Source organism: Cornus florida, unplaced genomic scaffold (genome assembly GCF_030987335.1).
Source record: "Cornus florida cultivar Cherokee Brave unplaced genomic scaffold, ASM3098733v1 CherokeeBrave_3.0.0_Hap2_Chr07, whole genome shotgun sequence".
Lineage (NCBI taxonomy): Eukaryota > Viridiplantae > Streptophyta > Magnoliopsida > Cornales > Cornaceae > Cornus > Cornus florida.
The window spans coordinates 36,070,314-36,142,402 of NW_026775577.1; the positions used below are offsets into that span (position 1 = coordinate 36,070,314).

The 72,089-nt window shown below is 35.4% G+C and overlaps 4 protein-coding genes and 1 pseudogene across 11 annotated transcripts; 1 reads left to right on the forward strand and 4 right to left on the reverse strand.

Moving 5' to 3' along the window:
* Nucleotides 1-6,162: 6,162 nt before the first annotated feature.
* On the reverse strand, nucleotides 6,163-19,050 carry LOC132267034 (pentatricopeptide repeat-containing protein At3g49740). Of its 7 annotated transcripts, none has more exons than XM_059768069.1 (10): nucleotides 18,826-19,050; nucleotides 15,338-17,943; nucleotides 11,006-11,373; nucleotides 10,652-10,904; nucleotides 9,315-9,498; nucleotides 9,020-9,221; nucleotides 8,619-8,717; nucleotides 8,397-8,501; nucleotides 8,221-8,289; nucleotides 6,163-6,647 (listed from the first exon to the last, which is right to left on the reverse strand). In XM_059768069.1, the coding sequence occupies exon 2, from the start codon at nucleotides 17,936-17,938 to the stop codon at nucleotides 15,737-15,739; it is 2,202 nt and encodes a 733-aa protein (XP_059624052.1). In that variant the 5' UTR covers nucleotides 17,939-17,943; nucleotides 18,826-19,050; the 3' UTR covers nucleotides 6,163-6,647; nucleotides 8,221-8,289; nucleotides 8,397-8,501; nucleotides 8,619-8,717; nucleotides 9,020-9,221; nucleotides 9,315-9,498; nucleotides 10,652-10,904; nucleotides 11,006-11,373; nucleotides 15,338-15,736. The 7 variants fall into 7 exon arrangements, with proteins under 7 accessions (XP_059624052.1, XP_059624048.1, XP_059624051.1 ...); XM_059768065.1 differs by having other exon boundaries at nucleotides 8,221-8,306; XM_059768068.1 differs by lacking the exon at nucleotides 8,221-8,289 and adding an exon at nucleotides 12,574-12,678.
* On the reverse strand, nucleotides 18,826-21,173 carry LOC132316576 (eukaryotic translation initiation factor 4B3-like; annotated as a pseudogene).
* Nucleotides 21,174-22,748: 1,575 nt separating this feature from the next.
* On the reverse strand, nucleotides 22,749-27,043 carry LOC132267035 (DUF21 domain-containing protein At2g14520-like). Of its 2 annotated transcripts, XM_059768071.1 has the most exons (11): nucleotides 26,628-27,043; nucleotides 25,623-25,699; nucleotides 25,456-25,539; nucleotides 25,224-25,337; nucleotides 24,989-25,075; nucleotides 24,759-24,898; nucleotides 24,560-24,647; nucleotides 24,288-24,361; nucleotides 23,537-23,664; nucleotides 23,158-23,429; nucleotides 22,749-23,061 (listed from the first exon to the last, which is right to left on the reverse strand). In XM_059768071.1, the coding sequence occupies exons 1-11, from the start codon at nucleotides 26,821-26,823 to the stop codon at nucleotides 23,017-23,019; spliced, it is 1,305 nt and encodes a 434-aa protein (XP_059624054.1). In that variant the 5' UTR covers nucleotides 26,824-27,043; the 3' UTR covers nucleotides 22,749-23,016. The 2 variants fall into 2 exon arrangements, with proteins under 2 accessions (XP_059624054.1, XP_059624055.1); XM_059768072.1 differs by lacking the exon at nucleotides 22,749-23,061 and having other exon boundaries at nucleotides 23,308-23,434.
* Nucleotides 27,044-34,063: 7,020 nt separating this feature from the next.
* On the forward strand, nucleotides 34,064-39,579 carry LOC132267036 (probable pectin methylesterase CGR2). Its single transcript, XM_059768073.1, has 7 exons — nucleotides 34,064-34,283; nucleotides 35,807-35,970; nucleotides 36,154-36,193; nucleotides 36,435-36,476; nucleotides 37,598-37,972; nucleotides 38,557-38,612; nucleotides 39,208-39,579. Exons 2-7 carry the CDS (start codon nucleotides 35,848-35,850, stop codon nucleotides 39,358-39,360), a joined length of 789 nt encoding a protein of 262 aa, XP_059624056.1. The 5' UTR covers nucleotides 34,064-34,283; nucleotides 35,807-35,847; the 3' UTR covers nucleotides 39,361-39,579.
* Nucleotides 39,580-55,214: 15,635 nt separating this feature from the next.
* Nucleotides 55,215-57,361, reverse strand: LOC132267640 (transcription factor RAX3). The gene is made up of 3 exons (XM_059768772.1): nucleotides 56,596-57,361; nucleotides 56,361-56,490; nucleotides 55,215-56,194 (listed from the first exon to the last, which is right to left on the reverse strand). Exons 1-3 carry the CDS (start codon nucleotides 56,729-56,731, stop codon nucleotides 55,414-55,416), a joined length of 1,047 nt encoding a protein of 348 aa, XP_059624755.1. The 5' UTR covers nucleotides 56,732-57,361; the 3' UTR covers nucleotides 55,215-55,413.
* Nucleotides 57,362-72,089: the final 14,728 nt, after the last annotated feature.

The window sequence follows — 72,089 nt, forward strand, 5'->3', positions numbered from 1 at the left end:
TGTTATTTGTAACCCTTTATGTCAAAATGTGTATATTTGATTCAAAATATGTAATGTGTACATGAGTACATTCTTTACAATGTATTTGATATGTATGAGATGAGGCCAGAGGCCAATGACATGTATCTTGTATCCTATGTAATTTCTGATTTCATGAAATATTAAGAAAATATTGAAAAATGCTAAGTCATTACTTCAAAACTTTTGCATCGGGTGTGAGAATTCCATTTTTATTCTTTCATAGGGTCTTATAAATCATGTTTGAAGTGTGGCCAAGGGTCAAACGGTAATTTGAAATCATTTGATAATTTTGATTTTAAAATTTCCCTTTTCTAGTTCATTTTTGCCTTTTTGCCCGTTAGGGGGTCGAATTTTGCATCGGTGGTATTTTTAAGCCATGGACCATTGTAGCGCGTCTTAATAGGTAAGTTACGTTTGCGTGCATAGTCGTTTTCAAAAAAAACCTCATCCTTGGTGAAATGAGCTTCCTATGGACTCATTTTACATTTTCTTTACATAATCTGATCTAGGGACATTCTAGACTTTTCACATCAGTTCCATTTTCTTCTTTCGACATGGTCGCTTAGAAAATGTGATTTTAGGGGGGTTTTTTCTTCGTATTTTTCCAGAAAATGCCATCTTGGTATCGGAAATCGATCGCAAAGTTCAGCTTTCTGTTTTTCAATTTAGCAGCTTTTTGGACCTTCATGACTAGATTTCATAGAGGGGCATTTTGGGTATTTCACAGTGAGTTTTTTTCACTTTCTCTCGTGAGTCACGTAGAAAACTCAATTTCGAGGGGGGTTTCTTCTTTGTGTTTTTCCAGAAAATGTCATCTTAGCCCTAAAAATTTCATTTTTTTCGGGAAAAACCCCTGCTGCCAGGTTTCCTTGTTGACCTTTCTGATTTTTGCTTCGTAACCGGTTACAAAGGGCTTGGTAACCGGTTACATGAGTGTGGGTAATGCGGTGGTCGTGATTTTTGGTCTTCTAACCAGTTAGGAAGGTGTGGTAACCGGTTACATGAGCTAGGGTTGGCTCATTTTGACCTTTTTGCCCATATTTCTTCCGTTAGCCATATCTCCTTTGTTCGGACTCCGAATCATGTGATTCTTGAGTCCATCTTGATTGATTTTTCATTGTCTTTCCAATGGTATGCTCGGTAGTACCCATTTTTACCTTAGAAATGACCATTTTGCCCCTAGGTCCATTCTCGTCCGTTTTTGAAACGTCGCTTCCGCAATTGTTTTTCTTTGGGTTCCGTGACCTCATTGAGTGTCACATTGGTGTCTTAGGGACGTGTTATGTCTCTTGAGACCATTGTTTTATCTTTTTCTTCCGCATCTTGGATCCGGTTCGGGTCATCACAGGACACACTGGGTTGAAAAATCCAGGGTCGTTACAGTTCCAATATGATTCACTTCTTTGCCTCTTTGATTAATTTCAGGTTGGCTAAGCAAGGTACCATTTTGTCTCTCAAACAATGCAGAAATGAGTTTACTCAACTGACTTTGGATAGATTGTTGAAACTGGAGTTGGCTCTGAGTCAAGAGGTCAAAGTGACTCTCTAACTTATGAATTCTCTGCTCTGATTGCTTGTTAGATTAATCAAGATTAAGGGCAAGCATTTTCAGAGTGTCCTCATAATTGGTAGAACGATGGTTCTGTGAGACGAGAGCAACATAACTACTCATTGGTTCAATTGCAAGTTCTCTATTTTGATTTAATTGATTGTTCCTAGGAAAATATCCTAGAGGGACAAAAGGACCTTGAGGTTGTGCTGGCCTATTGGGAGTACCTTGGAAACCAGGAGGACCACCTAAGTTTTGTGGAGGCAAATTTTGGCACCACGGAAAATTCGGATGGTTTTTAGTATCGGGATGATACATCTGACTAAAGGAACTAGCCGTCGGTTTCCTATAAGTATTATAGGCACAAACTTGTGTATCGGAAGGTTTAGATATACAGTAGATTGGACAAGCCTCAGTGGGATGAGATGAACTTGAACAGACATTGCATTTAGCAGGTGTGGGCATGAGAGCAAAGGCATCAAATTTTTTACTGAAATCTTTGACTCCTTCTGCTATACTTTGCATTACTGATTTGAATTCAAGTTCATGTTTGATCTCAAATGGATTAGATGTTCTTTTGGAGGGATTACTCCTAGAGAATTCATCATCACAAGGGTTCTAATTCCAATTTTGGGCATATTCAGCAAGTTCTTCTAAGAAAGTATAAACTTCTTCGGGAGTTTGGGATTTCAATTTTCCTTGGTGCATGGATTCAATCATGGTTCAGTTAGTAGGAGAAAGCCCTTTATAGAAAGAATGACCCATTTATGCTTTCTCAAAGTCATGATATGGGCATTTGAGAAGCAAATCATAAAAACGCTCCCAAATTTGATGGAATTGTTCTTCATTTATCCCTTTGAAAGTGTTTATGGCATCTTTCATTAACTTCGTTTTTTGCATTGGATAAAACTTGTTCATGAATTTTTTAGCAAGTTCATCCCTTGTTCTAATAAAGTCTGGAGGAAGAGAGTTGAACCATGAGAAAGCTTTATTATCCAAGGATAGGGGAAACAGACTCAATTTGACACATTCATCATCTAAATGCTGATTTTTTAAAGTACTACAAATGGTTAGGAACTTCCCTAAATGGACATAAAGTTGTTCACTTTCAAATCCATGGAATTTAGGCAACATATTGATGATATAGGCTCTAATCTCAAAGTGTGCCTCGACTGGAGGAAGAACAATATAATTGGGTGGATTGGCTGTGATAGGGACAAAATAGTCATTCAAATCCTAGGAGCAAGTGGGACAACCGGTTATGCATCTGGTTCTGGAACTGGTGGAACAAGTGGTGGAACTGGTGGTGTAAGTGGTGGGTCCATTGGAGAATATTTGGAGCTGGAAGAAAGTAAGGATGTTTTCTCCAAAGCAAAAGATTGAAGGATCACTGGAATAACGGATTAATCATTTGTTAACTCATAACCAGTTGGGCATACAAAACGGATACCAAAGATCGCACTATTTTTTTTTTTTTTTTTTTTTGAGGGAATGCCTTTGAGAATTAGATCCTAAAAATAGGCTAGACACTGAAGTGCACACACAAACCACACAAATATTTTTGGCTTTTTAATTTTGAGCTTAAATTCAAGCATGGTGAATATTTTTTCTAAAGTAATTAAAGTTCCTAGACTACGTTTGGTGTGAAGGAATGGAATGCAATGCAACTTGGAATGGAATGAGAATGAGAATAGAATGGAATGAGTATTACCATTCTAATGTTTGGTGTGACACGGTGAATCGTTATAGAATGGAATGAGTATTACCATTCTAATGTTTGGTTGACTATCATTAAATATGGAATGTAATGATTTTTTTCAAAAATACCCTTTTCATTATTTTTTTATAAAATCAATTTAATTAATATTTTATCAATACAATTTTATCCAAAAACGGGTTGAATACTTAACCCAAGAAGCTGATGTAAAGTCTAATATATATATATATATATATATATATATATATATATTCAATGATATATCAATCTCAATATATCATTGAAAATATATATTTTTTATTTATATAAAAAATATGGTTGAAGGTCCTGTAACTTTTTGTTAATGGCAACTCTGGGTATATTCAGAAGAGAGGGAATGTGAAAGACATTTACCACGTCTAATAAAGAAGCTCGAGAAAAATGGAATGTGAAAAATTTTTGATCTATGCAAAATATTTTTGCCTTATTGGAATATGATGAAGAGCTTATTGAGAATATTCGAAAAATATTTAATAATGGCCATTCCATATGTTTAGTAATGGAATGGATTTTCATTCCATTGGAATGGTCATTCCATTCCATTCCTCCATACCAAACAAATGGATAGTTGGAATGGGCATTCCATTCCATTCTATTCATACACACCAAACGTGGCACTAGTATCTTCTAGAATAATTAGAAACTTACCAATTAAGGCCTGCCAACAAGACAACCAGGGAAGTTTCCTGAAAGTATGGGGAAGACGAGGTTTGCTTAATGACGGTACGCCCACACCCTGAGGCAAAATTTTCCTTAGACATTGTCAAGTTGGAAGGTACTCACTGGAGTGACCAAAAATTAATTCTATCTAAGAGGATCCTATGAGCTATGTGAAAAACCCTATGGCCAACGTCTACTTGATTTTAAATTAAATTGAATTTGGCTCGGGTTTGACAAATATAAAGATTTAATGATTTGTGGGCCACAGAAAAACGGGTGATGAAATCCCGACCGTATCTTGTTTGGGTTTTGCCCTTAAGTATCTTATACAAATGCTAATTAAAATATACACAAATAAGACAATAATAAAAATAAATAAATAAAAAGAAAGTGAATATGTGATTTTGTTTTTTTTTTAGGATAAAAAAATACAAAAATAAAATAAAATAGAAAAAATTGTGAACCTAAGGTCATTCTAAGTTATTATATCCTAAAATTAATTACCTAAAATAAATAAGTTTTTCTAATTTAAAAAATAATAATGAAACCACTAACAAAATATTTGGGGTATAAAAACTTAAGTTACCTACTTGGAAGACAAAATCGGCTCGTTTCCATGTGCGCTCCAATTAGAATATCCAAGCTTTCAATGCTCCAAAAATGAGTCCCATTCTTTGCTGGTTTACAACCGAACTTGTTTCCTGTTGAAACTGTAGAACTGGTTTTAATGCTGTTCCAGTTTCTTACTGGGCTAGGGCTATGTCCGTAGCCAAACAAATTGGATCTTGTTCTCTTTTATATACGTTGAACAACAAATAGACCCACGAAGATCACTGTAACAGACTCACAAAGTTACCAGAAAAGCTCCACGTCAGCAACAAGGAAGGAATATTCCGGCAACTATGCAACAAGAGGAAGCCGCGATGATGATCTATTTCCGGCGTGACTGAACGGTGAGCAAAGATTGACGGCGGGCAAGGTGGTGGCAGACCGGAGGGGATGAAGATGGCCGGCGGTGGAGAGAGAGCTCCGCGGTGTAGAGCACGGTTTAGAAGGTGATGGGCTGGCTGTGAGGGAGGATTCAGAACGGTGACCGGCGATGAGGACGGGAACAGTGGCGGCTGGTGCGGCGGTGACGGGCGCGGCTGATCTCACAGCGGCGGTGACGGTCGGTTCAGATGAGGGCGGTTTGCGGCAGCTCAGATGAGAGCGACGGCGACCATGGGCCTGATGGCGGACTTGGTCGGATGTGAAGAGGATGCGCTCGGCCGTTGAGAACAGCCGGCGAGAAGGATAACTAGCGGCTGGAACTTGTGGCGCGGCGAGATTGGGAGTTGGTGCCGTGGCGAGTGCGGCGATGGACTGGACTGCGGCTGGAACGGACGGCGATGAGGTCGGCTGTGCATGGGGAGGGCAAGGAGAAGTGAACTGCTTGTTTTGTAAATGGGTTTCTGGGTTTCTCTCTGTTTGGTTTTTTTTTAGAAATGAAATGTATTAAAACTGGTACACACTGTTTTTGAATTTGTAACAAGTTAAAACAGTAAAAAGAATTGAGAGATAAAAATAGCGAATTTTTTTATGATTATTTTTTTTATTTGGAAAATAGAACAAAAGTCAGGAAAACAGTGAGAAAAGGCTTACTGTCTTTTGTTTTTTTGTGCTTTTTTTTTTTTTTTACAGTGTAGGATCAAAAACAGAAAATAAAAATAAAATAGAAAATAGATAAAGGATAGAAGAAGGATTCGTCCAAAACTAGAAACTCAAATTTGATTAAATACACGCAAATATTAAATATCTACGACTATTTAACTAAAAATGTTTATAAGTAGGATCGAACGACGAGGACGTCGGGCCTCCAAGGGCGTGGATTCTGAGCGGGTGCAAGAGACACTGTCAGGCTACCACACTAACGGGCTACGGGTGCACAAGTCCCACACTGACGGGCTACGGGTGCACAAGTCCCACATCGTCTGGATAGGGGAAAGGTGAAATGCTTATATGTAAGTGTGTCATCTCCAATTCACCCAAACGACGCATTCAAGATGAGTTTTCACAAACTATATAAAGGACCTTTGGCCCAGTGGTATAAGAAAAGGTGAGGAAAGGACCCTTTGGCCTAATGGTATAAGAAGAGGTGAGAGATTCCAATCCCGCCGTGAACAAAAAAAAATGTATGTATGTTTTTTTTACCATCCAGAAAAAAAAAACTCTTGCATTAAATTAGAGAAAGCTAAAATTACATAATGAAATACTCTCTCAATGAAATTTACAACCATCTCTAGACCATCTATCAAACTCCCCTCTACCTCTCAAGACTAGCCTATTTATAGCCAAATTCATGTTCCAACATTCTCATTACTTTACAACTGCCCCCATCCCTCTCCCACATGGTTTCTTACATATTCTCTTACACATATTCCATATTCTCTTACACATTCTTCTTTCTTTATTCTTTTCTTCCATCATCCCATGTGACATATATATACAAAAAAATATATATATATATATATTTCAAATGTTGAGATGACATGGCATGAAAGTCTTCAGTGATGATGTGGCGATGGTGACTAGATGATGACAGGGCAGAATTGCTGACGTGGCATGTGACTTGGGAGAGAATGCTATTTTTTATTTCTTTTCTTCTCATTTTGGAGTTGGTACCTACAAAATATAAAATACACATATACGAAACATTATATGATAAAAATGTGTAAATAAATATTTATTTTGGTACATGAAATAATTTGTTAATTAATACAACTATTGAATTAATCAAAGAAATTTGCAGCCCATGTTTTCATTGTATACGCACAATATGTTCGCTAACACTTCTCTCCTTATCTGTAATAGGTAATTTAAAAATAGTTCAGCGAAGAAGGTCATAGGCTCAAAATATTAGTTAAACAGAAGTTAATTAATGCTAATGTTAAACTAATCAAAGAAAACAGAGGTGTGCTCCATTTGCAGCCCATGCTTTCACTGAATATGCACAACAAATTCATTTTTTTAACTTCATAAATCCGAAGATACCGGAGGAAACACAGAGACCCAGAAAACCCAACAAAGGACAGATTCCCATATGAAAATGGCAGTGAAGGGTCCCTAAGAGGAAAATTACTGACACTCTTCTATCTGAAAATTATAAAATTATGAGTGGAGCCAACTGGGTAGACAAAAATGTACCAATTGTATGACAGTGACCCCAAATTAAAAGGGCTCACCAATTATATGACCAAAGCAGCCCTTAGAAATTCCAATTTTGCATCCTATACCACTGAAATGTAGGGATGTCAATTTTTACCGCCCCGCCGGGGCCCCGCCCCGTTAATAACGGATATGGGAACACTTATTATACCGTTGGGGCGGACATGGATACAAATTTTATACCCGTCGAGGGTCACAGGGCGGGTAAGGGTTCAATATACATATCCTAGGGGCCCCGCCCCGCCCCGCCCCGCCCCGCATATAACTATATTTAATATATATATATATATATATATATTAATAAGTTATTTTAGCGGCTTACCCAACCCATCTCTTACAATCCTAATTTGGGATGTAAACTTGGTATTAAATTTGCTTTTGTTTTGGTTATGGTGGAAGTTGGAGCTTAGAACTTCTTGTGATTTGGTTGTATTAAATTTTTATTTTTGTTTATTATGTTCTTTGAATTATGTTATGTGCATGTTATTTTTTTTATTTTTGTTAGAATACATAATTTTATTTATGTTGTGTCATTCCTAGGCTTTGCACATTTAAATAGCAGGAGTTTAAGTTCCAAAAAGTGGGAGAAAAAAATTTGTTAGTGGGGCGGGCACGGGGGCACAGTATTTCCTAACGGGGCGGGATTGGATATGAAAATTCAACCCGTCGCGGGTCTCAGGGCGGGCATGGACTTGACAAAAATTAAAAGGGGCGGGGCAGGATTTAGGGAAACCCGCTCCAAACCCGCCCCGTTGCCATCCCTACTGAAATGAGAGCACTAGATGATTTTTGACACTTGCACAAGTTCTAAAATTATGAACTGTGAATTATTCAAGCATATCATGTCCACATTCACATAAAACAAGCTTACCCATTAACAAGAAGGTAACTCGAAATGACATGTCATCACAAATGACAAGTTTACTAGTATAAATGAAATGATATTAATGGTAATTATAATGTAATGCTTTAAGTCCAATAAACAAGCCAAAGTTAACATAAACTCACTAAAATGAGAAGAAAGACTAACTTTGATTTTCTTTCACAATCTTCTCAAAATGGTACAAGTGCCAAGTTTCAGAAGGCTTTGATGAAAACCCTAAGTTTCCAAAAACACTATGAAGAGGTAATAATCATTACTAAATCACATGAATGAGCACTGGAAGCATATGAAGGAAGCTTAAAGAAAACCAAAGCAAGTCAAACCTCGGTTCCCTTTCACATCTCTTGGATCTTTCTTTTCCATTGATATCCCAAAAACATCATGACACAGGTCCTTCATGGATCAGTTCCACACACTTCAGCATTCTCCTGCACCAAAAAAAAAAAAAACCATTTTAATCAACTGATAAGATTTTTTTTTAGCTAATCAAACCCTAAATGATGAGAGAAAGTGAAAATCATCATTTTTGGACCACTAAACTTCACCTTTTCTACATGTTGGATGAGAACAGAGATTGCTTTATCAGTTTCCACTGTTTGATTTTCTCCTGCAACAGACATTGCCACTCCTGCTGCAGTCAATCCCTGCATTTAATTTCCACCCACCATAGTATTAGTCCCTCTTTCAAATTTCACTTTCATCATTCTTACCACTACAACAGAGTACCAAAGTACTTATTGTTAGACCTAATAGTCTAACCGAAAAAGCTTGGATGCATCGGACAAGATCAAAACTTTAGGTTTCTTGGTTAGACTACTAGGTCTGAATAGCGTTGTCCAAGTACTTAACATGGTAGAAGGTACACATTTAAGTGCAAACAAATGTACATTATATACATACAAACACATACACACACACACACACAGAGATAGATAGAGAGATTGACCTTTTATTGTGCTTAATATGAGTTCGATGGACTTATAGATTGAAGATTTTGGAGGGTTTTGATCACCATTCATCTTTCTAAAGAAATAGTCTATGAAGGAGAATGGAGTGACTGCTTGCATTCTCCACTTCAGTGTGCTCAACACCAGAAGCTCCATTCTCTGAATGGTTCTAGCTTCAAATAGAAATTTCGATTCACCCACCTGTTATTATCACTTATGATCATCAGAGCAACTAGAAAAAATCATTCAAATGACAGACAATGCACATAAATACTAATTCACACATCTATTAACCTGTAAATCCAAACACAAAGGGACATCAGTCTCCTCCATTTTGGCTGCAAGAGATAAATATGCCACAGCCAACAACTGCATCATCCGAGCTTTGCCCTTTCCTGAAATAATGGGGTAGCAGTCACCTCAAGTAGAACAAAAGGAGTCTACCACCCAACCATGCAGCCCCTGAACTTTTCCTTTCCTGAAATAATTATGAAACATCGACTTTTAGCTGATGAAATCAGAGGCTCAGACAATAAGAAACTCTTAACATAACGAAAATCTTCAGAGAAAGAGCCACTTGGGAAGCAAAACAAATTGTTAGATATGAAACACTCCAAGTGCTAAGTCACATGGGCAGCTTTCAGTTCTATAGGGTATCATATCCTGGGAATGCATGGAAAATCTCCTATTACTCCCAAGCTTGGATGACAATGGAGAAGCAACTATGAACTCTCATTCTAATTTCTAACAGAAGCTCTCTAAAAATGCAAGCGATCCACACCTCATCCATCTCATATGATCATTCATCAATTAATGCATGCTTCATCCAATTGAATTTAAAATTCATTTTCTTTATTCAGTGCCATCTCATAAATGTATCCAACCACCACTACGGGAAAAAAACATTAATAAAATAAAATAAAATGGTAACATGAGAATGCAGATGTTACACATAAAGTTATTCTTTATGTTAGAACATTCAAAAAAGAATACTCACAATGTCAGAAAAACCTAAACAACAAAAAGGATTAAGCTGTCAACTTGAATTCTGAGTAACATATCATATTTCGTCACTAGCTATTTAATTACCTAACAGGGCTCAGACTGGTTACCAGAGGAAATGATAAAGAAAACTAAATGCTTGAAAAATGAAGGATTCCTTCCAGTATTTCAACTTTCCCATAAGACAGTAATAATGCAACCATAAAATGTATATTAAAAAAGAGTGCCAAAAGACCCAGTTAAAAACCCTACTCAAAAGCCATGTATACTGGCAACAGCTGGATATAACAAATAGCAACTTTTAATGACACAGGAAGCATATTTTACACGGATACCGTAGGTGTTAAGGGCATTTGCATAATATTTAAGTTCTGACTTAAGAGACCGCAGCACTGCTAATTAGGACAACAGACTTGGCTAAAGCAGGCCAAATACCGGCAACAATAGCAACAAAACATCATGGGAATAAATGATAACCAATTAGATAACTGAAATAAATAATAATGAGTTAATTAGAGAAATCTTTGCAAAGTTGCGCATTGAAAGAGGTGTGTGTATATGAGGGGTTGGGGCGGGGTTTGAGTTTATGATAAGATTTATGAAGGATACAACTCGGAAGTTGAACATACCACCAAGTGAGTTTCCAACAAGATGAACTGGTTCTCTCACAACTTCAATGATGAAATCTCAGCCCACATGAGCTCAGTGTACACTGTACACAACATTTGGCTTTTCTGATTTGCCAAATCCTAGAAGTGTGATGGCCCAAACTCAGTTTCCACCTTCAGCTATACCATCTATATTGTGACGATAATGATCCAGGAAAGCACCAAAACCGTGCACAAGAAGTATAGCCGGACCTTCATGACCAGCAACTGTATACTGGAAAAATAAAGTTAATTTGCAAGCAGAATTTACAATAGGAAAAACATAACTTAAGCTTTGACTAAGTGACTAACGCACATCAGCTCTCAACCACTCACCTGAATTAGATTGCCTTTCCATCTCCATACCCGAGTAGGGTATGCTCCTTCAACAATCAATTGACATTTTGAAGCCATTAGCCAATACCACTGCCAAACAAAAAATCAGCTAAATGTTGCAATATATTCACTAAAAATATGTCAAATCCTCATATATCAAGGACCCTGAAACTAGACAAGCTGAGCCACCACAATGAACCACCACGACGCGTTCAGCACAACCGCTGCACCTACCAGTCCCCAACCCAGCTTCAGCATCAACAACCAGCTAAAGATAGTTGATGACACATTATCGACAAAACTTCCTACCCCATTTCCTCAGGCCAACGGCCCACCACCAGTGGCTGTCCTGATAGTCTGAAACAGAACTGCCAACCAACAAAGGAAAAGCAAAAAGTTAGAAGCTTTAAATTAATAATTTTCATGATAAAACAATTTAGACCATACAAAATAAAACTAGCACAAAATACATAAAATTTGACCACCACTTCCAAAATAATGTAGACCATATAAGTGGGACCGGTAGACCGTGGAAATTCAGAAGATTGATATTTTCATCTACAAATATTCAAGTTAGTAACAAAGTGTGGCAAATATATGGAAACAAAAACAACATGGTGAATTCATGAGTCTATTTTCTTTTTCGGTTAAGGGCATAATTGTTCGTTTGAAAATTAAACACTTGGAGTACATTAGAAGCATAAAAGCAGTCTTTAGCAATATTAGCAGCCCCATATTTTTTTTTTTTTTTTTTTTAACAACAATGGTATAAAATATGGAGGTTATTTCAAAAACTCGTTAAAGACAATTGGTAAGCAGTAGTACAAGAACAATATTGTTCACATGCCACTCCTCAACTGGAAAAATATAGAAAACGACTATAAATATTTTTTTTTTTTTTTTTTTTTTTGATAAGTAGAAAACGACTATAAATGGACATAAAAAACCATGGCATGTGACTCCAAGTCACAACTCTACCACAATCTTCGCATCACAACAATGGCGGAACCACATATATGCCCGTGGGGGCAGGTGTCCCACTGAAATATTTTTAATTCAAAAGTTCTATGTATATTATTTTCTAATTGTGAACTTGTCCCTACTCAAAACTGTTTAGAAAATGTTTCGGTTGACGGTTCCCAACACTTCTTTTCTTTCCCAAATTCTCTAGGCTACTCATTCTCACGACCTACACCGAGTTCATCTCCTCTATTTTGACCATCACTTTCTCTGTTTTTACTTTCCCAATCTCAATGTGATGCAAAAGCACAAAGTAGAAGAATTAACAAAAAAAAAAAATCCTTTTTTCATAGATTTCTCAACCCTAAGCCAGTATTCAAGAAACTTTAAATCCCTTTTATAGCAAATATTGTTCATGATTCCCTCCAGTGATGTGAATTTCTAACTAATACAGGACATAAAACATAAAAGAATAATGGTAAAAGTAAGAAACAGGCAAAGGAGGAAGCATAGCTGCATAGAATAAATAAAGGATGTCAACAGGGTCTAAAGAGCATATATGATCCGATGACCACGAAAACAAAGATCCCAAGAACAATGGACCCAACTGGATAGTCGATTCCTTTCTTGGTGGTTTCAGGAACTGATCCTCTCTTGGTGATATTCTTATCAAACCTTGCAATTTTCCTGTCCGAAAGGCGTCTTGAGGTAGTCTGTCAAATCCAAATAACCATAAACACCCATTCTTTTTTTTCCCTTTTCTCAACCTTTATTAACACCAATGCAACACCAAAAGTACATTTCGAAATAATTTTCAGGACATAAGAATAAAATTTTGCAGACGTAAGAGAGAATCTTTCCCATCCCTACCACCAACACATGATAAATTGTCCCCAAGCCATATAATAACAACTTTCATTCATACATATGGGGTGTAAATTACGTGCCTGTTTGGTTTCTAGGAAACTTTTTCAAGAACTATTTTGCATTGGAAAAATAAATGAAAAGAGAACATCTGAATACCAAATCAATGGAATTTGAAACTTGCATGAAAAGATGGGGACTTTTAGGTGCCACTGTATCAACAATGTAAATAATCTTACACTGAGGGTTAATTTCTTTCAAATGAGCCAAATTTGAGCAATGCTGCTCACCCAGACTAAACAATGCAATCAATTAACTAGTTATTCACATGGGCAAACATTTTTATTGGTAATTTGTGTTTGCCATTGTTTAATTAGGTCAAGTGTTACATGTTAAAAATGATTTCCCCCAAAATCTTATAAACATAGAAAAACAAAGTAAAAAATTTGGAAGAAAACAATAAATGAGAGCACAAAAGAAACAACAGAAGCCCTACCCTGAGTTATTATATGAAAACTTAGAGAAAGAAGGCACATAACAATTAATTATGCAACAAATAAGACAGAGCTTCCAAAAACATGGATGAAGATTATTAGTATTTGGGAAAAAAAATATGAATACAACTCTGATAATGTGGAATAGAAGACTGAAAGACAAGAAATTACATATATATTTCAAGCCGATGTGAAATTAATCCCAGCACAGTACAGAAAAATACACATTTTTCAGATCGAGGTTCATTCAATGATTTAATGAAAATAAATAATGCTAGAGAAAAAACTAGTAAGAAAAAAGACAACTGAAATTTAACACAGGTACAAAAAGTCTCAGCAATAAACAAGATCGAATTCATCATAATTTTGCAAATATAAACAAGTTCTAAATTCAAACTCTTAGAAAGCTAGGGTTTCATACAATAATAACATCAATCTCCAATTAAAGATGAATTCTGACAAAAATGAAGCGAATCTGATAGAATTTACCGATGAGTGGACGAACATGAATATAATGCTGATCGTTGGCAATTTTGGACGAATCAGACATCGATTTAGCTCCAAAATCAAATAGAACAGACCGATTAACGAACTCAGCTTGGTTTGGTTTCGATTTCTCTGTAAAATGTAAATGAAGCTGTTGAGGAGAGAGTTTTTCCTGCTCGGATCGTGTGAGAGAATGTCACTCCTAGGGCTCAGTTTTGATTTCTCTCCTAAATGTAAATGAAGATTTAATTGAAAATCTTCACAACGGAGAGAAGAAACTCTGCTCGTGAAAGAATCTCATTCCTAGGGTTTCAGTTTGATTTTGGTACCAAGGAAGTGAAATGAAAAGGTGAGAGAAGAGACAGAGCGTTTCACTTGCTGAAAAAAAAATAGTGAGGAGCGAAATGAAAAAATAAACAATAAAGAAAAAATGTGCACGGCAATCACGTGCTCACTTATTAGAAATTGTTAGTACTAAATAGCAGCATTTATTAAAAAATGCTGCTAAACTTTTGTCATTATAGGTATATTTTGTTGTAGTGTGGTTTCATAGGTCGCCAATATTACCACAACTCAGGTTTAAAGAGGAAGGGGAAGCCAAATTTGACAGTAGAAATTAGCATTGGGAGGGAGAAGGTTAGGCAATGAAAGGGTTCCCAGAATAGTCTGAAAGTATAAGAATTTAACTGCTACTAAGTAATGGGAAGTATCAAAGCTTGAAAGCAGCAAAGTTTTAAAGCTTGTAAAAAAGATTGAAAGCAGCGAGGTTGAATGAATACACAACGAAAGCATCAATACCAACCTTAGGGCCTTCTATTAGACAAGGATTAGAATCCGTGAGTGCTAATTTTAAAATGCAACCCACAGGTTAAGTTAGAAGATCAAGGAAAATTTTTGAACAATTTTTTCTTAAATCAGTTATTCAGAGCCTGAAGGCAGCTTCAGATGTGTTCCAGTGCAATTAGAAATTCTTTTTTTCAACGACTTGTACATCTCAACAACCAGCATTTCTCAGCTTTTTTGCACTGTGTTCTAGATTCTATTGATAAAAGATGACAATGGTGATAATTATGTGCTATTGGTAATGATAGGCTAATACAGGTTTGAATTATTAGCAAATGTAAAGATGGTGACAATGCCAAAGGTGAAGTAGAGATGAGATGCTGATGATGATGATTGTAACATAGAATTGATGATGATAATGATAATGCACGAATCCCTTGATCATGCATCAATTTAACAAAATCAAGTGGCAAACTGTCTTCAGCAAATGTGAGGCTTGCGCTAAACGTAGAAGAATCTCAAAGTAGATTTTCAACAAGAATGATATTTTTCCGAACAAATATAAATAATAAATAAACCGAACTTCTGTGTGATGTTAGCAAGAGGAAATGGGATTTAAGCCCTCAGTAACTTTTCCTATAAGCGTTAACATGGATGATTAGTTATATTACACTTCATTTTCATTTGACAGAACACAGTCAACGTATAGCTTAAGGAATTGAGCACAATGACGAAAAAGACTTACCATATTACACCATGGTACACTTCATGGAGGTTTGATCCAGTATGGCAATTCAGCAGTTCCACTATATTGCACTTAAAATTTTCTTTCTGAACTCTTCAAACTAAAGAGTCTTGATCTCTAAAGGCACATATCCTCCTGCGGTAGTAGCTTAGTTGATTTAATCAAGCGTTAAATTTTCATAGCCGACAAAGGCAGGTAATCTTCGGACACGAATTGCATTGGCGTCCTGATTCCAACAACAGACTGACAGGTCTTGATCCCAACAGACATATAGATACCAATGGCAGCTTATAATATGCATCCCATGCATTAGGAGGTCAAGTCATCTGTCAGTTGCATACTCAGGTGCTCCCTTTACTTCCATATCCAGATAAATCGGGCCTTTATGCTTATACGATGTTATGACCTCATCCAACTGCAGCCAGGTTGTTTCATTACCCCATATCTCTTCATCAATTCCCTCATGTTAGCTGCCTCTTCCCATTGCCCTGCATCTGCATAGATCTTTGACAAAAGCACATAAACTGCTGGATTCTTTTCTTCAATTTCAAGAAGAAACCCAGCAACAATTCTTCCTAGCCTTACATCACCATGATTTGCACAAGAACCGAAAAGTGTCCACCAGATGCTGGAGTCAACTCCAATATGTTTATTGTTTAGAAGGCCTTTTGCCTCATCAAGATAACCAGCTCGACCTAGAAGGTCAATAATGCAAGAAAATTGATCTACTCCAGGCTCAAAACCATATTTATTTACCATAGAGTTGAAAATCCGAGTGCCATGGTCAACTAAACCTGCATGGCTGCAAGCTGAAAGAACTGCAGTGAAGGTGGCCTGATCTGGTTTGACTCCACCCAATTCTTGCATTCCCTCAAAACAATTGACTGCTTCCATTCCTTTCCCATGCTGCGCGTAAGCAGAAATCAGGGAATTCCAAGAGACCGTGTCTTTGTCAATTATTGCACTGAACACTCTCAACGACCAATCTAAATCCCCACATTTTGCATACAATGTAATAAGGGCATTACCTAAAGAAGTCTCTGGAGAAAAACCAAATTTGATAACGTAGCCATGGATCTGTTTCCCGTGTCTCAAGGTGGAAATGCTGGCACATATACTCAAAACAATGGTAAGCGTATACACATTTGGCTTCAGTCCTGACTCCAGTAGTTTAGAGAATTGCTCTAAGCTCTGCTGTGGAAATCCATTTAACTGGAAACCAGAAATAATTGCATTCCAAGAAATCAAATTTTTGACTGACATCTCACAAAATATTTGATAGGCCTCTTCTACTTTTCCATGCTTAGAGAATGCGGAAACCAATGCATTTGAGACTTGGATTTTCAAGATGAGCACACTTTTTAACACAACGGCTTGAATCATCTCAACAACTACCAATGAATCTGAGCTTCCTAATAGGCTCCCGATAGTAAACTCATCTGGTGCAATCCCTTCCCTTCGCATTTGCAGATAAGCTAAAATTGCTTCTCCACCTAAACTTCCTTGAGCATAGCTTGTAATGATGGTGTTCCATGAGACAAGATCCTTCTCTTCCAATCTCTGGAAAACCATGTGCGCTGCACGTAAATCGCCAAAATTGGAGTACATGGTTATTGCAGCATTGCTGACAGACGTAAAAGATTCGAAACCCATCTGGATTGTTTGGGCATGCACATTATAACCAACTCTTTCACATGAACATGAACTCAAAACGCTCACAAAAGTCAGTTCGGTAGGTCTCAGACAAACTTCTTGCATCTCTCTGAACATAAGGAAGGCCTCCTCACCTCTTCCAGTGTTCACTAAACCAGCTATCATCACATTATATGTAATTTGATCACATGCTTTACCCTCTGCTTCTTCAAATACTTGATATGCATCTGTGACACTTCCACAGTAAAAATACATTGTCAGCAGCGCATTAACCACAGAACATTTAACCGAAAAGCCTGTTTTGATTGCCAACGACTGCACCTGTTTCCCAAAATCAAGCAACTCCGAAGAGCACAGGCTAAGAACACTAGCAAATGTGTAGTTATCATGCCTTACACCCAATGTGTGCATTCTCCGAAACAAATCAAAAGCAAGATCTTCATACCCATTTTCTTCACAACCTGTAATTATCGCATTCCAAACCGCAACACTTCTTTGAGGCATTTCATCGAATACATGGCAAGCATATCTAACTTGCCCAAGTTTCATACACGCAGACAACAATGTTGTCCATGAATACACATCTGGGTTTTCAATCTCACTGAAAACCCGTTTCACTGAAACCAAGTCCTCTGATTTTGCATAGAGGGAGAGAAGAGTGTTTGCGACGTGAGGGTAGGCTTTGAGTCCGGTAAGGATGGAGTGGGCATGGAGCTGATTTCCGGTGGTGGCGTTGCGGAGGTTGGCGGAGGCGGTGAGGGCGGTGGAGAGGGTGTAGTGATCTGGCCTGAGATAGCGGGAGGAATGAATTTGGTGGAAGAGTTGGAGGGAGTCTGTGTAATGGTGTGAGTGAGTGAGGTCTGCGAGGAGGCAGTTGAGTCTGATGAGATGATTGGTGGCATTTTCAGTTATGGCAGTTATTGTGTCCTTGTAACATGCCAACTTCATCAAATCTGTTACCACAAACTCTAAAACGATCAGTGTTTTTCAGTAATATATATAGAGTGATGCTGGTAAATATATAGATATATATATATATATATATATATATATAGAGGGGTGGTATTGCCGCATAAATGGCCCATGTAAATTTAAAGGCAAAAATGCAAAAAAACCACCTTAAACTATCACAAATCAGCATTTTACCCCTTTGGACTACAAAAGTGAACAAGACAGTACCACAACTATCCATATCGTGCAAATTAACCCCTGAAAGTCAATTCCGGCAACTTTCCGGCCCACAAGTGCAACACGTGACCTGTGTCCCCTTCTTCGAATTCCAAAATTGCCCTGGAATACTCATGAATACTATTATTTATTTATTCATTTTCATTTTTACAATGAAGTCAGCCGAAGCGTTGCCGGAATTCATTTTCATCTTTGAAGAGTAATGATTCAGAGCAATGCCCCGTAATGAGGTAAAAACCAATACCCATCAACCACAACCATGACTAGTCATTTTTAATTGTTAAAAACAATGATTTTCATCTTCCGAAAAAAAAAAACACAATGATTTTCTGTTAAAATTTTACAACACAAAAGAAAATCCCATGACCAACCACATTTGTTTGTAAATATATTCAACAGGGTAACAACTATATCAGCTAGACCATTCATCAAACAGTTGGACTACACAAGTTGATGCATAATTAATTTCTCTCCCCACCAACAAAAACCAACAAACCAAATTTCAGAACAGTTCAAACCCATTCATCTGATTGAAAAACTAATTCAAATTTCGAAAATTAAATTAAAAATGAAACAAGACACTGCAAAATTAAGAAATTCCTGTTTAGTAGGCAAATTTAAGCTTACATAAGTTATGGGATTCAAACCTATGCTTCCTTGTCTAAAACAACTTCGTCGGAATTGGGCAAAATGTTAATCAACACTGAATCTGCAGGACGGGCTTCTTCTCCGGCGTTCACGAGCTTTTCCATGTCATTTAACCTTGTCCTGACAACTTGGGTAACCAGAACTGCAAAAGAGAGAGAGAGGGAGAGTTAGTAGAGGATAAAGCATTTTAGAGAGAGGGAGAATACCGGCGGCAGTTCACGGTGTTTTTGTAAAAATGAAAATGAATAAATAAATAATAGTATTGAGGGCAATTTTAGAATTAAAAGAAAATGACAGGTCACGTGCTACACTTGTGGGCTGAAAAGTTGCCGGAATTGACTTTTAAGGGTTAATTTATACGATTTGAATAGTTGTGGTACTGACTTATTCATTTTTGTAGTTCATGAATAAAATGCCGATTTGTGATAGTTTAGGAATTTTTTTTGTATTTTTGCCAAATTTAAATATACACAGAGTTCTTTTATTTTTAATTTCTTAGGGTTTAGGGTTTAGTTCGAGCTTGAGTTGAGTCCATATACAAGTCTTCGAACTTCACTCAACTATAAATTGTTGAACACGAGTTTGGCTTATTTGGCTTGTTGGTCAAATCTTGAGACTCTCTCAAGCTCAATTTCGAGATTGTGTGTCGACGGGGACGTCGGGCCTCCAAGGGGGGTGGATTGTGATGACCCTGTGTGCGGGTGTGCCGTGGGCGGGTGTGAGACACTAGCAGGCTATCACACTGGCGAGCTACGGGTGCACAGTCCCACATCGCCTGAGAAAAGGAAATGTGAAGTGCTTATATGTAGGTGTGTCACTTCAATTGGTACGAGACCTTTTGGGGTAAAGCTCAAGAACAAAACCGTGCGGGCTCAGGCTCAAAGCGGACAATATTATACCATGTGGTGGAGTGGATCGTTACAAATGGTATCAGAGCCTGATCTAGCTGGAAGTGTGCCGACGGGGACGTTGGGCCTCCAAGGGGAGCGGATTGTGATGACCTTGTGGGCGAGTGTGAGAGACACTGTTAGGCTACCACATTGGCGAGCTAGCCCAGGAGCAAAATCATGGGTACTTACAGTTAAGTAGAAAAGTTACCTATAACTTTAAATAGTAACTAATCATGGGTACTTAGAGAGCAAAATCATGGGTACTTAGAGTTAAGTAGAAAAGTTACCTATAACTTTAAATAGTTCCTAATAAGTTAAGTTATCTATAAGAACAGTCTTATCAACACTAACACCCCCCGAGGTTTGGGGTAAGGACACACACATGAAAGTTTAGTTAAGACTGTCCTTCTCTTGTTCTCTCTTCCTCCTCACCACCCCCCAATTCCACCAAAGCCACTTCTTTATCCTTTAATTTTTTCTTTTTTTATATACATATACATACATATATGTATATACATATATACACACATACGAAGATAATTATATATACACACGGGCGGTGACGATGACGATGTCGCAGTAGAGGCGGCGACGGTGATTGCAGTTCCGTCGTCCTCTAAGCTCACCGCCCTGTCCTCTAAGCTCACCACCATTAACTCCAACTTCCGTCCATCCTTTTCCTTCTTCTTCCCCTAATTTTCTAAATCGGGCCCACCACCATTCTCATAACCTTCGCGCCTCTTTCTAAGACTATCAAGCGCACCACGATTGGAAACATATCTCCGTCTTTCGGATGGAACAAAGCTCTTATTAGAAACCCAACTCTCTGATTTGTCCTCCCTCGACTGTGAATCAAAAAATTCCCCCCTCTCTCCTCTCTCTTTCCTTTCAAATCCATTACTAAACGATGATTTCTTCGAAGCCCCCCAATCATCAGTCCCATCAGCGCGAGAAGGCGCCAATTCTCTGCTCGAATCTCTGCCAAACCCTTCTTGTCTACGAGGCTTGTCAGAACCCCTAGAAGAGTTCCACCTAGGGTTTGACGATTCGTCTATGCTCGAATACCTGTTCGAACTGTACGATTTGAACCCGCCGCCTCTAGACCGCTCCATCTCCTCCACAGTTCTCTCACGAGGACTGGTCGGAAGATCATGAGATCTTCGGTGGTGAGGCCTTTTGTTTGGTAGACCTGAGCCTGCTTATGGGCACTGAAAGTGGAGAATTCGGCCAGAGATAGGGTTTGGCCCTTCTTCTTCTTTGTCTTAGTGGCCTTCGCCGAGGAAAGGGAAAGGAAGTCCGTAAGCGCCGTCGTGTTACGGAGGAGATCGGAGGCATCGCCACCATTGAAGTGCTTGAAGTCGTTTATCAGCCTCTTGCTGAAGAAGCTCGTTTTCGTGTTCTTCATAATCGAGCGCCCACGCGCCTGGTTTGGACCACGCACTAACAATTGCCGCCATAGTTTCTCTCTCTAGAACTCTGTTTCTTTCTCACTCTATATCACAGTGTAGATAGGTCGAGATAGCGTTCTTTGGCAGTGAAGAGACCTGTTATATAAATGGAGGCTATGGATTCATGTCGATTGGAGCAAAACGTCCCCATCGTTGAGACCTTGGTCTTCGGAATCGCCGATGTTGTCTCATCTCACCACCGGTGATCCCAACAACCTTCATGTCGGCGATCCCACTACACCGAAACCATCTATTCGTTGACCATCGTGCACAGCTTTGCCAGCATTGGAATCTTTGGCCGCCGTTGAAATCACCAATCTCTCCCGATTATCTTGACGGTAATGAAATAAGCAACATGTCTTGTAGGGATTCACAGTGGTTACGGTATATATATATATATACACACACACACATACAGAGAGAGAGGGGGGGGGGGGGTGAAAAGGGTAATTTGGGTTATTTAAGTATTTTGATATTTTATAATTAAAATTAATAAAATAGTGAAGGGTAAAGTGGACTTTTCACATGTTTTAAGGCTCTGTTTGGATGATAAATTTTACAAGGGGGTGTCACTATCCGAAAATAGCCTAACTTTCATCTATGTGTCTTTGCCCCAAACCTCAGAGGGTGTCAATATACTTTATCCTTAAATTAAATAGTTACTAGTAAGTTAAGTCATCTATAAGAGTCTTATCAAACTATTAGTAAATTACCTATACCTTTAAATAGTTTCTAGAAAGTTTAGTCATGTATAAGAGTCTCTCGTGTAGAGCCTCGTCTGGGCTCGGTTCATTTACTTAAAGTCGGATGGTTTCATAAGAGGAGCTACTCATTACAAGTTATCAGCACAGTCTTACATTGAATGACTATGAGATAAGTCCACATTCAATCTCTAAGGCTGATTTCTGCCAAGAACAAAATTCGTGTTCAAATTTCGTTGCTTCTCCGTGACGGAGAAGGGCTTGTACTACTCCTTTGTTTTATATATTCGTTACTTAAGCTGTAATTGAGTCGAATCCAAATTGCTCATAAACAATTCGATTTTGCAACCTTTCCTTATGATGAAGAAATTCATTCAAATTTTATTTCCTCTCATGCCCTCCCACTTCCAAATTGGGATGGATTTAAATTGTTCTTTATGTAGAATTTTGAAAAGAATGCAGTTGAAAGACTTCATCTTCTTTTCCATTTTTTATTTTTCTTCTTTCTCAGTTTCCTACATTGAAAAGAAACCATCTAAAAGAAATTGTTAGTTAAAGTCTTACTTAGTTACAATAAAAAGTACTTCTATGAAGCATTTTTTTTTTCCTTTAAAATTAAAACCTTACATTAAACTTAAACTTTATGTTATGTTACTTATCTTCTATACCACTAATAAAATGTAAAATGTGACTCTAGAAGCTGACTCAAAAGATTTGGGATATTACAACTTTTTGTCAAGAACAATACTATGGACGGACTTTTTCATACCACTTCAATCGAGTAGTAATTCAAGTCAAGTTTTTTTTGTTATTGGGATCCGACAAATTAAAATTTTACCTTTAAAAAAATTAAAATAAATAAATAAATATGCATAAACCGCCGTTTTCATTCTCAGCCTTCAATAGTGTATTCTTTGCTTCACATCATTTATCAATATGTAATATGTGTATCCCAACAATAATCCATTTATCCTTTCCTATAAGCCACACAGTATTCTGGTTATGATCTGTGTGATTGGTATATTTCAAACATTCTACTTGTTACACTTTGTAAATCCAAATTCTTGGATTCCAAACAAGCTACTTTCTTCCTTCTTCAAAAACATTTGCGGTTTATGGCACAATTATATTTGCAGTCAAGAGAAACTTGGCTATGAATGCTCATTGCGATGATCCGTCTCATCATAAATCTCCTCCTGCACATAAGAAATCAATAGAACCAAATTAAAATTTTTTTTTAATTGAATAATAGTAATTAAGAAGATGCATCACTGAAAATGAGACCACAATACTTTTAACAGCTCCTCAATGACATCTTCCATGGTTATTATCCCAATGGCTTCCCCATCTTCGGTTAAATTTGAGAGTTGATTGTCGTTTATCTGCAAAACCTCCTCCGGATGAAAATGATCCGACCACCTCCTGCTCTTTGAGTTCTCTCTGCGCGAAATGTTGGCGCTTCCTGGCAAATTCTGCACCTTCTTGAGTGTTCTCTTGCTCTTCAAATGTTTCTTCTCGGTAGGCCTTTCACCGTGTATGTCCAATCTCACTTCTCTCATTGAATCTATACTTTATCCCAGTAAAGAAAGCCAAATCCGAAAATGATTGAATCAGAATTACGAAAAATATTCACATGTACGACGCTGTCTATAGAGTGAAGTCAGAGCTTACCATCAGCATGGTGTTTGCTGGTTGGCTGTGACACCATGTCACCGTGCTGTCTAATGACAACGGCCATATGGCTGTGACCTTTCTGAAACTCATTAAGTATGTCATATAATGGCATTGTCTCTGAAACTCTAGCACAGCACAGGGCACATGAGCAAACATTAGTCCATAGAATTTATAAGGTGCATTCATCACTATACTTCTCAAACAGAACATATTAACGACGCAAATACTGATGTAGACTAGAATTTAACTCTATTTTATGTTCTCGTCCAAACAATCAATCCCGGTTATACAATACGAATCATGATAATGCTTGTGCATGACACTGGGAGGAAAAGGCTGATGTAGACTTAGGGTTTGGTATCACATAAAGTGGCTACTCTTGCATTTTCGAGCTTGTCAGTCCTAACTTCTACCATTGCACCGAGCAATGACACCTAAGTAATTAAGATGGCGATCTTTTTTTGCTCATTCTAATTGAGGACAGTGTCCAAACTCCCTTGTAGCAGAAAAAACTATGCAATTATCAAGTGAAATCACTAATCAGTACCAAGAGGGATGCCTCGTCTATCCATTTTGTGTCTACCAAGAGGGACTTTCTTGTCAAATAAGTGTCTTTCAATCGACTTTTTGGAAATTCAATAAAATCCAATGCAAGTACACAATTCAAGTTCGTTAATTTCCGTTATTGGTAGTAACATTTTGAGCTTGAATAGCTGTGAACTTCCACTAAACAAACCATAATATATACCTTGGAATCCGGCGAATAGTAACATTCTTTACAGGTGTCTCATTTGCTGGATTGATGGAGAATAAATTCTTCACCTACAATTTACAAGCACGACATTAAGAGAAAGAACAAGATGCCAATATGTATGTAGTGAGCTAGAGAAATTTACATATGCCTAAATGTTGAAAACTATGTCTCGATTTTGGTTTTCGATTGGGTTTATTTTTTACTGTCTTCTTTTATTTAGGAAAGCTCTTGTTATGTAATACTTGGACAAAAATGAATTGTATTACCAGAATAAGTCCTATAATATTTCTTGGCTGATCATAATACACCGGCACTCTGCTATGTCCTTTCTCCAAGATTAAATTTACCAAATTCCTGTGTATTATAAGTCATATAAATATGTAATATCTCTGATCAGTACAATGAGAACCAAGTGAACAGCACAAGGAAATTTAAAACCGTTTACCATGAGAAGAAACATCGTACTTGTCAAGTTTGGCATTGATATCAATGGCAAAGGTTTCGGAAATGGGAGTCATTGAATCCCTTGCTGTTTTCTCGGTGAGCTCTAGTGCTCCTGCAATGATTGTCGTCTCATTAAGCGACAGTTCTCCACCTTTTCCGGCCTAATCACAGGCCAATATGAAGAATATGACTCCGTTAATAGGTTAGATAGAACAAGAACTTGAATAATCACTGAGCAAGAAAATACATACCTCAGTACTGTGAAAATCGACCAATGTTTTCAACTCAGCTCGACGAAAAAGAGGTTCATGTCCTTCTCCCAACAGATAGTCTAGTAGCTGGCAAGACAAACAAATAATAATCAAGAATGTGATTTTTGTGAAAGGAGTTTGCATAAGATAATAGATTGAACTATAATGCTCGAGAAATAACAATTTTCGGATGAAAATCTCTATAGCTGGAGTGCTAAGCCTAACAAAATGCTACCTTGCTTATCGGATATGCCACAGGAAAGCAAATCCAAACAAGAACACGGACAACTGGAGCCAAGGCAGCACCGATCACCAATCCATATCGAGTGCAAACTGATTGTGGTACAATCTGCATATCGAAATGCAAATTAATTTTGTTCAACAAAATTGAAAAAAATTGCAATAAAATTCTATTTTTTTAAGGTCTGTTAGATGTATATAAACATCAACCGAATAGAAAAACTAACCTCACCAAACAAAAGAATCAATGTGACTGAGATAAGAATAGCACCCCAGTCTGGAACCAAATTATCAAGAAAAACTGGAAGAGCCTGAATACAACAAACTGCTCGTTTCAAGTACCCTGTCATGCATTATGCCACCACAATAGTTTTCGAACACGAAAAGCATTTACCTCCATAGCAGCAGCATTAGACAATAAAAGGGTGCAGAGTAACAGATGCTGTCTCTTCACAACTGGTAAAATCTTTGCTGTTTCGGCAAAGTAACAAGCAGTTAATTTGCATTACAGACTACACAATTACTCTAAGAAGTAGCAAAACACTTGTAATATGATTGCACATAGTGCTACTTACTCGATGATTTTAGTTTCTTAAAACTAAGTTGAACATTACAAAAACTCAAATCAACCGCTTGGGTACAGCAAACTAAAATTTGTTTATGCAACCCTATGGAATTGGAGGGTCAAGCCTTCATGTCTTGTTTTTTTTTTGTTTCCTTCACATAAACGCAACACTAATGTTTCTCTGTGCATTTTATTTCTATTTTCATAACATACATTAGAATCCAATCTTATTGAACAAAAAGGACTTGAATGGAGTTTTGTTCACACACATATAGAACAATGAGGAGTACAAAGAAAAATTCAACCACCTCAATCCATCCTAGTATTCCTAGAGTGATTTGACATATATAATATGATACATAATTTCAAGGGTCTAAAAGGGGCTAGTGCACGAGGCTCCCGCCATTGCGGAGTCTAGGAGAGTCAGATCTATGCAACCTTACCTCTATCTGCAGAGACTATTTCCGATTTCAAGGGTCAAATAGGTCTATATTTATTGGTTTGCTTTATAATTAAGATATATTTGACATGGACCAAGAACATGTTGCAACCTGCCATTGCAGAGTTTAGAGAAAGTCATATGTACGCAACCTTACCTCTGTATGCAGAGTCTATTTCCGATTTCAAGGGTCAAATCCTAAAATGAACTAGTACCCAGTAGAGGTCTATATGTATTGATTTGCTTTATAATTACCAACCAACTACATAAGATACATAATATATTTGAAATGGACCAAGATCATGTTGCAACATACATTAGTCATAACAATATCATCACCAAAACACAGGACACACAAAGGAGGGAGGATTCAAAGAAAGAAAAAGAGAATTTACCGGCATGAAGACGGTCCCTCGGAGTTCCAGACTTGGCAAGAACTTCAAGATCCACAAGGCTCATGGACATGAGTCCCAAGGTGAGTCCAGACATCAACCCAGCGAGTAACACCAAGAAAGCAATCGCTATGATGTGTGTGAAAAACTGTGTTTCACAGCATTTGAAGTAGACTTTTTTGTGCTCTTCACCTGCCATTATCTCAAAGCTCTACACTCTAAATCAACTTAGTGTATATATAATATATATATAAATGGATTTAAATGTTTCTTTTGATATTTTAAGAGGTACCCATTAATTTTTAAGGTCAGTTGTGTGCAAAACCCTGAAATGCGTTGAATATAAAATGTTGAAGGAAAATGGGAATTGACTATATCGATAAAGGGTAGAGACGAGAGACGAGAGACGAAAGACGAGAAAAACCATGAAAATGAGCATTTTGAACTTAGTTGCAAGCATGGAATATAATGCGTTTTATGCCTTTTCATGTCATTACCAATAGAAACGTCTCGAATACTACTTTTCTTTTTCGTTTGCTTCTTGTAAAAAAGTATGGGCTTGTTGGATTGAAGAGGATCCCTCTGCCGTCCCCTGTTGATGGTAAATTACATATGCCTCACTTTAAATTTCTAAAATTAGTAAATAAAACAATTTTTTTTTTTTTTTTTTTTTAAATAATGCACAAATTACATCATGCAAAATATCATAAAATAAAATTATAAATAGTGATATTTGATTGACCAATTTTATCAAATATAAAAAAATTGGAGATTCTAATCAAAACTTGTAGGTAAAACAAATTACTTCAAATAATTGGTTTAAGAATAATTTTCTAAAATTATACGAGACGGTCAAAGATGATAATTTAATTTGGTTAAATGAAGTTAGTGTGACCGATCATGATCTATTGTAAATGAATTTTGTTACATTATAATTTTCAAACAATCCTCTTTCAAATGATTGGATATACATCTCAATATTTGGACATGATTATGATAATAAGATAAGATATAGAGTACATGACAATTGTTATATGTCAATCTTTCGCAACTTAATTTACCTCTGCGCGCGCGCACGCACACACATATATATATGAGGCTCCCAGCATTGCATGGCTGTGAAGAATAAGATCTATGCAACTTTACCCTTGTGTGTATACAAGACTGGCTTCCCTATTCTGTGGCTGCCATCATAGTATAGTTTGGGAAGAATCAAATGTATGCAATTTTACCTTCACGTACAAAGAGGTAAGGTTGTCTTCCGTGTTTAGAATATGTGACTTTCAAGTTACAAAATAACAACCATTCTGTTGCACCCACATCACTAAATGAGACTAAGGGGATGCAAGCTCACCACTATAATTGATTAGTTACAAAGCCAAACCAAAACTACATGATCTGAATCGGTTTAAGTTGGATTCACAGTTTTAACAGTTCTATGAGCATTCAAATCGAAGTTACCCTAACCAAGTGGTACAATCTGAATTGATTTAACCTAAATATATCTTCTTTACCTCTCAAAAAATAAATGGTGCCATTAGTTTTTGAGAGAAAAGAAATGAAACAAGATAATTGTTGTATGAATGCCTAAGGAAAATAAAAACCAAAGTTAAAATCTCCCATCAATTAAAAAAAATATATATATATTTGGGAAGAGAAAAAGAAAAGCAATAGAAAACAAAAATATACTACTTCACTTATGTTCTTGTGTTTTATTTATTATAATTGTTTTATAATCAATATAATTTTTACTCAGGTTTGCCAATAAGAATAAGGGAAATAACGAATATAGAAAGTTAGAGAGAGAGTGTGTGGGCTTTTTATGAATTCTGCGACGGGTCGGTGACGGAGACTACACAGTGGTCGGCAATATAGAAATTGACGAGCGTCGGTGTTTGGTAGATCTATAAATTAAAGTTTTAAAACACACACTTCAGTTTCTTCGTCTGTGTTGTTCGAAATGGGTAACTCTTTCAAGTTGCCAAAAACATAAACAAGTTGCTCCACTAACGACGTCTCTACTTTTGTCATGTCTCCACACTCAATTTGGGTGGAAGGCATCACAACCAACAAAGCACAAGATTCAATCAAATTGTTCAACTGTAATTCATTTGCAAGCATCCTTCACTAACATGCATTAGTATTATATATATATATATATATGTATTTTATTTTGACAATATAGCACTCCTCACTTCAAAGTAATAAATATTGCAAAAGAACCGAATCTATAAAATTATAAAATTTTGAAATATTATTAATAATTAAATTAAATTATTTTTCTGTTCTTTAAATACATATATTTATAATAAAGATAATTTTAAAACTATTAAGAAAACTAATAACAAAGGAAACTAAAACAGACCTCTTAAAAAAATAACCCCAAAAAAAATTAGCTTCTAAAAATTCTAAAAAATAAAATATGAAACATAATCACTAAATATTAGTAAATATAAAATTTGAGATGAATCTGATTTGTTTAGGTCATTCTAACAAAAATTCTGTAATACATACCCCTATTAAACAAGAAAATGCGAATTAGGTGTCCTAAACGACGACCAACATAGCCCACTAAAGCTAATGAATTCTTCTTAATACATATTATTTCCACCCTAAAAAATCACTCATTTCAAGTCGAAAACGACTTCTCAAACTGTCCAAAGTTAGGTCATTTATCAATAATATTCTCGAAGTAATCAGTGTTTGCATCCTCGGAATATTTGTGTTGTGAGAAGGATGAGTGGATTCACTATTTTCAGAACATTCTTGAGGGCTTAGCCGATGGCCCATTTGGCATATATCATGCAAGCATCTTGTCCCGTGATGTTGATTAATCAAAAAAAAAATTTAATTTCTTTTTTTTATTGAGTAGAATAGGTTATTCACGTTATAAGAGAACATAGCTCGTATTGAGTTGAAATCATGGTTGTTCTTATTTGTAATTCATTTTTAACGGTTCAATACTGTTACATACTTTTATGAATCGGCCGATTTTGCATCGATATTTATCAAGTCCATTAAATTGCGATGACAAACCATGGTTGGAAACTAGGTTAGGTTTGAATAGGGACCGGTTTGGCTGATTTAAAAAGTAATGCAGAACTAAATTAATTTTGACTTTAATAAAGGAAAATGAATATTGCACACTAAGTCACTATTTGAGAACTGTATTTTAGAAGAACTTTTAAGGCCAGAAGGGTTTTTAATGTATGTTTGGCAAATCATTTGCTTAAGCTCTTCTAATGCTAAAATAACTATTTTGCCCCTGAATTGAGTGTTTTTTGGACTGTTTGGTAATGTAAAGTAGTTAACATGGTTTTTTTTTTTTTTTTTTTTTTTTTTTTTTTTTAATCTAACTCTTTTCTAAACACATACAAACAACCCTTTCAATATAATCAAATAATACACAATCAAATAATTCATGCCATATATAAAATACGCATTAATTAACAAAATTTTCAGTATAATCAAATAATACAATATGTCATATATAAAAATAGTACATTGTATTAAGAATCAACTAACAAAATGTTTATCCAATTATGAGTTTCGTAGCCATTCTATCTCAGATAACACTCATCTCATTATTAATATAACAATACCAAATATTCATCTAAGCATTAGCTTTGTAGTAATTCTATCCCGAATAACACCCATCTCAGTAGTATCATCACTTGTGAAGGAAATATTGGATTCGCCAATTTCTTTAATGAGTACATAATCATCTTTTTGCATACGTTTAAAATTCTATGTCAACAATAGCCTCCCTCCTTATAAAATTATGGAGAGCCATCAAAGCACTAACAATGGCAACTTGTTTATCAAACTTAAAATTAGGCATATTTTGTAAGATTCTCCATTTTGCCTTCCACACACCAAAAGTTCGTTCTATACCACTTCGCAACGAGGAATGTGCTTGATTAAATATTTCTCGAATGTGCTTGATTAAATATTTCTCGAGATCCTCTGGGCTTACTACCACGCTGAAATTCAGGAAAATAGTATCTTTCTCCTCTATATGGGGCTAAAAAACCTTTCATGTTTGGATAGCTAGTATCAAGTAGTACTTATCTACAAAATAAAAATTCACCAATAATGAGAAATTGTTATTCATAAAAATTCGCATAATAATAGTAATAAAATATTAATAAAAACAAGATACGGTAAAAACATTAATATACAAAATAGAATCAATCATTCACATACAACAAAATAAAATATACTTTAATTATTAGTAAAGTTTTCTCCAATATCTCAATCACAGTATAAAAAGCATACTCATAACAATATGTCAAACACAGTATAAAAAGCATAGTTATAACAAATGTTGTAATGTTGTATATGTATATGTATCCATATATCATAGAAAAATGATTGTTCATACAATATTTAATGATACAACATATCCATTGGGGCATAAATAAAAAATGGAAAACTTAGTTCAAAATTTTGGTCACTCCAGACTTCACACCATATATTCATTCCAACATTCATATACAAAATAGAATTAATCATTTATATACAACAAATAAAAGAATACAATACTCGATACTTTAATTATAATTAAAGTTTCCTCCAATATCTCAAGCACAAAATAAAAAGCATACTCATAATAATATGTCAAGCACAGTATAAAAAACATACTTATAACAAATGTTATAATGTTGTATATGTATATGTATCATATATCATGGGAAAATGGTTATTAATACAAAATTGGTTGTTTAATAATGCAACATTCACGTGATCGATTAGGGCATAAATAAAAAATGGGTTAAGAAAATTAATTCAAAAATTTGTTCTCTCCAAACTTCACACCATACTTTCAATCATATACAAAATTGAATCAATCATTCATATATAACAAAGTAAAAGATGTCGTATCCTTGCCTGAAACGAAAGAGATATGATCTTCCTGAAGTTGTCCTTAGGATTTAGAAAGAAAGTGACGATCTTCCTGAAGTTGTCGTTTGAGTTGTCCTTATAGAAAGAAAGTGACGATCTTCCTGAAGTGGTCGTTTGAGTTGTCCTTAGAGTTTAAGAATAATACAGTGTCTTTTATAATAGCAATGTTGTAATTTTATTTCTCCATGCCTAAAAGAAAAGGATACGTTTGTCATATTGAAAGATTCATTAAACCCATAAACAGCTTCCCGTGTGTATCTAGAAGAGCATTTTGCCAAAGCTGGGGTCCCAGGTTCTCCAAAACGCTCTTCTAAGAGCTAAAAGTTCTTTTATAAAACTATCCAAACACACTTCATAATAGCTTTTAAGCCCAGAAAGCTAAAAGCAGCGTTTGAAAAGCCAATCCAAACAAAGCCTAAATTGCCCACTTACTTGTATTATGTATAAATAATTAATAATAAACTTTTGATTAGGTAATTCACTGCAACAAATCGGTACAATATCACTACTCGTTAATAAATATTAAAATCAAATTGAATCGATATTAAATTAAATTGTATTGAAGTTACCTCTCCAACTTGTTAGATAAATGATTTTTTTTTTTTTATTATTTATTTTTATTAGTGTCGGACCTTTTAAAACAGTGCATAATGAAAAATAGCAAAAGAACTTCAAGATTAATAATAAAAATCATCATAAACTTATCATGAGTTCGAATATTATTTTATTAATTTATTTAATGAATGAGATAAAGGTTGTTAAAAAAAGAATGTATAACATTGGTTCAATGACGATGCTGATGCACACCTTTGTTAATAAATATTATTAACCAACATTGAATTTTTTTTTTTTTAACCTCTAAACCATGAATTAAATCTAACTTAACCCTAATGATTCTCTACTAATTTTGGAATCAAAATTAAAGTGTAACATACAGATTGGTTCAAATTGAATCGAAGGGAATTTATTAATGTGCACCATTATTGCACATTATATCACTTCTATTTTAGCCTAACCAATTACGAAGACTTTTTTATTTTTCATTTATTTGATATAAATTACATTAATTCAGGAAAATCAATATGGATGCAAGTGCAACTTGAATCCAATCCAAGCTGAAAACGATTTTTAGACCGACTTGAAGAACTCTTTTGTTACTCGATCTTACTTCAAGAAGTTAGGCACAATCCGGACCTACCTATATTGTTATAAGAAGATCATTATATTTACTAGTAACCGAGTTTAATTACAGAGATTGTGACCTTATATAAAGTCGATTGAAAAAACAAATTTATATAAGAACTAAATATATTTTGTGTGTGTTGCCCAAGTGTGCTGACTGAGATTTTTAGGGGCAATTCTTTGGCTGAGATAAACTTAAAGAAAATAAGCTTCGTATTCGTAATTGACTCGGATCACATGATTGCAGTAAATAACAAATCTTGGCCATTAAAGGAGGTAAGTGAAAATGTTTTATTTATATTAAGACTCCGTTTGCTTTGATGTAAAATATTATTTTATTTTTACTTTGTCGATATTTGACAAAGGTTTACGTTAAAGTTAGGATCTAATCTATCGAACAGAACATGTAAAATAATTTGTTAAAAATTTATAAATAAAGTAAATATTTTACAACAAAATAATCAAACACTAAAAAATAAAAAATAATAAATAAAAAAAGCTTGTGGTGAGGGGTATTCCAAGTGGCCACTATGGAAGCGGTTCTTCTATTCCATAAATATTTAATATCAAATGATAATTCATAAAACAACATTTATCCTACTTTTAAAAAAATCACAATAAATCTTATAGTTGACACAGAATGTTCTGAAATCGTCGGGGTCACCTAAGGCATTTTCTTTTAAAAAAATAGCAAAAATAATTTATATTAACAGTGCAACACATTACATTATAATATAATAATATGTTCAGAAGGAACACACGCTCCTAGCTGGCCTGCCTACCATATTATATACTATTTTAGTTTTAAATTTTTTTCTTATTTTCTGCTATCTTTAAATTTTAGTAATTTCTTTGAACCAAAAAAAAAAAAGTAAAATCCTTTACTTCAATCACCAAAAGACCAAATAGCCAAGCGGTATCACCTATTTCTCTCCTTTGAAGAGGTCGATATAGGGTATGTGTGTAATTGCTTTAGCTTAAAAAAAAAAAAAAAAAAAATCACACTATAATACTATGTTTTTTCGAAGTTATGCCCTTTTTATTTTCTTTTTCTTCTTCTATTACTTAAAATTATTATTCTTCTTTTTTTCTTTATTTATTATTATTATTATTTTTTAAAATTAAAAACTACCGTTGGATCAACACTTGATCAAACGGACCGACGAGTGCACGAGGACGCCACCCTCATCACATCGCACCATTTTGCCGTACAAGAATTATACATGGGCCCACCGGTGGCCACCACCATGTGAGTGAGTGATTGGGCCCGAGCCGAATCCCCACAAGCGATAGTTTTCAACACATTTAGGATCACCGCCGACACTATTCAATATATATACACACACAGAGTCACACACTACCATCATATATCGTGGACCAGAACGCGCGTAATGACTTTGGCACCCATGCACTCCTAGTTCAACCTTCGCCATTCCTCTTCACCACTGAACCAAGAGACCCCTCTTCCTCTCTCTCTCTCTATATATATTTATATCTGTATCTATTCTGTATCTATATATATAGTTATATACCAGATCTACGATCCAGAGTCACTTCGTTCGCTGATCTCAGGTTTTCTTCGTTAATCCCACTCGTTACTTCAATTCTCAGTTCCCCACTGTTAGTGTTACATTCTCTTTCCGCGATTCAATCGCTATGTTATTTCCATGTTTGATTGAGTTCTTGATTTGTATAATGCTCTATTGTTGTCAAGTTTTCTATGGATTAAGTAATATTAGCTGGTAACTATTAACTGCATTCTCTTATAAGGTTTTGAATCTTTTTTGTGTTCGACGTCTTTAACAATGAAGACACTTAGTGGAACTTTGCAGATCTGAGTTGAATTTATAGTTAAAATTGTATATGTTAAACTTCGTTGTGTGATTTATGGATTGAATTTATCAATTTGGTTACTTTCTTTGAGTTCTGATGGTTATGAATCGACCTAAATTGATAGTGTTCAAGTTTAAGGACATATTTTCATAGATGGTGATCACTTAGGATCTTGCTAAAAGCAGTAAATAAGCAAACCAAGATTTATGTAGTTCAGTAATGTGGCTAAGTCTACCCAGGGAAGGAGATCAAAATCCAGTTATGAGAAATTAATGGGTGTTGCATGGGCACTCAATCACTCGCATATATGCACTCAACCCTCCCTGAACTTTCAATTCTTCTACCACTCTACAAGGTTTCAAAGCAATAGGAATCCTCTTTGCAATTGGAAATTCTATAGGAATGTAATCTGTTAGGCTCAACCCTCTTGATTGACCCATACACTACTGATTATTATTTGACTGATCCAACTTCCAATTTGATTGGTTGGGTGTCTGAGTTCGGCTTCTATTGGTTCACAGCTTTACCCCAATTGATCCACGAGCTTTGTGGGATACTATCAATCAATTAACATATTCACCTTAATCAGTCGAGCTATACTGATACCGAATCTTTGTCTATAAACTACTCTAGTTGCTAAAAGGAAACCCCAAACGACATCTAACCTTGATATGGACATGCAAATAAGGGCATTTTGGAAGCTCTTCCGTGACTGGTACAGTGCCTTGCTGAGTTGCCTTCTTTTAAATAATGCAATTTAAAGGCCCAGCTGATGGGAACTTGTGCCAGAATAGTCTTTCATATTTTATTCATGCTGTATATTAATCCAGAGTAAATTGTGTTTTTTTTTTTTTCCCTGCTGAGTTACCTCCTTTAAAGAAGGCAATTTAAAAGACTCACTGATGGGAGCTAAAACTTGTGCTAGCATAGTCACTTCAATTTATTCATGCTTGTGTGTGTGTGTGTGTGTTTTTATTTTTTATTTTTAAATCATTATACAAAAATAGTTGAATTGTTATAATCTAAATTGAATAAGTTATTGTGTGTTTTTCTTTCCAAGGATTCATTTTCCTGTTGCAATCGGAAACCAATCAATTTCTCGTGTACTTTCCATCATTTTGCTATTTCAGAATAAGAAATCTGAATTGTTAATTTATGAGCCATTGTTTCTGGTTTGACAATATTAGCAAATTTGCTGTGTCTCAATTTTGTCTTTTGGCCTTGGACAACTGATCTTATTCTGCTTGTTTCTTTTGTCCCAGTGTAAAGTCTTGGAGGTTCTTTGTTTTTTAAACAAATAGTTATGTCAAGGAGGCATGCAAATCTCACACGGCGCTTTGTGGGCAATGGAGGTGCTCCATTTGGGGCAATTTTTCATCCCAAATCACGTGCTTCTCCTTTACTCTCCATTGTCCTTGTCTTTCTGGTACCTGGATCTCATTTTATACAGATCCTACTTATAACTATTTTTATTTTTAACGTATTCTCTTTTTATCCTTATTCACTTGCTGCATATGTTATATTCTTACCATCTTTTATAAATGATACAATGCTGTGCCAGCTTCTTTTCAGATACTAATTATTATTTAATTTTTTCTGGAACATCCAGGGTGCAGTTCTTTTGGTAGGTTGTTACTACAGCGGTTCGGGTATGTATTTGGTTTGCCTACAACCTTAACACAATTTTATTGAAATGATTCTTATCTTTTCGATTCCGCTGGCTGATCATGATCCTGGCTTTATGATGTCATGACTAAATTTGGGACAGCATAAAATATTACTTATTCTTATATATTGTGCTTATATTTCATTTTCTTACTAGTTGATAAACATTTCTAATTTCTTGTTCTTTCCATGCATTGACTGAACTATTACTTTTCATAAATCTAGGTGTATTTGGGGGTGACAAAGAGGCAGTCAGTAAGGTCGAAGGTAAAAATGTTGCACTTTTTCATTGAATATATTGCTTTTTATGGTTCATTTTTTACATATGCAAAGGTGATATTTTCGCAGATTGTTGAATGGGAGGGTGATTATATCTTCCATTCCAATAATGGAAGTTTAACAAATAATGTTAAAAATTATTGTTAATTAGGGAAATATCTACATCTTAAACTTCTTTAGATGTTGAGAACAATAAAACAACAGGTTGAAGTGTTTTTTCTTCACTTTAGCATATAAAATATTGAGTGAGCAACTAACATATTCTGTAGAGATGATTGGGAATCTCCAATAGACATATCTTTTGGCTTGTGGTCACAAAATTTATTTTTTCGTATCCATTACTTTCATTTGTAATCCTTTAAACATGGTCATTGTGATGTATGTCTTGGACTTGAGTCTTGGTTTTGTTACTTAACTTTCACATATTTCAACTTTTCAAGGGAATGGAGAAATGATAAGTGGGGGATAGTGCACAAGAACCTCCTAGACAAAGTAGTCATAAATTAAGGTGCAAGCACCTATTTTACCGGCATTTGTATTGCCTGAGGTTGGTTGTTTGTAGAATAATGATAAATTAACCTTCAACTGTACAGAAAAGGGAAAAACACTAACAAGGTAGAAATTATTTCTTGTCACTTCTTTTGCGAACTTACACTTCAACTGAGATGACAGAACCAAGAATGTATTGACTGCTACTTAAAAATTATCAATTCCAGACAGTATTATGTACTATCTTGTGTCCTACTAGATAACTTTGTTGATTCAGCACCAAAGGTTGACCTACAGAAAATGTTTACTACCCTCTAACCATAAAGATAAAATCTTTAATCTGAACATTTTTATCTTTGAAACTTGAGTTGTTTCAATTTTTTACCTGGATTTCATAATTTTTTGCTTTCTAATATGAAATTTCTTTATTATGAGAAATAGCAACAACTTTGTCTAAATCATTTTTTTTTTCTTTCACAACCACAAAAGATATTGCAGCAAAATTGAGGTTGAACTTGTTAGAGATAAAGAACCAGTAATTTTTTCATACTAGTTGGTATTCATTTGGATAAGACACAGTAGTTTTTCGTAACTAATAACTCAATAATTGTTATATTTAGGTGATTTCACTTGCACATTAGAAGTTCAGAAAGCAATACCTATTTTAAAGAAAGCATACGGTGACAGCATGCGCAGAGTGTTGCATGTGGGCCCTGACACTTGCTGGGTTCTCTCTAAATTGTTAAAAGAAGAGGAAACTGAAGCATGGGGTGTGGAACCATATGACATAGAGGATGCTGATGGGAAGTGCAAAAGTCTTGTACGGGAAGGCATTGTTCGTGTAGCTGATCTCAAGTTTCCACTGCCGTACAGAGCAAAATCCTTTTCTCTTGTTATTGTGTCAGATGCATTGGATTACCTGTCTCCAAAGTACCTGAACAAGACTCTTCCAGATTTGGCAAGGGTGTCCTCTGATGGTCTTGTTATTTTTACAGGTAATTCTCTAGTTTCAATATTCATAAAATTTGCAAAACATCTATTCACATATCAATTTGTTGGAATCTTTGCTTTGATTAATGAGAGATATCATGCAAAATGAGATTGCTTTGCTTTAATTAAGTACCAGAAGTCTGCAATCTATCCACTCTCCTTTTGGACAATCTCTCTCTGTCTCTCTCTGTCTCTATATATATATGTGTGTGTGTGTGTGTGTGTGTCATAACACATGCACACAGGCATCTGCCTGCTCGGCACTTTTGAACAAATAAATTTCCGAAGAATTTGCCTTCAGATTTTCATACTCACATATTTAAGGGTGAGAATCTTCCTTGCAATTAATTTCCCTCATCATAATCAGTTATCAGACTTGAAATTCATCCATTTATATCATAATAGTATTCGAAAATTATTGTTTATATATGTATATATGTAAAAGTAATATTGTTCAACTAGGAGAACCTCATTCAATCTTTTGTTCAGGACTCAATCTTTGCTTCTTGTTTTCTGGTGCTACAATTTGATTGAAGAAATAAGTGATGCAAGTTATTCAGGTTTTCACTCTTTCCACTTTCATGTTTAGGTCATCCAGGTCAACAGAGAGCTAAAGTTGCGGAGCTGTCCAAATTCGGACGTCCAGTAAGTGGCTATCCTGCTCATATGATTTCAATGTTCTTTCTAGTAATTGGATTAATATGCTCTCTGGTAATTGGATTGATTCTCAATTTGAAACAGGCCACGGTTAACTGAATACTGTATCCTTGTCATTTTCTTGGATCTCACTTTTAAGGATAGTTCAAACGTTTTCTCATAAAGTTCTTAAAGACTATTACTAATAGAGCCATTTAGTTACCAAAACGGAATCTAATCAGAAATGTATATGTGTATATATTTGTTTGCTGAGTTAATTTCTCTCAAAAATGTTTCTAATTGTATTGACATATAGCGGTGTCATATGTCCGAATAATAAGGAATTGTAGCAGATAGAGGTTCAACAAAAAGATACACAAGAAAGGATGGTCTTCAACACTAATAACATTAATGAAGCACTAATCTTATTTATTTTTAATCTAATAATTCATTACAATGGTGTGGATTCTGGAAGACTATTCATAATAGAGTTGTTTCAGGCTTTGTGGCGTTTGATCCTTGTTTCTGGTCAACAGGTTTTATATTGTTTCATCAATAAACAGTTTGACAATAGAATGAAAATTTGAATGTTTCACTTGTGAAGGCCAAAATGCGGAGCTCATCGTGGTGGATACGTTATTTTGTTCAGACCAGCTTAGAAGAGAATGAAGCTGCCATTAAGAAGTTTGAGCAGGCTGCAACAAAGAGCTCATACAAGCCAAGTTGTCAAGTATTCCACCTGAACTCATACCAATGATAACAAGATTCATAGCAACAATTGTTTTATCATTTTTATAAGTTTTAAAGCAACAAAGTAAAGAAGGGGAAAAAAAATTTCTTCAGCTCTTACGTGAAATGTGCCCTCTGTTGGGATACTCAGTTTGCCAGAGGAGATGTTGATCATATCAACTTATTATTTGTATCTTTGACTTTATACAGTCTATTCATTGATCAAATTGGTTGGAGTTGGCCTGAATTGTTTCCACATGCATATGTTTCTTAGCTTTCTCGGTTTGAACATGCTATTTATATCATTAAAAATTACCATCTTTTGTCAATTATGCAACACTAGTTCTTCTTGGGCTCAAATTTCTGCAAAGTTGTGGTATTATTTATGAATGTCGAAATGTTCTTTGGTTGTAAGGGCTTGCTGGTTGGGGGTTGAGGGTCTGAAGCTAGAGATAAAAGTAGATGAAACATTGGCAGAAAGAACTGTATAGTAGCATGCTACGAGTGACAAATAAGAACTAGAAGCTCATAATCCCAAAATGAGAATTTTACTATAGAAATCTTGGTACATTCTGACTAGTAAGGATAATGGGAAAAAACATATACTTTCTAGGGTTTTTGAAGGCTGCCTATCAAGGTTCAATTTTCTATATAAGAGATTTCTAACTTGTATAAGCCTATCTAGCTTCAGTTTTGATTTGCTTAGATCAAGGAAACTGTTGGCTATCACTTCCCGTCTGCCTGCCAAAGTATATATATATATATATATATATATATATATATATATTTGCAAGCATGATATAGTAGCGGCATTTGAAGTTTCCTGTTGAACACACTGGTTCGTGGTGGCCTTCACTGCTAACTCCGCGTTTCAAAGTGTTCTACATGTAGCAAAGCAAGCAATGTCACCCAACCAATTGCGCCAGGTTTGTATCGAATGGTCTCAGTCAGCCTTGTCTTAGCTCTACTCAGTTCGTTTGCTCAACTCAAAATGTCAATCATGCACGACTAAAGTTCTGCTTCAGGTTTGATCTTGAATTCATCATGTTGAAGTACTTATGCCCTTAACCTTTCCAGCATGCGCCGAATGCAGCAAGGACACAGATTATACTGGTAGGTGCACTCTCTCTTTTAAGCATCTGATTATGAAAGAAAAATGATTCCATTTCACTCCAGTGATGTGAATGATTAGCAAGAATTTATTTAAAGAAAATGTGTTGTGCTCCAGCATTTCCCATCATCATTTTTTTTTATTACATTGCAATCAGGGCATTATTCAATTTAATGTAGATGGGATTATTTTATGGTTGTTTTCATTTTCTCAATGAATTTGAGTTTCTAATGCAGACTTTGAATGATTAATAATTTTATTCTTTATTAACTCGTTTCTTTTTAAAATAACTTGTTCATCAGCATGGAAATATATAGAAATTTACAGCTCACGTTTGATTGTATTGTCTTATGCTGTGTTTGGGAGTACTAAATCACTCCAAAATTTAGTTAAAATTCAAGACACCGACTCGGTTTTCCTAAACTCAACATCAGTGTTTTTGTTTTCTAAAGTGCATTGCCAATGTCAATTTTTGTTCTCCAATTTGAGTAATATATAGGTAAATTATGTAGAACTCTCTTATAATTTTATTGTAATTACACGAATCTCTCTCAATTTAAAAATTAGATTGCCCTCCTTAACAAAACTTCCATCCAATATCGTTAAGGAGTATACAATTTAACTATTTCGTCCATGAATTCTGGATGTAATTTCAAGTGGACTTGCCTATAATTATAATTTTATATACGCTACCCAAATTTCAAATTGTTGACCTATAACAAAAATTGTTTTTGACTACTTCGGAGCCATACTTTGTTATAAAACTAAAATTATTATGGATGTCACGTTGCATTCGAACTACGTTAAAAAAAGCCCTATTCTATAATTGAAATTGAGGACTAAATTTGTTTGAAGTTTAATAGATCCATTACGGAATCAAACATAATGGTAAAAAAGTGAATACTTCGAATGAACCAACATCCTCTTCAGTATATCTATATTCTGCGGTGCATCGAAGACGGCTGAGATCAATTCAGTAGCAGGTTCTCATGACTTTATCCCTCCCCAATGTTATTGAGTGTTGTTGTCGTTGATCTTATTCCTTTTCTGTGCACGGCAAAATATAAGTCATGAGAAAAGATTTTAATTGGCTAATTAACTACCTAAGTTTGATATGGACTAACCTCAAATCAAGATTCATAACCTAATTCACATAAAGCAGGAACGAGAGAGAGAGAGAGAGAGTGAATTTGAGAGCGCAAAAGTGGCAAAATTAAGTTACAAATAGTGGCAATAGGAGCGAAAGCGCGCGAGCAGGAGCACGCTTGAAGTGTTATAGCAATACCCGTTGAAGAGGATTGTCTGACTTAGTTCATAACAATGTGTAGTGCATTGTTTCAAAAATCTTAAGAGGTGTAAGGTTCAAGTGGTAACTTGGGCTGGGTTTGACGTTAGTTTCTTCCCAGACTTAAACCAACCCACTTCCGGGCTTAAAGCCTGGAACAAATGAGGCCTAGTACTAAATCATTAGCATCCTAATGGAAGACACAGTTAGGCCCACTAGTATTGGGTCAGTACGTGTTGTCTGTCTTAGACCACGTAGACCTCGTTTCAGTTTCATCAGGTTAGTTTGTGAGTCTTAAAAGTTTTGTTTAAGCCCAACTTTAAAAGCCTTGTTATCATCCTGTTCTTTTATGCAGAATTGGGATGCTTATGACCTGAAATGTTATGAAAAGTTGCAATCTAATTGTATAGGCTATTGGGCTTGGATTGGGTACAGTTTGAAGTTTAGCTTTGGGCTTTACTAAATGCAACCAATTTTTTTTTTTGGTTAAATAAACACCCACACCCCTTGCCTCTTTGGTCCAAAGAATGGTTTTAAGAATGAGTGATTGCCCTTCTCCGACCCTTATTGCCTAATCTGAGAGTGGACAGCTAATGCGTTCCACTTATTGAATAGGGTTCTATGGCCGGTCCGTGACCTCCTTGGGGTGATCTTGTAGTTCCTACGAATGCTTACTATATATAGAGCTCGAACTTAAATCACGCTCAAATCTAAGTCACACAGAGTGACTCCTCACTCCCTCATTGAAGAAAGGGAGGTTATATTAGCTTGGGTAATGACTCAGTGATTACCAAATCAGCAATAGAAGAGTCAAATCTTGATTCAATTAGGTTTAAAAGCTAAAAAACTATTGACGATTTGATTTCACGAGTTTTAATAATTTAGTCTTGAATCCAACGACCCTAACGTGAGGCCTTATGCTTCAATGGCTTAATCATGGTGTAGACATGCTTGCTGTAATTTCATTCTTCTTTCATCTCTAATCCTAAATATAATTTAAACCCTAACCAAACTCTTCAAACCTCATCCAAAAATAACCATATCACAACTACTAAAATCCATCTTATCCTAACAACCTGCTCCTAACCCCTAATATGCTTCCGTAATAATATTGTTTTATGATCAATTCTCGCACAATAATTATCAATTTCAAATCTACGTCATCACCACTTCACTGTCACGTAACCAGCCAAAAAAGGGTGTCAACAAGGCCAATGAGATATTTAAAGAACATTAGAAAGGAAATTTTGAACCATCACTTGGAATGAGAAGAAAAATCAATGAGCTCCAAAACTTTATTTATTTTGGATCACCCATAAGATGATCATTATTTCAAATCAAGCATATCTTCCAATTTAGGCTTCTTCCTAGTTTCTCAAAAAGTTGGCTGATATCGGCAGCCCATAAACCCATGAAGTACTTGTCCCCCACGTGTTTTCTAACTATGTTGACAAAGCATAATCAAAATTGGCTATAATTAAATTATTATGAAGATCTGACAATTATATATGCCAATGAGGAGTTTTCTTAGCTGATCTTTTTGAACTTTCATATTCCTTAATAATTTTGGCCACATCGGCCGAAAAGAACAAAATTTCTTTGATGGCCGATTTTCCCTAAGCCGATTGAACTGATATTCTGACCACCTTTGATGCTGATTGAGATCGGCAGCAGATTGCGATTGATTTTCTGCCCAACCATATGGCTGACTGGTCATCAGTTACCCCCCGAGTGTTGGAGAATATGGTATAGGAAGGTTCACCAATGGCGTGGTGATCTGTTGAGAGATGAATTCATGAGCTGCAGAACTCTCCGTTTGATATTTTGACCAACCGACAACTGGGTTGATCTGGACGATTTTGACCAACTGACAACTGGGTTGTTATAATATCCAACTTACGATCCATTCTTGTTTGTATATCCACCTATGGGTTGTCAGATCGCATAGCCGATTCGCCTTCAGTAGAAGGAATCAGTTGACTTTTTTCTCCATTATCATCATTTGCCATGGCAACGAATTTGGAATTTTGTGGCCCAAGAGGCATGTTTGCAATTCGTTCTCCCAACGGGTCCCACCGGACGTGTCAAAATGTTGACCCCTTAAATTGGCAAAGCTTGCCGATTCAAAAATTGGCTAGATACAAGCGTGCCAAAACTAATGGGCTGGTTAAGTTAGAGATCTTGGTCAAATTGAGTCTCTTTTGGAAAATAATTGACCTGGTGATCGTAGAAATAGAGAAAACTTCCTTTAATGGGTTCAATTGCCTAGGTGAAAATGACTTTAAATGGGAACGAATTGTAATGAAATAAAATTAATATTGAAAAGGAATTGTGTGTGCAAATATTAAAGAAGAAATTAATACTACTGGGAACATATATGAAAGAACATTATTGAATCGGAAAAGAAAGCAAACAAAAGGGAATTTTAATTAACTAAAGAAACTGAAATTTACTAGGGCTTTGTTTGGTTAGGTGGAAATAGTTAAAAAAGAAAGGAAAGAGAAAAATTTTAATCAAAATTTTGTTTTCACCCTATTTATTTGTTGTTTCTATTTTACCCTAACTTAATCATGCAAAGTTTTTTCCAAAATAATTTCTATTCTGAGGTAAGTTCCCTTCAAAACAACTTCTATTCTGAGGTAAGTGGGCAACGCAAATTATACATATATATATATATATATATATATATATATATATGTATATAATATCAATGATAATTTGGATAAAATTGCTCAAAATAAATCTTGCTTCTAAATAGAATTTATTTGTTTTTATTTTTTTTTTTTTATTATTTTTTTTTAATTCTAGTCACTCATAATCTTTATGGATATATATATATCTATAGGGTGAAATATTTGATTTTTCTCACAAACAAAACAGTAGTATTGCCTCTTCATCTCTATTTTTTTTTTTTAATTTGTTTATCTTAAACTAATAATTAGTTTTACCTAAGAAAATACTATGAAACCTTATTCTAAATATTAATAATAGAAATGAATATAAACAATTATATATTTGAATTTAATAATTCATCATTTTACATCATAAGGGTAGTTTTGGTATGCATAATCACTCTCATGATATCAAACTAACAAACTAATATTTTTTTACAATTTTCTTGTATAAATTTTCACGTTAACCAAATGCATGCTAGAAAATCTGTGTTCTTTTTATTCACTTCACTTCTTTTTTTTTTTCACTTTCTCTTTCTTCTCTTTTCTTGTTTATTTCCATCTAACCAAATGTATGCTTGAAAATCTCTTTTCATTTTATTCACTTCACTTTTTTTTTCACTTTCTATTTCTTCTCTTTTCTTGTTTATTTCCATCTAACCAAATAAAGCCTAAGAATTAACTAATGACAATTAAATTAAACTAGAAAATTTAGAATGAATAAATTAAGAAAATCAAGTTTAACAACGAAAACATGATTGAAAAGGAAAAATTAACAGCTAACCCAAATATTAATTTAAACCCTAACCAAACTCTTCAAGCCTCATTCAAAAATAACCATATCACAACTACTAAAATCAATCTTCCATAGTAATCTTGTTTTATTATCAATTCTCTTACAATAATTATCAATTTCAAATCCACGTAATCATCACCTCACTACCACGTAACCAGCCAAAAAGGGTGTCTAACAAATCCGCTAGTAAATTGATCCAAGCCAAGATTGTTTGCTTAAAAAAATGTGAATTTCCATAATTATCCCTCACCTCTATCATTTTTTACTCCACAACAATCACATAAAAAAAGCCACAAAAAGCCAATGTCGTACTTGAAAATAAATAAAAATGGAATTCCGCTAGTGCATTGTGTTCCCATGACACCAAAGCATTGTTTAGTCCATTCTACAGATACAAACAAGTTCACTAAATTTGAAGATCGACGCTTCATGCTTTCAAATTTCAAAGAAATAATATTATCATATATGTTAGTGAGTGTCTACATCATTGTATAAACAAATTGCAATATTAATTTATTAAATCGAAAACTTAATATAAAAATGAAAAGATTGCAATGAGGTCGTCGCGAGGCTGTTGTCATGCATGGCTAGGTCTCGGATGAAGTTGACAGAACGTGGTTTGTCCATTACCAAGAACTTTTTGAAGCTGTGGTTTGTTTGTTCGTTTTAGGGCTCTTTCTGTTCAGTTTCTTCTCATGGAGGATCATTCTATATGCCTTGCTTTATATATATATATATATATATATATATATATATATATATATATATGTTACACCCAATCAAATTTGAGTTGGATATATACAAACATCATGACCTTGATACTGAACCCGAGCACTAAATGATCTTGTTTAAATTTGCTGCGACTCATTCCCATATCGTGTAGATAATTGTCCACTTTAGGTGTTCAAGGTTTTCTTTAAAATGTGTCCTCTTTGAATCCAACATCTTTACTGGTTTGACCAATGGCGTAACCAGAAATTTCTTCCGGTAGGGACAAATAAGAATAATATACATATAATATATATATATAATTTGAATCAAAACAATATATGTAAAAATTAAAACATTGATTCATAATATTTCTCTATTCAGTACATTCACAACTGTCCTCTTAATAACTATTATGCAAGACAATCAATGTAATCATAATAAAAATTCATTCATATTAAAAATAAAAATAAAAATTTAAATAAAAAGCAAGATATAAGATAACTAACAAATAAAATAAATTCTAAGTCTTATTTAGAGAATAGTAATTAGTAACACAATTGCTCAAACTAAATTTTTGAAAGAACAAGAAGCCCTAAAATAATTTTGATAGTAATTAATAACTAATGATTTTTCTAATTAAAAAAATATTAGATTATTTGTCTGTCATATTGTAGTAGGACTGTTGTAAATAGTTTTTTTGTGAATATTCGAAAAGAAAATGTGATGGAAATAATCTATTTATTTATGGTAAAATCAAAAGTGTGAAAAAATGTCTTGATGAAATACCCCTTTTTTTTTTTTTTTTTTGGAAAGTGGAAAGTGAGAAAGAATATAATATTTTGAAAAAGTGAAAAAAAATATCATATTTTGTGGGAAAGTAATATTTTGTAAAACTGTGAATGGACTTTTGGTTATATATATATATATATATATATATATATATATGTGGAGTGTTAAATTTTAAAGGGGATAATTATTCAAATATAAAAATCTTTCCATATAAAATTAAAAAAAAAATTAAAAATTCAGCGGGGCAGTTGCCCCCACTTGTCCCTATGTGGCTACGCTACTGGGTTTGACCCGCATGGGTTATTATACGGCCCCCATTTTCAGCTGTATAGATCGATATTACACTTACACAATTTTGTTCAAAATACAAATTTCACGCGTTCTCATGTGAATAATCGTCGAAAAAAATGGAATTTCACATATTTTCATATTTAATTGCCATCACCTTTTGTTATATTCTGCCATTTATTGTTGTCAAGTCTGATTGGAAAATGTAATACTTGGTTAATTAAGTTTCACCAACGCGTACTTGATAGGTTTTGAATTACTTTTCTCCTACACAAACACCGGGAGAGAAGTAAAAAGAGAACAATATATATATATAGATAGTGGGAATTACAGGAGTAAAGTAAATTAACATAGAATTAAAATATGAAAATAATTGACAAAGATTTGAAAATTTTAAAGAACTGTGATCTTGAAAAGTGAAAACATAGAGTTCTTGAGTTGACATATTATATATATGAATAGGGAGTGCAATTCCCAAAGTGCTAAAGTTAGGGAGATTAATTAAGTCATGACTAATAGTATATAATTAAAAACTTGACTAAATTCTCATGAGATGGAAATATTTTTCTTCTTGTGACGGAGGGTGTTCACACCTTCTTCGAACACTCCTAATAATTTCAAATCAGTAAGTGAAAGGTCAAAGCATATGTTTAGGTCACATCCACGAAGTTACCGTGTAAGCTATAAAATGTACACCAGTGGAACCTTCTAATAAGTCCTGCTGAGCCTCCTTTGTCCTCGGTTCACAGAGAAAAAATGTAGGATTGGTGCTCCGTGGTAGTGACCAATTCGAACAACTGTTTACTAAAAACACTACTACCAATTCGAACAACTGTTTACTAAAAACGCAAGTCTAAATTTCTTTTTAATGTACGGGAGAGATATTTCTGAAAATTAAATACAAAATATCCGATTAATTCGTCTAAATTTATTTTAAATCAATTTGGGACAAGAAAGTTTTTAAGAAAAAAGAAACTTTCTCATATCAAACAAGAGATATATTGGTTGCATCATTTACAATTTTGATAGCCATCTTTACTTTCTAAACAAGGATATAATTTTTTTTTTTTTTTTTGTTTATTTATTTATATATATCATTTCTAGATGAAAACTTTCTAGAAATAAATAAATAAACAAAAGTTTGTAGTCAACATAAAGGAACATGTTTAAAATATTTATATATATATACAGACGGTAGTAAATTAAAGAGTTGTCATTATCTCTCCACTTTTAGATATTTGATTTGAGAGTTGGTTCTAATAATGGATTGACAAAATCTTCAAATCATGTCAAACTATGCCCCTATTAAAATCATTCATTAACTTGGCTAAACAAACAAATTAGAAGCAAAAGTCTATATGAATACAGTAATTCTGATACCCACTTTGTGACAACAAATTATTGAGACAACTATGTTGACAAGAGAATCTCTATCTTGCTAGAGTTGGTTATTCCCTTCCAAAATTTTATTCTAAGGCAAGGTTATTTGAGGAGCTTTTTAAGTGTATATTTGTCCCTCCAATATATATCATGCATACCAAAACATCAATTGAGCTATTCGGATATTGATGGTTCTTCAGTTGTCGGAAGCATGAGGAGGAAACTCCTTTCTACGGTTGATATGTCATGATACGATTGGATCACATTAGTTGATTTTTGTATTAATTCGAGGCACTTAAAAAGTAGGTTTTTTTCTGTCATTTTTTATTTATTTAATTTATTGAAGAATGCTTAGCTCTTCGCCCGTTCTTCTCAGCACCGATGTGATACGATGATAGAATGATATGTGTTAGTTTTGAATTTAAAATAAAAGGGAGGGAAATTAGGTTTATTATTATTATGTCCCTTATATATATATATATATATATATATATATATATATATATATATATATACACACACACCAAAATATCAATTGAGCTAATCCGACATTGATAGTTCTTCAGTCCATCGAAAGCGTGAGGAGGAACCTACTCTTTACAGCTGATATGTCATGATACGATTGGATCACATTAGTTGATTTTTGTATTAGTTGGGGCACTTAAAAAGTAGGTTTTTTTCTTTCATTTTTTTTATTGAAGAATGCTCAGCTCCTCATCCGTCGTCCTCACCACCGATGTGATACGATGATAGAATGATACGTGTTAGTTTTGAATTTAAAATAGAAGAGAGGGAAATTAGGTTTATTATTATTATTATTATATTTTTTAGCATTTAAAATAGACACGTGTAGTTATATTATTACGCCACATTAGTTGTAAGAAGGAGGTTCATCCTCACTGGTGAGGAGATAAATATTTTCTATTTTTTATTTACTTTACAATGTTATAAAAAGGACACATGATCCAAACTATATATAAAGAGAAGGTTCATCATAACGTGTTACAAGGCAACAATTGTATCTCATATATATATATATATATATAGAGGGTTAAGTGCAAAAAAATCACCCTCTATTATCAATATAGTGCAAAATATTTCATGTGTAATGTAAAACACCTATATATAATTTTGTGCAAATAACTTCCTGGAGACTTAAAATGACGATAATATCCTCATTGCAGTAAAATAAATTTATAAGTATAAATACATGCCATGTAAATGACAATTTTGTCCAATTTGTGTAGAAGTTTATTTGTTTGGGACAAAAGTAAAATAAACCTTGTGTTTTATAAATACTTGCAGTTTGTTTGTTTGTTTGTTTGGGACAAGAAAATTATATATTTTGTTAAGCTAAAAAACTATATATTTTTTTATATATAAAAAATATTTTTTATTTAATTATTATGAATCTATATGCAATCATTTATATAATGACCATCTATAGTACTCATCACTTAATAAAATTTGAATTTAATTTTCTCATCAATTATATATATAAAAGTTACATTTTAATGTTTAAAACTTATTAAAAATGTGTTATGAAATATTTGAGAAGTATCGAATATGTAGTCGAAGTATCGGATACGTGTTAAAAATTAAAAAAAAAAAAACTATATTTTAAAAATACAGATATATTTAAGAAGTATCGAACACGAATTTACAAGTATCGATATTCAGTATATATCTGATATGAGTACATCATTCTCGTAAAAATATTCGTACTTTCATCCCTCCCCCATTCTTTTCACTAATTTCTTTATATTATTTTGGTTTTTTTTAATTACTTTCTTTATATTATTTTGGTTTAAAGGTTTCTGTCACCACTTTGTAAGTAAACATTTATTATACACCCTACATATACATTCTAACAACTTATGCTATCTACTGAATTAGTATTAAAGATGCCATCAAGTTACAAAACCTTATTTGCTAATTTTGGATTAAGACTTTTAATATTGTTAACGTGATTAGGAAATAGTTATAAGGTATTATTTAAACATAAATTAAGACAATTTAATTAAAAGAAACATGTACTTTGTGGTCACATGTGATTTTTAACTATGAATTTCCAATGTGAATATTTAGCTTTGTACAACAGCTTAATTCTTTGATGAGCGAAGAGAATGAGAAGATGTTTTTTATGCAATTTAAGATTAATCTAATTCCACTTGATAAAAGAAATAATTAAATTATATATAATTTACCCTTGAAAAATCAACAAAAGCTAACATAAATATAACCATTAACTTGATTTAATATGCCTACCAAATCTCAGGAAGCAACAAAATGCAAATTATTTAAGGTCTTTTTGTTTTTTTGCATAGTTGGTCTCAAACTTGAATAAATAGGAGGGTTATGCATATAACCTTTTGTAAATTAAAAAAGGGAAACATTCTGTGAGGGGCAACAAAGGAACAAAAAAGGTAAAATCGGATTTTCAGATATATTTTTTTGTCAAAAAGTGGTTAGAGGGATTCATTGTGCACATAATCTATATTATAGGGGGGTTTTCTGCTCCTAACCCTATAAATATATATAATACACTGCATTCTATTCTTGCACTTCCATCCAAAGAAAAGAAAGAAATTAGCTCCGTCAATATGAGAAGGGTAGTCTAAAAAAAGTTTATCATTTCATTTAGATTCTCCAAACTAATTCAAATGCAAAATTTCAATGACTTTATTATTATTATTATTATTATTATTATTATTATTATTATTATTTTTGAACGGTAAAACAAACACACTTGCACCCTTTTGGTAACGCTCGAATTCGACCCCTTCCTTCCCATATGTGAGATATTATAACATTAGCTCACAAATCATCAATAATATATGTGGCCAACAGAATAGTTCTATTGATGACATCCATGAAGGTACCAATATGACCTCTTCATTTAACAGGGTCAAGGAAATAATGAGAGAGCAAGTAATATATTTGATGAATTCATGAGGCTGTGCCTTGTGAAGGCATCTTTACTTTTTCTAACCACTTTGGCACCTAACTGAAAGGGAATTCTCATGACATTGTTGTTTGGACATTTACTCAGTAATGAGATCAAAAGATCAAATATTGGTGATGAAAAAGCCAATCACCTGTAAAATCATAAACATATATGGAATCAACAACACTAAGCATATAAACAGCATTCTGTTGACTTAGCAAAGTACTTGTATAAGGGTTAGGTATCCGTATCAAATGTAATCAAAGAACCTTTTTTATCATGTCCTTTTGAAGAAAATGATACTTTCTACTCTCTTATTTACCTTATTGTTATTTTTAGTATTAAATAATTTTCTTTAGACGAAAACGAAGCTATCCCTAGAGCCGATTTTGGCAAAAATACCTAGCGATCTTGACGTTGAAATTAAGAGATCTGATTAAAATTAGTATATATGCTTGAATTGAGGACTTTTATGCACACTCAAAATTTACCTTGCAGCCAAATGTTCACAGGGTATACCACGTTAATATAACGACCAGGACTGTTAAATTAGTTGAGTTCTTTACATTTTTTTTTTTTAACTCTAAAAGAGAGATCATTTTTAGAAAACTACAGAAATAGTTTTTAATTGAGATTAGGTTTTTTTTTTTTTTTTTTTAAATATATTTTTTAATATTTAGGAGACTATTAAAGTTTTAATTTTAGCTCTGTTGACAGAGCACATGCTCATTCCACTGCGGCAGCTTAATTAAGACCAAGTCAATCTTCTTTTCCTTTGTGCTCCCTCCTCTTGTATCTCCTTTTGACTTAAGAGCATAAACATGATAGACCTCTCTCTCTCTCTCTCTCTCTCTCTCTCTCTCTCTCACACACACACACACACACACGGACGATGGGATTGTGCAGGTATTGACACATACAAACAACTCTTACATAGTTGATTTTGAAATTAATTATGGTTTTAAAAAATTCTAAAGTTAATACATATTAATATTAAACTCTTAACTATTGCTCAAGGGCTTATATAAAATTCTTGTCCTTGTTACTGAATATATATTTATATATCTTGTGAATGCAGCATGCTTTGTTTTACTATGTTTTTTTAATCTTTCAATAAATTATTGCTAATTGACATTATGAGATCAATGATTGCTCAAAAATGTTATTAATTAATTAGTGAGGATAAAATTCAAACTCCACTACTGTTTCAATGCATTAACTATTTATAAAAATAGCAATATTCTAAGTATTTGAGTTCAGGAAAAGGAAAAAAGTTTAGGACTTGGCATGACAAGAAGCCTATTAGAGACTTACAAGGCACACAAATTTGTTGATAGAATAAAGTGTTATTTGGTCACAAAAAATGTTGGGAGTCATTCATACGAATCAAGTTCTTGTTAAAGATTTAGAAACTTTTTTCTTAATTGAGTTGGTTAGGAGGGTAAAACAGTTCGAAACAGATTTTTTTTTTTTTTTTTTTTTTTTTTTTTTTTTACAAATTCATTACCTTACCCAAAAAAGATTGAGAATGACAATAACCATTAAACAACATTAATTGAAGCTATTTCATTGAGCCTTCATAATGTACATATATAAATAAATAAATAAATAATGAAAAAGAAGAAGATCTCATTTCACTCATCCATTTTTAGAGGGGAAAAAAAAAACTAAAATAGCATCACAATAAAGGTTGGTATGGCAATTAATAAATTATCTGAAATTCACTTGTACTATATATATAATTGGGGGCCATTCATCCATTTTCCAGATTAAGTTGTGTCTTGTCTCATAATGCTGGCCAAGCTTCCAAAAAGTTGTCTGAAAAAATGTAATCACGCAGGAGACAGAAATTTGATAGCCTATGCCACTTAAATTAGTATAATTAAAGTAATAAAAAGGTTAGCAAGGGTTTTTTTTTTTTCTTTCTTCTTTTCTCATCAACACCTCCACATAAATAGGACATACACTGGATAATCTACTTATGCTTGCAGTGCTATTTCACGGCATAGAACTGAGACCATGCATTTGCATGGCACACTAAATTCTAAGAAATACCTTTCAATATATATACACACACACACACACTGAATTCTAATATGAGTAGTCTGTGAAATAGCAATCCAATATCCTTTCCCATCATTAATGCACAAAGTGTTGTCCAAATAAAAAAAAACATCAATGGGGTGACTAAAAGGAATTTAAGGGTATGTTTGTTTCAGGTTTTTAAGAAAAGTTTTCTATTTTCTTATAATTGAAAATTCAAAAACTATACAAAAATATGTTTGTTTGACAATTTCTCTAGAACTCAGTTAAAAAGGGCATGCTTTGACATAAATGACTTTGGTAGATATCTGAAAATAATTTTCTGTTCTTAAATTCTTGAGAACAGCCTTTTAAAAACTGAACCAAACATGCTATGTTCCCATCAATATGGGCATTGGGAGAAGGATAAACTAATATATATATGTATATGTATATATATATATCTCTCTCTCCTTTGATACAATTTTTGCAGAGTATAATTGCTATCATATTAAGGAATCGTTAGCTGGTTTAACGCTTGAGCATCAGTTACTTTACTGGTGCAAATTTGAGCCTCAGTACTAGTATCCATGGTTCATAGTCGCGATATCGGTTGCAGCGCAGTATTGGTTGCGGTCGCGGTGTAACTAACTCGGGCAAATATTGGTATAAACCAGCCGAACCGACCAATTCATGGAGGTGTGCAACGATATCATACCCTTGAAAAAGGGTTACGAATATAATAATTATTACATCAATCACACAAGCCTATATGAAGATAATAATTATACGGATTTTCGCACAACTTAATATTTTTCATGATTCATCCAACTCTAAGACTACGTCTACGGAGAGAGAAATATTCATTATTATGAATCAAGGAAGAAAATATACAACTAGATGTCAAAACCCAACTCACTCTCACTCATCGCACTGTTGGGGCTGCATCTTTACACTCGAGAATTACATGTACTTTTTCCTCTCCTCACAACACTCACCCTTAAACCCCAGCTTGCATCTTCTCTCTCTCTCTATCTCCCTCTACCCAAACACATCTCTATTTATAGAGTTTACAATTACCAATTCCTTGTTAGACAAGAATTTCACAATCTGTCTATACGGAGTTATCATATCAATTAAAACTCTAAAATAAAAACATCACAATAACAAACAATTTCTATGGCCCTTTGAAAGGCCCAAAAGGAAAATGAAACTAATTCCCAAATTCTGATCCACAAATCCAACAATATTATGAGCAACACATACCAGCTTCAATCATATAGCTACCTAAAAATGAAGCAAAAATTATTTGATTTTCTCAACAGATTCTTCAATTTGATTGAGATGAGGTACTTAGTACATCATGTTCTCAGCTACCAGAAAATTCAAATTGGGCAACTGTTGAACTAGTTGGATACATGAAATATGAGTCATCAGCAGCACAATTAATCTATATTCTAATTGGAAGTACATGAGAAGGAGCTATGTGCTTTCACAGCTCTTTGCTATTGTAATTGCAGACATTAGGATAACAATAAAGGAATGCAGCCACTTTCTGATACCCTACAAAGAAAGAGCCTGGTAAGTTGTGGCCAAAACTTCAAAACACCTTTCCAACTTTACTACTACCTTTTCATGGACTTTGAGTGAACTATGTGATAAAACACCATACCCATGTGTTTTTATGGAGTGAGATATCTGTACCTTCTGTGTTTGTGATTAACAAATAGTACAATGTTCTTCAAGCATTATTGATATCCATTTGACAAGTCATAGAATTAAAACATATGGATCCAAAAAATGCTTCACTAGGAGCTAGAGTTGGTATAACTCATCGACACTAGCCATGGAAAAAGAGCATTCTTATCACACGTGAATCGCCAAAAGCTCGCGTAGCTAACCAGTAAAAACTCTCTATAATCGCGTGAGAAACTCTAAGCAGAATGGAATTATAGTGCATAACAAACAAATCTTTAAACTCAATATATAGTTTATAAGATAACAGTACTACTGAATAAAAAATAAAATAAAAAACTCTTGCTTATATCAAATTTTGAACCACCATCTACATATATAGATGTTATTGCAACCCAAAGTACCTTGACTCTTCAAATCCGCAATCTTGTAGCATCCCTTGTTGACAAGCTTGGAAATTGGAAACCATAGGAGGGTACTGCACCAAAGAGCTTATATCTCCCCAACTGGTGTTTTCTGCAGTACTATTGGTGCCGGTGCTGCCATTGTTGGTCATGTCCACTCCAGAGAAGCTCTCCAACACGTCTAATGGTTGCGCGTTGCTATACGCTATATTTTCATCTAGCTCAATCGGGAAGTTGTTAAGTCCTTGAAACATGCTTGGACCAGCCCCATCAATGACATAGGGAGTGTTTGGCAGTTGGGAACAAGTAGGAGTACTTTCCATGGAATTCATGGACATAAAGGGTGCAAGCATATTGATTGAATTCTCATATAGTTGTTCTTGGGTGGAAGAAACATCAAAAGAAGATTGAAAATTGGCGATGTTGTTGTTGTTGTGGTGTTGATCATCGGAAAATCTTCTGCCAAATAATTTCTTAATAGATGCTTGGTCATGACTAGGATGAGGCTGATCTATTTGGTGTTGATTAGCTATTGGTATGGCAACATGAGGTAGCTGTGGCCAAAAAAGGACTTGATTCATGGCCTCAGAAGCCATGAAAGTGTCACTCTCTCTCTTCATCTCTTGCTTGAAGCAACTTGATCTCCTAGCCTGTTGTTCCTTTCTTTGTTTGCCTAGAAGCTTTTTCTTCAGCCTTGTGTTCCAATAATTCTTGATATCATTATCAGTTCTTCCTGGTAATTGCGCCGCGATAATAGACCACCTTTGCAATAATCAAAAATGAATATTTGATTAATAAATCTTGTTCAACCATAGAAGTATCATTAAAATAAGTACCCTATCATAAAAAGAGAAGTAACCCAACTAAGAAAGTGTAAATAATTGAAGGAAGCTTGTGTGTGTGTGTGTATATATATATAGATATTTACCTGCTTCCAATACTTATATATAAGTTGCAAATTATGTTATCTTCTTCCTCTGAGAACCCTCCATGCTTGATGTTTGGACGAAGATAATTCAACCATCTAAGGCGACAACTCTTCCCGCATCTCTTGAGGCCTAAAACCATGCACGCACAAAATTCTTTTTAAATTCAGAGACTTAAACAAATTTTTTAGAGAATAATTGAAGGTTTACGTGTGTGTGTGTGTGAGATTGAAGTACCTATTTTCTGTGGTAAGGCTATCCAGTTGCCACCAGTGCCGTGCTGTTCGATGTAAGTCTTGAGTTTGGCATCTTCCTCTGGTGACCATGGGCCTCTCTTGACATTGGCTTTGTCACAGCAAGGAGCTCTTCCCATGTTTTCTGTGTTGTGAGGCTAATTGGGTTTGGTTTCTCTTTATTGTCACTTGCTGATGATTATATAGGAGTATTATATATATACATGTATCATGTATGAGAGAGAGAGAGAGAGAGAGAGAGAGAGAGAGAGAGAGAGCGAGAGAGAGAGAGACTATAATAGCTGGAGAAGGAAAGACATGGAACGGTCACCGGATTTCAAAAAGGGGAATGGGAAAAAGATGAACCTTTATGTATAGAATATTGAAGAAAATTGAAATGCCAGAACAGGAGACCAAGTGTTTTCTTATTGTCTTTCTTAGCTCAGAATCTATGTCATACAATTCACCATCCTCCTCCTCGTCCTCCTCCTCTCTCTCTCTCTCTCTCCCACACACACACACACACACACACACTAAGACCAATGTATGACACGTTACAAGATATAGTCCCTCCCTCCCACAATAAATGTACCTTGGAATTAACTTGTCCATGATTTATTTATTTATTTTTATTTTTATTTTTATTATATTGGTAAAGAATGAATTATTAAATTTATCCTAAGTGAATCTATAATAGTGCCATTCAAGAAGGTTAGAGTGGTAATATTACAAAAAGTAATAGATTGACATTTTAATTGGTTCAATTATTTTGGAATATACAGTTTAAAATGGAAACGTAGATACTTTTTATGGAAAATTCTTAATTTAATTATTCACCTTTTAGATTTTGGTTGTCCCAAAATAATTATCTTGAAAAGTCAAAACAAGATAAATGTATCTTTCTATATATATCCTTTAAATTTTCAAAAACTTTCAACTTATAATCCATATTCATTCAAACTTGAAATGATAATTTAGTCATTTAAAAAAGGAACAATGAATTAATTACTTAAAAAGGTTCACTCCCCAAAAGAGACTCTTTTTTTTTTTTTGAAAGGTAAATAAGATTATAGTGAATAAAACCAAAGATACAAACATAGTTAGCCCAGGCTAACTAAACAAACAAAACCTAGATACAAGGCCCAAATAATGATAGTCCCAAGCAACCAAATTATAAAACAATTAGCCCAAATGTTGCTCAAGCCCCTAAGGAGCAACAGAATGCCATTTATTCGAAGCAGGATGCGACACTGAGCAGTGGCAAGGGGGAGATTTCCTCCTCCATGGTTAGTAGTTGTCTGAAGGTTTTGTAGGTGGTCGAATAACAGAAGCAGAAAGTTCCCAATCTTCAATTATACGCCTAAAGGCTGGAGAGTCTACGAATTTTGAGGACATGAGCTTCAGCCTGATCAAGTCAATAGTTTGTTGAAGCAGGGCATTTTGGGATAACGATGACTTCTTAAACACCCTACGATTGCACTCCATCCAGATGTTATACACAAGAGAGGCCAGAGCAAGTTTTGCAATTGAACTGTAATGGACACCAAAGTTGGATTTCCAGTGATGAGATGCCCAGAGAATAAGATTATGTCATGATGATGGATTAATAAAGAAACCACATTTTGCTTGAATGAATAACCACAATGGTCTTGTGAAGTTACAGTTGAAGAATAGGTGGTTATGGGTTTCTAATTGGGAAGAGGTACATAAGGTACAAGTAGTGGCATTGATGTGTGATGTGCACCTTCTATTTAGTGTAAGCAGTCTCCTTTGAATAGCAACCCATAGTGTAAATGAGTGCTTTGGGATGGAATTGTTAGACCATACTAGGTGAGTCCATGGGATGCTTGGAAAATGTTTGTTGAAATGGTTGAGTGTATGGGCAATTGAGAACTTTCCATTTGGTGATGGAATCCTTTTCACTTTGTCACAATTCTATGGATATGGCAAGAGGGTGTTGTTGGCTTGTAACAAATTTGGAAATAGGTTTATAATAGCAGGTGGGAACATCCAGGTAGAGTTAATGATGAATGAGCTCAGTTTAGTTTTGGTGCCAACGTCAGTGTCAGTTATTTGTTGTGGGGTGAGGAGGAGGTGGAGTGGACCTAGACTCCACCAATTGTCAAACCAAAAATTGGTGGAAGTTTCATTACCAATTTCAAGCTTGACAAGAGGCTTGATAGATGATCTTAAGCTAAGAAGTCTTCTTCAGCTCCAAGAGCATTGTCCAGGGGTGTTGATTTCCCAAATACTCCTACCTTTGAGCAAGTAGTGATCAATCCATTTGACCCATAACATTTGCTTGGAGCTAATGATGTGCAAGAAATGCTTCATAACTGCAACCTCATTCCACATTGCAAGATTAGGGATGGCAAGCCCTCCAACCTTCTTGGGAAGACAACACTGCTCCCAAGCAACTTTGCAGCTTGTTTTCTTGAGGGAGGGTCCAGACCAAAGGAATGATCTAAATAAACAATCCATTTTATGAATAATGGCCATTGGAAGGATGAATTTAGAGCTCCAATAATTTGAGTTAAGAACAATACAGCTTTGATGAGCTGCAATCTTCCAGCAAATGAGAGGTTTTTGCTAGACCAGTGAGTAATCATAAGAGTGATTTTGTTAATTAGGGCTCTGCAATCACTTGCTCTTAGCATAGTTGTAATCAAGGGAAAACCAAGGTATCTCACATGAAGCAGCCCTTTCTCAAACATAAGGAGTGACAGTATGTTAGCCTCTAACTGATTAGAAATCCCAGTGAAGAAACATTGACTCTTAGAAAGGTTGATGTGGACCCCTAAGAGAGTAGTGAATGTATCAAGAGCATGTTTTAGGGTTTGAATGGATGGAATGCTAGCATGAGAGAAGAGCATAAGGTTATTTGCAAATATCAGGCGAGTGAGCTTCAGCTTAATTTTTACATCTCCAATGGAATTTATATGGCATTTCAACTATGAACTTGTTCAGAATCAGTGAGAAGACCTGCATCACAAGAACAAACAAAAAGGGTGACAAGGGGTCACCTTGTCTCAACCCCTTGACACTGTTAAAAAAACTATTGAATTCACCATTAATGGATATAGTGAATGATGGAGTGGTGACATAGGTTTGGATCCAATTGACAAAAATCTCTGGATAACCCATCAATTTCATAGATTTAATAAGAAAATCCCATGACACTGAGTCAAATGCTTTCTTGAGGTCAATCTTGAGTGAGCATCTGGGAGAATTGTTGTGGATGTGGTATCCATTTAAGAGCTCCTGAGCAAGTAAGATGTTATCATTAATTTGCCTACCTTGAATAAAGGCTGATTGTGCTTGATCTATGGTTGAGGATAGTGTTGGTTTAAGCTTGATAGCAAAAAGCTTTGAGATGCATTTGTAAATAGTAGAGCAATATGATATTGGCCTGAACTCACTGATAATGGAAGGGTTAGGCACTTTTGGAACAATGGAAATATAGGTGGAGTTAACCTCTCTAAGTAGCTTCCCAGTTGTGAAAAATTTTCTGACTGCCCTTGTAACATCCTGACAAATAACTGACCAAGCCTTCTTGAAGAAATGCGTATTATAACCATCAGGTCCTGGAGCCTTGTCACTGCTAAGGGAGAACAAGCATAACTTAATTTCAGTGTCAGTAGGGATTGACCACAATGATTTAGTAAAGGAAACAGGTACAATAGGCTGAATGAAAGCTTACAGCTGCTCTAAGTCTTGAGGTGGATGGGGATTCATCCCAAGGCAATGATAAAAGTAGGAGACAATTTCATTCTTAATGGCTGCTTCTGTGTCAAGAAGAGAACCATCTGAAGAAGTAATGGATGCAATTTTGTTTTTGTTGCTTTTGGATGCAACAGATTTGTAGAAATAGGAAGTGTTTGAGTCACCACAATTGAGCCACTAGATTCTTAATTTTTGCCTGCAGTTCTTCTCCTCAATGAGCATGAGTGATGTGAAGGAGTGGAGGAGGTGTTTTTCTTATGTCCTCAATGCCAGGTTGTCAGGTGCTGAGTCAAGAGCCAGTTGACATGAAGAGAGAGAAGCTTTAGCAAACTGAATTTCATCATGAAGGGTGCTTAGAGGCTTTCCAAACTTGGATTTCAAAGGCTGCTTGAGGGTCTTCAGTTTGGAAACCACTTGAAACATAATATGGCCTGCAATGTGAGTGTTCTAATGGGATTGCACCAAGGTTAAGAAATCATCATGATCACTCTAACTATTGAAGTATCTGAATGGAATTTTTCCCTGTGGTTTTGGATTACCAAGGTTAATAATCATTGGACTATGATCCGAGATGCCTGGGGGAAGGAAACTGCAGTGAGATAAGGGGAATAAGTGGTTCCAAGTATCATTGATAAGTACTCTATCCAATTTCCTTGCAATGTTTATGATCCCAAGGCTTCTATTTGACCAAGAATGAAGCACCCCTGAGAAGTTGAGATCCTCAAGATTTGCAGTGTGAAGGCATTTCCTGAAGTCCATAATAGGTTTGGAGGTCTTACCATTGCCACCATGATCTTCCATTGGAGATTTAATAATGTTGAAATCCTTTCCAAGGATCCAAGGGGCTAAGGAAATTGTAGAAGCTTGTTGAACAATGTCATTCCATAACAATTCCCTCTCTGTGGCTTCATTAGCAGCATAAATAAAGGTGATGTAGAAAGTGGATCTGCATCTTAGGATAATGGCATGACAATGGATAGATTGTCTTAAACATTGAAGAATTTGCAGGTCAATTGCTCCAAGATTCCATATGATCCATATCCTTCCCAGTGGTGAGTGGCAATAATTGTGTGCAAGCCTCCAATTCCTTGCAATCACATTGTGAATTCTACTTGAATTACAGTGTTGAACTTTTGTCTCAACAATTGCAGCAATATCTGCTGTATTCTCAAATAATAGAAGCTTAACTTCATCTTGCTTCAGGGTGCTATTTAAGCCCCTGATATTCCATATGGCAATTACTACCATTTGATTGGCTTTGAAGCTCTCCCTTTTGGGAATAAATTCCCCCTGAGGTGAATGATTTTCCTTGATTGCTTCCTCTTGTTGGAGTTGTCTTTCTTGGTTTTGCCTTTACCCAAAGTTGCAGGCATGCTGTTGGTTGATTCAGTTTCTGACAAGCTTGTGCAGTCATCCTTTATAGGTGGTGGTAGCTTCTCAAGCACTGTGAATGTTGGAGGGGATACATCATTTCCAATGATGGAGCTTGGAACATAATCAGGGGTTAAGTTTATGGGGTTGTAAGAGCTCAAGTCAACTTTGAAAGCCTCAGTAGGTTTGAAATAGTGTGTGATGATGTTTTGACTTGGTTGTAAGGCAATGGTAGTGTGGGATGAGGAAGTTTGTTGTGTGAAAGGGATGTTATCCACATTGGAAGTATGTGGATGAACAGGTGTGGTATGCTTCTTGAGAGGAACAACCTTCCATTCAGTTGAAGGCTAAAGGTTTTTAGTTGGGAGGGATGAGGAGTAACAGGTTTTGGTTGAGTGACCAAAGTACTTGCAGTTGTAATAAGTCACTGGTTTGTTAAGATAATCAACAATGACATTGGTAACCTTCCCCGAGCTCTGGTGTACTTTAAGTAAAGAGGGTAGGTCTGAAAATGCATCAATCTCGACACAAACCTTAGCAAATCTGGTTTTTTGCTTCTTTTCTGTGATGGGATTAGCAAAGAGAAGAGCTCCAATGAAGCCAGAGATGTAGCTAAGTCCTTGCTTGGTCCAATAGTGTAGAGGCAACCCAAACAGCTGGATCCAAATGGGAATAGAGGTGTGCTTTGATTTTTGGAAATGTGGCTCCCACTGGTTAAGAAAAATAGGTCCGTTAGCCATAAACCAAGGTCTCTCAGACATTACTATAGTGCATTACTCAGTTAAGGAAAAATGAAATTCAAATAGGCCTTTCTCTGAGCTAGTGACTCTAAGGAGACCTCTCTTAAACCACAGAGTGAGAAATTTCTTTGACCATCCCAAAGGGTAGTGCTTTGTGGACAAAATAGCCAAGTATGCTTGTTTTGAGGTAGGAAAGGCCTATAGTTTCAATGTCTTGGGGCGGAACAATAATACCATCAACTGGAAGTGTGTGTTGTAGGTTGTCCAATGGTAATCTGGTTTGTCTCATAGTAACCTCAACCCATGATGGTTTGAGATGAGGGCTTAAGGGAGTAACACCATGTGAGTCAGTGGGGCTAGTAGTGGTTGGATTAGGTAGGATGCAGTGTGAGGGTTGAAAAACTGTGGGGGTGGTGTCAGTCCTTTTACCTAAAATAGGTGATGTATCAGTAGCTGGTGGACATACCTCGTAGGTGGGAATGGCTATGAGGCCATCAGATAACTTATCTTTTTGAAGATTTGAAAGGTTATCTGAGAATGAACCTGAAGATGATGCTTTTGAATTCAAATTTAAATTCAAACCTGGCAGAGCAGTGTGGTGGTTGATGTGACAGGTGTGGTGGAGGTGAGATGAGGAGCTCTAGCGTGAGTTGTTGGCAGATGTGTGCTGTTAATCACCTTCTGGATGTGAGTCATTTCCAGTTGCATTTGCATTTGCAGTTGAATGATCAGTGACATTAAGATGAAGATTAATAGAATGAAGATGGTTAACAGCAATGATTTGATCACTAAGATCATTAACTCTGGCTCGCAGTGTAGCTTGATTCTTTAGCCCATCTCCGATGATAACCCTGAGCCAATCAACCTCTTCGAGAAGATGCTTATACTTGTAGTTGCTTTTGAATTCCATAAGTTCCACACGAAGCTTGAAAATCTCACCAATCAATGACTGGGTGTTCTCTGGATCAATGTCATCCAAAATGTGGTTGTGGTCATCAGCAAACTTTGTTTGTGGTTTGCATTTTGTGGTGGGGGAGAAAGAAACTTTCTTTTGAGTTTTAGATGGATTTGTTGGTTGTGGTTTGCAAATTGTGGTAAGAGATAATGGTACCTGTAAAGGAGTTTTGGTTGAGCTAGCTTGTGGGTGAGGTTGTATGGACCTGTGATTTGGACTGCATTATAGTGAGTGTCTTTTTTAAGGATTGAGACTGGAGGTTGGAGAAGTGGAATGATGGGGCAATCAAGGTTGGTGGACAGTAAGAATGGAGGTTTAAGGTGGTTCGGCTGGGGATTCCGGTGGGAAGGTCTATTGGGTTTTGGAGCTCTCATGGTTTCTTTCATGTCATAAAAAATGAGACTATTTTTATAGTATGGAGGGAATAATAAATTTACACTTTCTCAAAAAAGTTTACATATTTGGAGCTGATAATTGTAATTGCTACATGTACTAGAATTAAGCTTTTAGATTAAATTAGGCCGCGGTCATCAACATTTTCTTTTCTATTTAGAAAACAAAAACATGATTTTGTTTTTTTTAGTGAAAAATAGAAAACCAAAAAGGCGTTTATTAATCCTTGCTATTGTCACAATTTTGAAAGCAGGAAACCAATAACAGCATTTACTAACACATTTGTAACACAATTTTTATTTTTTAAAAAAATCCATTTTAATTTGGATTTATCTATTAAAAACTAACCTTCAATCATATTAAGATATAATCTGCAACTAGTCAATTCGATATTTACCAAAAATAGAAAGAAAGAAAAAAATACTCAACTTGACTGTTAACTGGTGGTTGTCGCACTCCGAACCCAAAGTTTGTGCACTAAAAGATAGTGGTGTAAAGCTATGATGAATGTGACCAAGTTTTACATTTAGAAATCGCTATTACTACCTTTCACTAAAAATATAACTAGGGCAAGTAAGAATCGTCCCAATGGATTGGTGGGTCGTATTAGGTTGCGGAATCAAGATTAGAGTTAGTAGGTCGAGTGATCAAAAGATTGGTTGGTGGTTGAATTACACTAAGATGTAATTTAAACTAAAGTAGGCAATTAAATGTAATGGAGAGAAAATAAGATAGAGATCTTGGGGTTTAGATATCACTACTAAGTATAACTTTTCTACACCCTTTATAAATGATTAATGAGGGGAAAAACATGTATTGTAACAAAGTGTGTGTGTTTGGTTGTTTCAACAAGTATGGATGACAAATGAAGCATATATTGTCTAAGCAATATGGTGGATAGCACAATATATCAAACTAAGCCATTAATCCTTTATTTAAGCTCACAATCCAAACACATCACAATGTTAGAGATATATGTTACTTGTTTTCATATGTATGGAACATCAAACAACAAGTATGGATTGTCCTCCCATTTAATATCTAAACTACAACCACACTACAATTAAGCTAATGACATGAAATTAAACTAAGGAAAAGGTACAATCCATCAAGAAATGAGTATGAACTATCAAATAAACCACAAGAACATTCCATTAAGCACTATGTCTTGACAATCTCTAGATTTATAGCATTAATACACATAGACATGCATCAATAACACAAGAAATAGAAAAAAACACATGAACATCTATTCTAGCATACATAGACATATGGATAGAATGAAATGATTAATTGGAAGCATTAAACTATATAAATCATTGAATAAACAAGTTATATATATATAAAAGTGTCAAAACATGTATCACAATACAAATCCCCTCAAAAATACATAAATCAAGATGTAGAAAACATGTTTAGGGCTAACTCTAGCCCCAAGAGAATGTCTAGCCACTCATGGATGGTGTCCTCCAACCCTCAAGGGCTAACTCCATGGTAGAGATTGCTCCTCTTCTTGGTTGATAGAAGAACTCCAAGCGTGTGTCTCTAGCCTCCTCCTTTCTTTTCTTCTTCACTAAGAATATCAATATTGTGCCTCTCAAGTATATCAAAAGTCTCCCTCAAAAAGTGGCTCATATTCCTTATATAGGTAGGTCAAATACACCCCAAATGAGCTGGGCTCGTACACCAATATTCCTTCCAATGATTAGATATGAGACAACTTTTAATGAACTGAAATTTGAATTTTCTCAGGATTTGGGAAGTTCGATCGATCGAACTTGTGGTAAGATCGATCGAATATGGCTGAGATTTATCGAATTGAAGCTGGATCGATCCTCTATGGCGGTGCCTTTTTGGATAAAAACAAATCTGAGATATTTTAAAAATATTTTTGGGAAAAAGACAAATGTGGTAGGTAGGGTGGTACAAGTGGATAAGATAAAATCTTTTCGATCGATCGGAAAAAAGTTGGATCGATTGAACTTTATGGGATCTTTGGGTAAGAAGAAAAGAGCTTGGATCCATCTTGGAATGCTGAGATCGATGAACTTTCGATCGATCGAATATATTCTGAAATCGATCGAACTTACTAAATTTCCACCACTTGCTTCCTTTTGCTCCCACTTTGCTCCTTTCTTTGATTCATCTCAAGATTGCTTTAATTATGCTCTTATTTAGCTGAGTTAGCTTATTTTGGGGATAAGTACCTGAAAATGGAAATAATACGAAATGAATCTAAAGCAAGAAAATAAGATAGATAAAGGTCCTAGAATACCTAAGCTTAAGGGGTTTAAATGCGCACTTTTCAGCCCTCATCACATCCCCAAACTTAAATATTGCTAGTCCCTAACAATGAACTAGAAAGTAAAGGAATGAAATGAACAACTATACAACTATGAACTAGAAAGCAATAAATGAAAAACGCCACTTTCGTAGTGAACACGATTACATTTAGCATATGCAACAAGCCTTTTAAACCCCTAGATTACCCCTAGTGGACGAGTGAAGTCTCGTGAGGGTTTCCAAAAATGATACTCACAAACATTAAGTTCATTCTTTCAAAAGAGGCACCAATATTGCAAACAAGCATTGGAAGAAAACTACCTCAAATATGCAATTTTTCAAACATTTTCAACAAATCTCCCAAAATTTCAACATCAAGTAAGTAAGTATGGTCCTCCACACATCAAGAAAATGATCATGAAAATCAAAACAACTCTAGAATCCTTTTTGAGTGGACCGGTATCAAGTATGTTACTATCTAAGCCAACTAAAGAATTAATCACATCCTTACCCTCAAACTAGCACACAAATCTAGTACTGATCATCAAGACAAAGAGTGGACCTTTTATTAAAGCTTTATTGTTCTAGGTGCGCTTATTTTTTTTAAATTTTTTTTTTAGGATCAAAGATGGAAGTATGATGTAATGTGTTGATTTATTAAGCTTTCTAGCGATTTATGAGGTTAAGCATTAGGTCAATGACTCCCAAACCAGACGGCTTTAGGGGACTAGGTGTTCAAACACCCCTAAGGACTTACAAGCTCAAATCAACTAGGTTACAAATCAAAACAACCTCCATCTAATCATTTCTCACTTCTCACCTTTTTGGGAGAAGTCCTCACTTTTTTATTGCTTTTGCAACTTTTTTTTTTCTTTTTTTTTTTATTATTTATTTTTATCAAGTTATTAACTTAGAGTTCGGGCCCTTCACCTTTCAGTGCGAGAAGTTCAGTACTTGATGAGGCTAGAATCCCGGCTACTTAGTGAAAAGGGGTTGTTATCCACCTTTATCAAAAATGAAAGCTTTCAATGCACTATTAGCCCAATTGGGATATAACCAATTCAATAATCAACAAAGCATGTACCCCACAAATGAATACTAGTGTGCGCCTGTGCTAGTGTAGAATACTAGAATGAATCTCAAAATAATCACAAAATCAGGGTGATGTGGACTACAAGTGCAAGCATGATATCAATCTTTCAAAAAATTTACCCCTAAATGGCATCCACAAGGCATACAAGGAGTATTGGACTCTCAAGTCAAGCAATTTTTAAATTTTAAACAATATAGTCCTCAAAAGATCAAAATCATAGCTAGTTATGGACCAATCATAGAAAATCCCTCAAATACACAAGTCATGCTCAAAATTTTGAATTTAAAGCAAACACCGCAAATCATACTATTACCCCCAAACTTAAATGGCACAATATCCTCAATGTGCAAAGAGAACAAAAGGAAAGAGTATACCAGTGCAATTATAGTAAAGATTAGCCGGAACAGAAGTATCCAAAGTAGGTGGCATAGCCTCCCCAAACTTGGGATTAACTGTGGTCCTTAAAATTTGGCACTTGGATAAAACTTATCAGATAACAAAAGGGATAATAACAGTGCACAGTAGACATGCAAGTGTAAATGGGATAGTAACTGAAAATAGAGAGAGGTATAGGGATGGTCCTGAAAATTTTGGGTAGTACTCTCTCTCACTGAAGTCACTGGAATACACCTGATAGAGTCAATCACAAACAGATATATCAATACAAGGTATCCCATCTAACATATAGCATGTATAAACAGAAATAATATACATCATAACACAGTATCAGGGCCAACAGATTGGCCGCAAAAATAAAGTAACAGTAATAATGTATCACAGATATATAAAATAACAAGAGTAAAGGGATAGAGAGATCAGGAAGAGGAGGTAGGACTAGCAAGGCGTGCTCCGTGAATATCTCGAGATAAGTCTCGCAACGCAGCCATGACATCGGTACGAAAAGATGTAATGTCAGCTCAGATGGAGACAACATCCTCTCGGATAGAGACCGTGTCGGCGTGGATAGATACTACAGCATCCTCCAAAGCTTGGAGTCGTTCTCCAAAGCCGGGTGTCTGTGTTGGAGCCTCAGGTACCGCTGGAGCGGGAGAATGATGATCCTGAGCCTGCTCCTCATCCTGAATGGGCGACCCAATTGGAGAGTGATGCTCCTGGTCCTCTGCGGGCTACTCCAAGTCAATATCTATATGCATGGCAGGCGGATCGACTGGTATATCATCCACCGCTTGTGCTGCTGCTGCCGCCGCTGCTTGCTCTATCTCCTCTCTCTCTAACTCCTCAGCTACCTCGGTAGCATCGTCCTGCAGACTCTTGATAAGAGTGTTGTAGCTCTTATCCCAATCCTTATTCTTGAATGAGCAGGCCCCGGACTTAGTATGCTCTCGTGGCTGGAAGGGATAGCGTTGGTCTCTCAGAATCTGTGTGATGAGATGGCCGAATAGGAGATATTTAGCCCTTTTGGGCTTCACCTTGCTGATATGGTCAACATACAGCTTCATCATGCTGATATGGTCAACATACAGCTTCATCATAACGCTCCAAATGAGCGCAGGAATGGATAGCCAGTGCCCTGTATAGAAGGCGTATAAAGCTGTAAGATAGTCGTCGCGCTTCTCTGTCTTGTGGCCGGCCATAAAAATATTTCGGTATAGCACCGAATCAAAGAACCATAGGTCGTCTGGCAGATAAATCCGGGTGGCGAAAGTCTTACCACCGGCATAGTAACCTGTGAGTAAAACGGCCATATCTGCATATGTGGGCCTCCATAGAGTAGGATAGGTATCCTGGAGATCGGTAGTGCAGACGTGCGGACAACGGTAGGATCTAGAAAGAGTGTCCACCGTGATACTGATAGGGTGGCCATCGATGGTAGTCCGCAGCTCCGCCAGGTTACTCGGGCAGGTCGGAGGTTCTGGAAGAACATCCGGACCAACCTCAAGTACACTGGGTATGTGACAGGGGCTAGTATGGCTGAGATGCCCCTCCGGTCTATATCATCATATGTTGCTCTAGTAAGAACAGACCGGGAGAAGTAGTCTATGTCAAAGACCGACTCGTGTGCCACCCGAAGGCGTGAGTATCTAGGTAATGGTCGGTCTAAGTGCTGAGCTGGCGGTGGTGATGGAGATGGTATGTGCTCAGCCTCAGCGTTAGCCCGTGAAAAAGATGCCTCGGCTGAAGACTGTAGTCGACTGTCATATGGAGACTGAGGTGGAGTGGGCTCTATTGGCTCCTCCTGAATGGGGTCCTGGGCGTGAGATGGGCCTGCCTCGTCGTCCAAACTCTGCCTAGCCCTGCGGTGATAGTGTCCGCGAGCAACAGTCTTGACCCTAGCCATAGCCTGCAAAATAAAAGGAAAACTTGCAAAAAGGAAGTCAGTGCCGGTATAAAGAATTAAAGCACAGTTGATAGAATCATGTATGTCAAATAAGATAGACAAAACAGATAAGGAACATGAATCTATGCAAGTGACAAGGAATAAGGGATATAATGTGAGACATGCTAGACAGTATAAGTATGGAATGTATCCAATGTGGAAAACACAGGCATTGGGCATGTATGAGATAGCATGAAATACAAGAGATGGTGTGTGAAATGTGTGAAGTACATCTGTGAAGTTCGATCGATCACAAAAATGTGAGATCAATTCAAGTGAGATCGATCTGTTACAGATCGATCAAATAAAAAGCTCAATCGATCGAACTGTGAAGTGAAACTCGAAAAGTCACAGATCTGTGACGTGGATAGCACGGGGCCTTCACAAACATGGTCGTGGGTCCATCTACACAACAAATCAACATATTTGGTCACTTGGTTAGGCCCATAGCCCCCAAAATCAAATCAAATCAAGAACTATTCAAAAACATATATACATATATATACACAAGGTTCAAAGCTTCATCAATGGTGATATGCATCATCAAAACAACATAGATCTAACATATAAAGCATGGATTCATCAAATCGAAGCTTGAAGTCACAAATGAGATCTCGGATCTTACCGGAATTAAAAGAGAAAGTGAGATGAAGATGAGATCCTAGATCCGAGAAGAAAGAGAGAGAGAGATTCGACGCTTGGGATGGTCGCTGGAGTCTCGCCGGAGATGGAAAAGAGTTGGGATGCAGCGGCGAAGGTTGAAACGAAGGTTTGAGATCGATTCTTGTGAAATCGATCGAATGACCCTAAATCGATTTTTTAAAAACTTTCCCTTGCCAGTTCGATCGATCAAACTGAATCCTCAGATCAATCGAACTGAAATCGATCTCTCCTCTTAAGTGACAAAATATTTTTGGGATTTTTGAAAAATAAAAATAAATAAATAAAAGTAAAAGTATTTTTAGGATTTCTTGAAAAATATTGATATATATATATATTAGAAAATGAAAATAAAAATGACAATAAAAATAATAAAATATTTTTTTGGAATTTTTGAAATTAAGAATTTAAAACAAAGTCAAAATTGAAAATTCAAGAACAAAGATCGATTTCTCCAAGATCGATCTCAGAATACTTTCGATCGATCGAGAATGCATAGATTTGAAGAAATGTTCGATCGATGAGACAAAGAGGCTTTTGGATGTAGGTGGATGCAGGTTCAAAATTTTTCTAAGTGTTGGAACTGTAGATCGATCCACGATAAAGTTGGATCGATCAAAGAACTAAAGATCAATCTAGGAACAAGTTCGAACGATGGGACAGAGAGCTGAAATACGCAGGTTTTGTTCGAACGATTGGATATAGAGTGATTTGGATGCAGGTTTTATGCAGGTGGGAAGTTCGATCGATCGAACTCATTTTGAGATCGATCGAACTTATGCAAAATGCTCAATTTCAACATAAGAGTGCATGCAATCCTAATCACAATTCCTAGCAATACGTATGAACCCAAAGCCAATATCTAAACTTCACAAGAAATGAAATTAAAGATAGAAATGAGGGAAGAATAGGGTTTTGACACCCTACGAAATGCCTTGCTAGTCTTTAACGTCTCTAGCAAGACGTTGGGCTCTTTTAGCCCAGATCAAATATCTTGTAGTGCATCCCCCCCTTGATGGGGTGATAAGTGCTTTGAACTCCACCCAACAAATGGTTCTTTAAGGAACTTGTTGGATTAAGCTCAAAAGAAGTTTTTGGTCCTTGGTCAAAGCAATTTTTGGGCTTCCATGCCCTTTCAAAACAAGACTTTGAAACAACTTTCTTTGGTTTCAAGGTTGAAGATGGACTTTTTGGAATTTTAGTTTCAAGCAAATACTCTATTCCTTTACATTCATGGTTATGACATTTCTCTACAACATTCACTTCTTCATGCTTGTCAAATGAATTAGGGGTTGGATTAAAAATATTCAACTTTATCTTCATGTGGCCAAATGAAATCTTCATTATCCCCGTCCTACAATTAATGTTGGCATTTGCGGTTGCCAAGAAAGGACGGCCAAGGATAACGGGAATTTGGCTCTTAGGATTTGGAACCGGTTCTATGTCAATGACAACGAAATCAACGGGAAAGAAGAATTTATCAACTTTAATCAATACATCCTCAATGATACCCCTAGGCTTTTTGATGGATCGATCAGCAAATTGCAAAACCACTGACGTCGGTTTCAGGTCTCCTAAGCCTAATTTGACATATACCAAGTATAGAAGAAGATTAACACTTGCTCTTAAGTCAAGAAGAGCCCGATTAATGATATGATCTCTAATGATGCATGAAGTGGTAGGTGAACCGGGGTCCTTAAACTTTGGAAGAGTGTTATGCTGCAAAATTGAGCTTACTTGCTCGGTTAAGACCACTTTCCTAGGTGCTTAGCTTTTGTTCTTCCTCTTTTGGGTGCACAAGTCTTTTAAGAACTTGGCATAAACCGGAATTTGCTTAATTGCATCCAAAAGTGGAAGATTGACTTTCACTTGCCTAAACATATCCATAATTTCATTTGTTTTGGCCTTTTGCTTGTCAATTGAAATGGATCCTTTTAAGGCA

Bases quoted from the DNA above. Each gene is read 5' to 3' on its own strand.
- LOC132267640 (XM_059768772.1), bottom strand. From the start codon at position 56,731: ATGGGAAGAGCTCCTTGCTGTGACAAAGCCAATGTCAAGAGAGGCCCA. The intron at 56,491-56,595 runs GTACTTCAATCT...GCATGGTTTTAG, and splicing joins AGCCTTACCACAGAAAATAG to GCCTCAAGAGATGCGGGAAG. The intron at 56,195-56,360 runs GTAAATATCTAT...ATTATTGCAAAG, and splicing joins TATATAAGTATTGGAAGCAG to GTGGTCTATTATCGCGGCGC.
- LOC132267035 (XM_059768071.1), bottom strand. From the start codon at position 26,823: ATGGCAGGTGAAGAGCACAAAAAAGTCTACTTCAAATGCTGTGAAACA. The intron at 23,430-23,536 runs GTAAGCTCTGAC...GATAAAGTATAG, and splicing joins CAGCAAACACCATGCTGATG to ATTCAATGAGAGAAGTGAGA. The intron at 23,062-23,157 runs GTATTGTGGTCT...TCTTATGTGCAG, and splicing joins TCATTGAGGAGCTGTTAAAA to GAGGAGATTTATGATGAGAC.
- LOC132267036 (XM_059768073.1), top strand. From the start codon at position 35,848: ATGTCAAGGAGGCATGCAAATCTCACACGGCGCTTTGTGGGCAATGGA. The intron at 37,973-38,556 runs GTAATTCTCTAG...TTTCATGTTTAG, and splicing joins TGGTCTTGTTATTTTTACAG to GTCATCCAGGTCAACAGAGA. The intron at 38,613-39,207 runs GTAAGTGGCTAT...TCACTTGTGAAG, and splicing joins TGTCCAAATTCGGACGTCCA to GCCAAAATGCGGAGCTCATC.
- LOC132267034 (XM_059768070.1), bottom strand. From the start codon at position 17,938: ATGAAGTTGGCATGTTACAAGGACACAATAACTGCCATAACTGAAAAT.